We start from the raw sequence: 62,338 nt of genomic DNA, 5'->3' as shown, positions 1-62,338 counted from the left end.
AAACTCCCACAGAGATATTCTAATTGAACACCAGGACCACGCCAAAGTTGAAGGGTGTGTTTAGTTTCTGCACGCACTGTTCTTATCACCAGTTACAACCCTACTAACCACACCTACCAAGAAAGATATGTTTCTCTCTCTCTCTCTCTCTCTCTCTCTCTCTCTCTCTCTCACACACACACACACTTTCAAGAAGGAGCATGAAATCTCAGCTCAGCTTAGGCATTTAAATAATCAAGCTCGTCTAGGAAACACACTGATCATCTGATCCACACACTCCCATTCGACACACACCACTAAACCAGCAGCACCACACACTCCCATACAACACACACAACTAAACCACCAGCACCACACAGTCCCATACAACACACACAACTAAACCAGCAGCACCACACTTCAAAACAACACACACACTCCAATGAGAAACTCCTCAGAGTGTGCAGCCGGCCTTCCTCAGATATTTACAAGCCGTAGGAGAGGAGAGGGGAGCAAAGTACAAACGTCTGTGCAACACCACACCAATACCAACACCGCAAACACAAACACTCAACAACACGTGATAGCTGAGACAAACACAAACAAAACACAAACACTAATCTTCTCTACCTGTCAAGGATCCCAGATGCTCAGGCTTGTCCTTGTAGCCAAAACGAAAGGCTCAAATGAAAGGCTCAGATGAGAGGCTCAAACGAGCTCCTTCTCTCTGCTCCACCTTGCTCTCTCACTTTGGAACAGGTGTTTCGTAACAAGCCGCACCCACTTTCTGTGGACACTTCCTCCACTTCCTCACTGCACTTTAAACCATAACAAACATGATACAACCGGCTTAGCACCTCACTTTACAGCACTTTACAGCACTTTAAACCATAACAAACATGACACAACCGGCTTAGCACCTCACTTTACAGTACTTTACAGCACTTTAAACCATAACAAACATGACACAACCGGCTTAGCACCTCACTTTACAGTACTTTACAGCACTTTAAACCATAACAAACATGACACAACCGGCTTAGCACCTCACTTTACAGTACTTTAAACCATAACAAACATGACACAACCGGCTTAGCACCTCACTTTACAGCACTTTAAACCATAACAAACATGACACAACCGGCTTAGCACCTCACTTTACAGCACTTTACAGCACTTTAAACCATAACAAACATGACACAACCGGCTTAGCACCTCACTTTACAGCACTTTAAACCATAACAAACATGACACAACCGGCATAGCACCTCACTTTACAGCACTTTACAGCACTTTACAGTACTTTACAACACTTTAAACCATACAAACATGACACAACCGGCATTGCACTTCACTTTACAGTACTTAGTTTAAACCATAACAAACATGACACAACCGGCATTGCACCTCACTTTACAGCACTTTACACTACTTTACAACACTTTAAACCATAACAAACATGACACAACCGGCATCGCACCTCACTTTACAGCACTTTAAACCATAACAAACATGACCCTACCACCACAACACTTCACTTTGTAGCATGTTAAAACCTAACCCGACAATACCTTCTACAATAAGCAGAATGATCAGTAATCACCACAATACATGGTATAGTTAGCAGCAACCCACAGTTAACAATAACTAGCATGATGGGTTGAACAATAATCAGCATAGCACTAAAGGTAACCGTCATGAGACTATAAAAAAAACCAATGAGGAATCAGCTAATAGTTCCCTTGAAACAGGAACCAATAGAACACCCCAGTGGATGGGGTTCAAATAATTTGGTCAAACTGTAAAAGAGCAGTAACCCACACAGATTCCTGCTCTTTATTTTTGAAGCAAATATCCTCTAGTCTCTGAATGCCAACCACCATACGCCTACCTGCTGTGTGTGTGTGTGTGTGTGTGTGTGTGTGTGTGTGTGTGTGTGTGACTGGGTGACTGATAAGAGAACACATTTCACTGCAGGACTGGAGGTCTGTATGTGTTTCACTGCAGTGTGTGTGTGTGTGTGTGTGAGTGAGTGTGAGTGTGCAGGGTGCATTTTGCACCATCTTATTGTTCTCTACCTTAGAGCAGAGTTGTCATGACGAGGTCTCCTTGACAGCATGAGTTGTTACTCAGTGGAAGGTTAGAACAGAAGAAGGAGGAAGGCTGAATCGCTAAGGAGGAGGATGAGGAGGAGGAGGAGGAAGGGTGGGGTGACAGCTGAAGCGCTAAGGAGGAAGAGGAAGGGCGGGGTGATGGCTGAATCACCGAGAGCGAGAACAGGAAGGACGGGGGGGTGAAGGACATGTCACTAGACTGGGCTAGAACTCACCCGACCAGTTGAGCCAGTCAGGTAGGAAGATGCACAGGAGCTCCAAACAACCCACACATCTGTCTAGTGCTACTGTTATCAGCAGGTGGAACTGTGTGCTAATATTAACACTGTCAATAATGAAGAGTACTGATTGTGAGTTTTAAAATGAGGGCATAGGTAAATGGCAGCTCTATGAAGGTTAAAGTGATGGCATGCTCAATCAGAACCTCAGCCCAGCTCCCTTTTGCTCCGGCCCACGCTTCTCGCTTGTGTGTGTGTGTGTGTGTGTGTGTGTGTGTGTGTGTGTGTGTTTGTTTTCCTTCGCCCTTGTGAGACTCGACCTTCTTTGTTTGCCAGAGCGAATGTGTGTGTGGAAGCAGTGTGTGTGTGTGTGTGTGGACGGGCTGTGGGATTTGCTGGCTTCCCAGAGACTCTGTGTGTGTGTGTGTGTGTGTGTGTGTGTGTATGTGTGTGTGTGAGAAGGGGCCGTGTGTGTGTGTGTGTGTGTGTGTGTGTGTGTGTGTGTGAGAAGGGGCCGTGTGTGTGTGTGTGTGTGTGTGTGTGTGTGTGTGTGTGTGTGTGTGTGTGTGTGTGTGTGGCTGATCACAGATCAGTGTGCAGCATAATGGGAAGAGGAGCAGAGCATTGAAACAGGAGATTGGAAAATGAGGGGGAATAATAGTTCAGGAGATGATCGGTCATCTGCAAAGACCTGAAGTTCTTACTGTTTGATTATTGTAGTGTGCAAACATGCACACACACACACACACACGCACGCACACACACACACACACACAAACACACCAACACCGACACGCACACACAAACACCAACACACACACACACACACACACACACACACACACACAAACATGATGCAAAGGTGCACACAGCATGAAAGCAATTCCATTGTCAAGGCGTAATGCTTATGCTAGCCATATTTGAGCATGCACATGAGTTTGTGCGTGTGTGTCAGTGTGTGTGTGTGTGTGTGTGTGTTTGTGTGTCAGAGAGAGTGAGTGGGTGCATATGCGAGTGAGTGAGTGAGTGTGTAAATGCCTTTTCTTCAGGTAGAGGGACTGATTTGTCTTTGTCTGCTGTGAGCATAAGCAATGACAGTTTTGAGTAATATCCACGCGTGCTGTTTGCACCACCCTGCACCTCCGTCACGTGCCTGGGTGGAGGGGCCTGTTGGATTTGTGTTGGAGGGCAGAGGAGGCTAGCACGAGAGAAGAGGAGGAGAAGGAGGAGGAGGAGGAGGAAGAGGAAGAGAATGCATGGAGCTCAGCCAGCCGAATGATTTCAGCATGAGATGAGACTGAGGCCTCATTACGACTCATAGATCAGCGGAGGACATGCTTGATGACGGAAGTCCACTGCAACAATCTAATATTAGAACAATCCAAAGTTCTAATTCTAATTCTAACATTCTGATATTCTAACATTCTGACATTCTAGAATTTAAATTATAAAGACACAATCCCATTCTAACATTCTCACATCGCCTTGTCGTCTTCATTGCTGTGAGGGCCTGAGGCTGTCGAGGCACAGCAAGCTTTACTGTTACAGGGGTCAGGGTTATGGCAGGGATCATGGATGACAATCTAAAGAACACGTCACAGGTCAACCAAACAAAGTCAATAAGTGGTATACGTGGTTGTTAATGTGGGTCTGGCGGTGGACAGCTGCAGAGTGAGGGAAACGCTCCAGGGTTGCTGGGCACCAGTTCCTTCAGGTTGCCCGGGGGTCTGGGATGGGAATGCTGTGCTACTGAGGGCAGTGTGGTTGGGTTTCTGTGTTGCTTCCTCAGAGTTCACGTCAGCAAGGTGTTAAGCTGGTCCCCCTATCTCAGGTGGGATCACAGCATAGTCACAGACTTAGAGAGCTTACATCTCAATTCACACACACATATACACACAGTTCAAACACCCCCTCCGCACACACACACACACACACACACACACACACACATACGCATATACACACACAAACAGACACTGTACAAACACACATACATACACATATCACACACACTGTATAACCCCCCCCACACACACACACACACTCACAAAAACACACCCGTACAGTGACATGCTGTGATTTAATGAGACAATGTGATAAGAGAGCAGGTGTAGAGCAGCATGGTGCGTGTCTGTGACCGTGTGTGTGACCGTGTGTGTGTGTGTATGAAGGCATTCACAGATGGCCTGTTGGAGGGTTGGGTGGAGACCAGAGGAGGCGGTCCTCAGCATTATGCCTCTCTGCTGATATACATGTGTCTAGAATGCTGAATGCAGCGTGTCAAAATGATAATGGGTGTTAAATGTGTGGGTGAGATCGAATGAGCTCAGCCCGGGGTAGATAAGGAAGAAGCCTTATATGTTCACTGGTGCACCCCAATTAGTGATCATTTAGCTCCTCTTCTAATTAGGTTACCAGGGCTAACCCTGCCCTGCAAGACAACAGAAGGAGAACATACCAAAGGCCTCAGAAAGGGCTGTCACACTGGAGTTATCAGTGGATTTTCAGGAAAGTGTGTGTGTGTGTGTGTGTGTGTGTGTGTGTGTGTGTGTGTGTGTGTGTGTGTGTGTGTGTGTGTGTGTGTGTGTGAGAGAGAGAGAGACCCATGGGCCGTGTACATGTATGTTTAGAGGCAGGAGAGAGTGTGTGTGTGAGAGTGAAGGAGAGAGAGTGAGGATTTGTTTGTGTGTGTTTGTGCGTGTGTATGTGACCCTAAGCTAACCCCATCGGCTGATGTAGCAGGAAAGCAAATGGTTGTGAATGCGGGGTAGATTCACCACCTTGATAGACGTGTGTGTGTGTGTTTGTGTGCGTGTGTGCGTGTGTGCGTGTGTGTGTGTGTGTGTGTGTGATTGATAAACGGCCAAAACGACAAACAACAGAAAGGCAGAAAACCAAACAAATAGCCCTACACAGTGCGTGTGTGTGTGTTTATGTGCCTATGTGTATGCACACATGTGTGTGTGTGTGTGTGATTATTGTTCCATTTGTGTTGGACTGTGGACTGATGAGTCTTCAGCATGGGATGATGTTACCTTTGTGTTCTTAACAGAAGAGAGAGACATCACTTACCCTTTGAAGCAGGGCATCACATCACAGAGCTGTGTATTCTGCACGCTCTTGAAGCAGGGCATCACATCACAGAGCTGTTTATTCTGCACGCTCTTGAAGCAGGGGATCACAGAGCTGTGTATTCTGCACACTCTTGAAGCGCTCTTGAAGCAGGGCATCACATCACAGAGCTGTGTATTCTGCACACTCTTGAAGCAGGGGATCACATCACAGAGCTGTGTATTCTGCACACTCTTGAAGCAGGGGATTACATCACAGAGCTGTGTATTCTGCACACTCTTGAAGCAGGGGATTACATCACAGAGCTGTGTATTCTGCACGCTCTTGAAGCAGGGCATCACATCACAGAGCTGTGTATTCTGCACACTCTTGAAGCAGGGGATCACAGAGCTGTGTATTCTGCACACTCTTGAAGCAGGGGATCACATCACAGAGCTGTGTATTCTGCACACTCTTGAAGCAGGGGATCACAGAGCTGTGTATTCTGCACACTCTTGAAGCGCTCTTGAAGCAGGGGATCACATCACAGAGCTGTGTATTCTGCACGCTCTTGAAGCAGGGGATCACAGAGCTGTGTATTCTGCACACTCTTGAAGCGCTCTTGAAGCAGGGGATCACATCACAGAGCTGTGTATTCTGCACACTCTTGAAGCAGGGGATCACATCTTGAAGCGCTCTTGAAGCAGGGGATCACATCACAGAGTTGTGTATTCTGCACACTCTTGAAGCAGGGGATCACATCACAGAGCTGTGTATTCTGCACACTCTTGAAGCAGGGGATCACATCAGAGAGCTGTGTATTCTGCACACTCTTCACGCAGGGCATCACATTACAGAGCTGTGTATTCTGCATGTGTCTGTGTCAGTGACCGTAGGGATTGAGAGATCCTGTTGTTGCCCTCCAGCCGACTGCAGTAAAAGCCTCCTTTCCCATCCCTGCAAGTTCGCCCGGACAAAGAGGCCAGACGGGCAGACTGTCATCAGCTCAGCAAAAACTTCAGCCGCAGCAGAGTGTCTCACGAGCTTCTCACATAATCTCACCGGCGGCTCACCAGCAGCTCACCAGCATCTCACCAATTTGTTTTGTTTGGACTGTTTAATTGTATTTTATTTGATAATTAATTTGTTTAATTGTATTTTATTTGATAATTAATAGAGCTCTCTTTTCTTTTGTATTATTGTCTTATTGTTATTATCATTATTGTTATTATTATATCATTATATTTATTAAAACTATTGTATTTACCATAAATTGTATATGCTTTTATTATTGTCAGTTTTCTCCCCCCTCCAATGCCGAGCCTAGAACTAGCCTAACCACACTAATAACTACGAGAACCCGAAGCACCTCTATCCTAGCGATAGAGGTCATAGGCAAAGATTGTTCCGCTCCCAGTTGAGTACAGGGGCGCTACATAAACTTGGCTGTACCGTCTCAGCCATTTATCTCACCAGCCAGTGTCTCACCAGAGTCTCACCAGACTCTCACCAGAGTCTCACCACCAGCATCTCACGAGCGCCATAAAGGATGTGGACCACATGAGAGATCCATACTCTAGCCTCACCCTGATGGACTCCAGTCTTCTGATCCTTTATCAGTACCACTTTGCAGCCTTAAAATGCCATTCAGGCTTATAGGACTGTGTCTCAACCTTTCACTTGGTCTGCACAAGATAAACAGAGAGGACCACTCCTCATCCAGACACACACACACACACACACACACACACACACACACACACACACACACACACACACACACACACACACACACACACACACACACACACACACACACACACACAGGTGTTGGTCTGCACATGATGAACAGAGTGGTCCACTCCTCATCCAGACACACACACACACACACACACACACACACACACGTGTAGGTGTTGGTCTGCACATGATGAACAGAGAGGTCCACTCCTCACCCAGACACACACACACACACACACACACACACACACACACACACACGTAGGTGTTGGTCTGCACATGATGAACACAGAGGTCCACTCCTCATCCAGGCACATGATGAACACACACACACACACACACACACACACACACACACACACACACACATGTAGGTGTTGGTCTGCACATGATGAACAGAGAGGTCCACTCCTCATCCAGACACACACACACACACACACACACACACACACACACACACACACATGTAGGTGTTGGTCTGCACATGATGAACATAGAGGTCCACTCCTCATCCAGACACACAGAGAGGTCCACTCCTCATCCAGGCACACACACACACACACACACACACACACACACGTAGGTGTTGGTCTGCACATGATGAACACAGTGGTCCACTCCTCATCCAGACACACACACACACACACACACACACGTAGGTGTTGGTCTGCACATGATGAACACAGTGGTCCACTCCTCATCCAGGCACACACGTGTAGGTGGACGAGAAAAACATCATCTGTGTCCATTTGCTTTGTTGCCACTCAAGTGGATAATTGCACCCTCACAAAATGGCAGCTCCTTCTATCCCAGAGGCCTGGCTGCATATGAGAATGCAGCGTTTGAGAATATTGCAGAGGCCAAGTGTGAAGGAACAGGCGAAAAAAAACTGGGGCGCTTGGGAAACAGCAGCATCAGATGAAAAGGCCTGATGTTTGGAGGCCATTAAAATTCATGAGAGTGTGTTTGTCATTCTTTCTCTGTGTGTAAACACTTTGGGGCTGCACAGCCCCTTCACACACACACATACGCGCGCGCACGCGCCAGACACACACACACACACACACACACAAACCTCATTCATCTCAGCCAGGCAGGGTGACGGTGTGCAGGAGTTTTTTTTTAGAGATATTATATTTTATTTTATTTTATTCAATTTTTCGTCATTCTCGTCTACACACACACACATATACTCATACGCACACACACTCACACTCACACACACCATTGGTCAAACACTGCCATGACACTTTAACAGTGAAAAAACAAACGGTGCTCACTCTGTAGAAGGAAGTGTTCTCTCTCACAGTCACACACAGACTCGCAAGCACGCACGCACACACACACACACACACACACACACACACACACACGTCCTGCATGAGGGAGCCTCTAATGTTTTGTCTCTGTTTCTCTTGTAGACAGACCCTACAGGCCGTGTTAATATCTCAGACACACCTGCAGCTTTCTGCTTTGCCTGCGAACAATGAGAAGAGGACAGGACAGACTTTATGCTGCAGGTCTTCTTCATGCTCATACGAGGCCTCGTGGCCTAGGGTCGGAAGACAAATATCGATTAGGTGCTGAATGCACACACACACACACACCTGCCCACACACACACACACACACGCACACACAAACAGACACACGCACACACACACACAGACACACACACACACACTAGGATGGGAAGCCAAATATGGATTAGGTGCTGAATGCTGGAGAAGGGGTTGAGCATCTGAAGTGGATACTCCTCACGAGCTCTGAGATCCACACACACACACACACTCCTCACAAGCTCTGAGATCGACACAGAATTAAGTCCACTGAATGTGGAAATGCGGTTGCATATTGCATATTCCCCCCAAGGCTCCACAAATCATTTGTCAGTTGCTTATTAACCTGAAGACTTGGTGTCTAAAACCTGCATACACGAGCTGCCCTGTGTGAGTTTCACTGAGGGATAGGCTGAGTTGCTCTGCTCTAGGGGGGATTTTGAGGCAGTAATTTCAGCTCTAAAGACTTGGGCCGTGTGATGATCTGTACGCCACAACCACCGATGTCATAGCCTTGACTACTGCAACGCCCTCCTAACGGGCCTGCCGGCTTGCGTGGTGAAACCACTACAGATGATCCAGAACGCGGCGGCGCGTCTGGTGTTCAACCAACCGAAAAGGGCACACGTCACCCCGCTACTCATTGAGCTCCACTGGCTGCCGGTAGCTGCTCGCATTAAGTTCAAGTCACTTATGCTTGCCTACAGAGTGCTTGCTGGTTCTGCTCCCACCTTCTATCCCTAATGTTGGTGGTTATTTACATTTACATTTAGTCATTTAGCAGACGCTTTTGTCCAAAGCGACGTACAAGGGAGAGAACAGTCAAGCTAAGAGCAAAAAAAACATGGTGTAACAATAAATACTACTTTACATAAGAATTTGAAAAACGACCTAGAAAGGAAAAAGAAGTGCAGAAATGTAACTGCTGAAGTGCAAGTTAAGCGCTAGTCAAGGTGCCAGTTAGGAAGGGAGGTGCTCTCTGAAGAGTTGGGTCTTCAGAAGCTTCTTGAAGGTAGAGAGGGACGCCCCTGCTCTGGCAGTACTAGGCAGTTTGTTCCACCAACGTGGAACTACAAATGAGAATAGTCTGGATTGCCGTGCTTGCACAGACGGCAGTGCCAAACGACGCTCACTAGACGAGCGCAGCGTCCTGGGTGTAACATTTGCCCCTTACAAGCAGGGCTGTAGTGGAGGGTACGCGCACGTAAACGCCGTTTACGCACCTCTGGAATTTTGGAAATAGCGTTTACGCACCTCTAAATATCGTTTACGCACCTCAAAGTTTCCTGGGCCTTGTATTCTGCCGTTGGAATAATCAGAAATAATTTTGGTGTCATTTTAAAACACCTATATTTCAAATTGTTGAACATATAAACGCTGTAGTCTGAATAATTTTCATCTGCGCTGTATTATGGTCTGTGACCCTCCAATCGGTGTCTTGGCTACGGCGGCGACACCAATCAGGATCCAGGAAGTATGTAAACACATACACGTTGTGGATTAGCCTGCCTGTCTCTGTTCGGAATGGATTAATTAGCCATGGATATCAGGCGATTTTTGAAGAGACCATCAGTGCTCCCACTCCCACAGATGCCCGCAAAATGCCTCAAGTACAAAGTAAGACTGAAGAAGATCAATTCACGTTTTTAAACGTTGTTTTGGTTCGGACAACATCGCATTAAGACAGGGACACACTCTATTAATAACGTGCTTGCAAATACGATGATGCAGGTTACAAGCCAGCCTTCCCGGTGCCATCTAAATATGCCTAGTAAAACGTCAATTATTTTAGCAATTGAAGATGCATGAGTAATTATCATCACGCGTATCGCTGTAGATTAGGCTAATTCATTGAAAATTGTAGATAGATTCTTTGCAAACCAGTTAGACATAGCTAAGTGAATTGCTAAATGAAATGTTTTAGATTAGCTATAGAATCTTCCATTTTCGCGGTCAAGGTGAAATATAAGTGTAGCAGAAAAGAAACAGCAGAACAAACATAAACCCGACCGGTGAGGCAGAGGTACTGTTTGCCTCCCCTCCGTGATTTTTTTTTTTATGTCAGATCAGCAATACTAAGAAGGTTCTACGCATGCGCTCAACCCAGTTTGTGAGGGATTGCGCAATCTGAGATGAGGCACAGCCTCCCCTGCGTCTTAATATAGCAATTGTGTTATTGTGTTGAGTTGACATTGGAGGTTTCTCCAATGGTTAAAGAACAGGGAAAGTGTTTAATTGCAGCATGGTTTCTTTTTATATTATACTTTTCAGCTGTAACACTCAGGGCCTGTTTCCAGAGGCCTTACATTTTTTTGTAGGTCCTATAGAGGTCCTTTCTTTTGTCTCCCCCTCCACCCCCTTCATTGTTGTGAGGCCTACACATACTTTTCTTTACTGTTTTCTTGAAATTGAATAAACTACAAACACATGTATTCACTGTCATTGATTTAATATGACTTTAACTGATAACATAATGGAATATAGCCAGGACAGCCTTACAGAGTCGCGACGCTTTATGTTGCGTTGCTTCGCGTCGAGGTCTGTCTGATCACAAAATTCATAGTTTACCCACCTCTAATTTTATCACTACAGCCCTGCTTACAAGAGCATTTAGGTACCAAGCTGTGGAGGATAGACTTCTTGAAAAGTCAAGATGGAGACAATGAAGAGGAGGACAAGGAGTCATTCCCTACCAGGAGTCTTTCTCTCCAGGCTTGTGAGAGAGAGTGAAAGAGAGAGAGAGAGAGAGAGAGAGAGAGAGAGGCGTCCCTATCACATCTGTGAGGGTTAAGCTTGTGAGAGAGAGAGAGAGAGAGAGCGAGAGAGAGGAGTCCCTAACACAGCTGTCAGGGTTAGGGTTGTGAGAGAGAGAGAAAGAGAGAGAGAGAGAGAGAGGCGTCCCTAACACAGCTGTCAGATTTAGGCTTGCCCATGTTCATTTGTACCCAGATAGTTGGTTGATGCTCTGAATAACATGTTAGCAAAGGAACCTGCTAGAACCTCCACACCAATTTCCCTCAGTCCAGCTAATGGGACCAGAACATCCACACCAATCCTCCTCAGTCCAGCTAATGGAACCAGAACATCCACACCAATCCTCCTCAGTCCAGCTAATGGAACCAGAACATCCACACCAATCCTCCTCAGTCCAGCTAATGGAGGATGCAGCTCCTCAGTCCAGCTAATGGAGGATGCAGCTCCTCAGTCCAGCTAATGGAGAATGCAGCTCCTCAGTCCAGCTAATGGAGAATGCAGCTCCTCTCTGTTTGCTGTGGGAGCACATGAGTTCACTCTGCCTATCATTAAAGTTGGGCCGTCTGCTGTCAATTAGTGAATTATGAGTGTAGAGGAGGAGGTTTTACTCACAGACTCATAAAACACATCCATGTTGTTTATTCTCCTTTTTAGACATGAATGCTTGAAGGAGGGGGAGGGTTGCTACATAAATCTTGAAGTACACGGTGGAAAACACATAAATAAAACAAAATAATTTATTTGGTCACGGAGGATCACTGAGATTGGATGGCATTCTGTTGATTTGGCTTTAAAAGAAACGTTAGTCTCAAAAGGCCTGCCACAAATGCAATCTCTCCAAATGGATTGCCTTTTCACTCGACTGGCCTGGTTTCGTTTCTGGCCAAAAGCAGGCAGTGTTAAATGTAATTGAGTCTCTACTCCATCTTGCAGATTTTCTGTGATTATGTCTGGAGAGTGGCGTCGTGGGACTGGCCCCCTTAAGCTTGGTTGGGCCTGGGTGGGGCCTCCTGGGTAATCACCCCTGGCAAAGACAACACAGTTAAAAGGTTCAGATACAGCTTCAGGGAACACGTCAACTAGTCCATCATAAGTTGGTTCTCAATCACGTTCTCTGGTAGGACATAAAATATTTTTACATCCGAAAAGATTGCCTCGCAGTAGTGAACCGTGTCCCCACCATAACCTACACCACTCAACAGAGACGCGACGGAGTTGAAATCACATAAATGATCAGTAGATGAGGCAGGCGGCAGATATCTGCCGCGAGGAACGAACAGTGTTAGCAGTTTGCGGTTACATTTGAAACTGCCGGAATTCAGTCAGTCTGACACCAGCGCTGAACACAAATTACGCTCGCACCCACAAATGAGATTCCTCTTAGTGGATTTGTGAATCGCATTGAATAAGCCAAAAGACCCATTCAAGCAATTTAATTAAAACCCTTATCATCATATTTGCAAACTACTTTAGTACAATGACTGATAGTTTTGTCTTGAAGCAAACAGTGCGGTGAAGCACAGTGCGCTCGGTGTAAAACGAATGAATTATTCTTCATGCTCTCCCCAGGCCTCTCTCCATCTCTCTCTCTCTCCTTCTCTTTATGCTCTCTCTCTCTCTCCTTCTCTTTATGCTCTCTCTCTCTCTCCTTCTCTTTATGCTCTCTCTCTCTCTCTCCTTGTCTTTATGCTCTCTCCATCTCTCTCCTTCTCTTTATGCTCTCTCCATCTCTATCTCTCTCTCCTTCTCTTTATGCTCTCTCCATCTCTCTCCCTCTCCTCAGGCCTCCAGCCTCCTCGTGAACGCGTCTTATCATAGAGGAGCCCAGACGACATCTCTGTCACTCTTTCACACTCTTCTCATGCCTCTCTCCTTCTCTCATTCTCCATCTCTCTCTCCTCTTTATGCTCTCTCCATCTCTCTCTCTCTCCTCTCTCCTTATGCTCTCTCCTTCTCTCTCTCTCCTCTCCCCCTCTCTTTATGCTCTCTCCATCTATCTCTCCTTCTCTTCTTCTCTTTATGCTCTCTCTCTCTCTCCTTCTCTTTATGCTTTCTCCATCTCTCTCTCCTTCTCTTTATGCTCTCTCCATCTCTCTCTTCTCTCCCCTTCTCTTTATGCTCTCTCCATCTCTCTCTCTCTCCTTCTCTTTATGCTCTCTCTCTCTCTCCTTCTCTTTATGCTCTCTCTCTCTCTCCTTCTCTTTATGCTCTCTCCATCTCTCTCCTTCTCTTTATGCTCTCTCCATCTCTCTCTCTCTCTCCTTCTCTTTATGCTCTCTCCATCTCTCTCCCTCTCCTCAGGCCTCCAGCCTCCTCGTGAACGCGTCTTATCATAGAGGAGCCCAGACTACATCTCTGTCACTCTTTCACACTCTTCTCATGCCTCTCTCCTTCTCTCATTCTCCATCTCTCTCTCCTCTTTATGCTCTCTCCATCTCTCTCTCTCTCCTCTCTCCTTATGCTCTCTCCTTCTCTCATTCTCCATCTCTCTCTCCTCTTTATGCTCTCTCCATCTCTCTCTCTCCTCTCTCCTTATGCTCTCTCCTTCTCTCATTCTCCATCTCTCCCCCTCTCTTTATGCTCTCTCCATCTCTCTCTCCTTCTCTTTATGCTCTCTCCATCTCTCTCTTCTCTCCCCTTCTCTTTATGCTCTCTCCATCTATCTCTCCCTCCTCTTTATGCTTTCTCCATCTCTCTCTCCTTCTCTTTATGCTCTCTCCATCTCTCTCTTCTCTCCCCTTCTCTTTATGCTCTCTCCATCTCTCTCTCCTTCTCTTTAGCCCCTCTCCATCTCTCTCTCCCTCTTCTCTTCTTCTCTTTATGCTCTCTCCATCTCTCTCTCCTGCTCACAGCTGATAGAGCAGGAGAGCTGCTCCTGACGGAACAGGAGTCGTTATGTTTATGATAGGAGTCGTTATGTTCAGAGCAGAAGTCGTTATGTTCATAACAGGAGTCGTTATGCTCCTGTAATGGCTCCTATCCCTCAGCCGGAGAAGCAGCCATTTAAGAACATTAGGGTCATTGATCTAACTCCCAGGGAGCAGATATCCTGATTGTCCACCCTCTACTGTATGTCGCCCTGCTGTTGTCCTGCTGTCTCCCTGCTTTGGTCTTGCTGTCTCCCTGCTGTGGCCCTGTCGCCCTGCCGTGGCCCTGTCGCCCTGCCGTGGCCCTGTCTCCCTGCTGTCTCCCTGTTGTCGTCCTGCTGTGGCCCTGCTGTTTCCCTGCTGTTGTCCTGCTGTCTCCCTGCTTTGGTCTTGCTGTCTCCCTGCTGTGAACCTGTCATCCTGCCGTGGTCCTGTCTCCCTGCTGTCTCCCTGCTGTGGCCCTGTTTGGCTAGGGTCATAATATTCAGCACTCAGGGAGAAGCTGAGACATGGGAAACACATGTGGAATGGTGAGACATGTGGAATGGTGAGACATGAGGAATGGTGATATATTTCGAAATGGTGAGACATGTGGAATGTTGAGATATGTGGAATGGTGATATATGTGGAATGGTGAGACATGTGGAATGGTGAGACATGTGGAATGAGAGATATGAGAGTGAGGTGAGTGAGATGAATACATGAATGTTTTGCTTCTGCTAAATATATAAACGTGCTGAATCAAGGACCTTCCCTGTTTCTGTGAGTGCGGCGCTGCCTCAGAGATGGGAAATGCCGGGGGAGGCGTTTGAGCATCTAATGAGAGCTGAAGGAGAGGTGCATCGACAGCACAGGCACAGCCTCTGCTGCTTCTTTATTCAGGGTGACATACTTCATATGCCACCGTTTCCACAAAAACACTTACACCCCCAGTCTTTACCCTGAATAATGCAATGTTTTGTACATCTTTAGTGCAGTCTTTCATTCTAATACAGACTAATACATCATGTGACATAAACATGGCTTCTTTTGAGGAGTGGAATGTGTGTGTGTGAGTCTGTGTGAGTTTGAGTGTGTGTGTGTGTGTGTGTGTGTGTGTGTGTGTGTGTGTGTGTGTGTGTGTGTGTGTGTGTGTGTGTGTGGCTCATCCTGCTGTTGTCACTGCATGTGATTTTCCCCTTGGATATGCTTGACACAGAAACACGTCCCCCATTTCAGAGTGAGTCACACACACACACACACACACACACACACACACACACACACAATGGTGTGTTTGTCAGCGTCTAATCTCTTATGAAAAGCTAATATTTGAATGGTGAAATGTGAAGCGTGTGCAGATGAGGTAGCATCCATGCCAGGCCGTGCAGCAGGCCTATCTCAGCAGACACGAAGCCATCCTGAAAAGGAAAAGAAAAGCATGTGTTTCTGGCTGGGTTAACTGCATTCATCCCCGAGGAACAGGGAAATGTGTGCTGAAGAGATACACTCCTCTTATTTTGTAAGATCTGCAGAGATGGACTGCTCTTATTTAGTGACTAGAGTAGAAATGGCTGTTCTTATTAAGTGACTGAAGTAGAAATGCACTGTTCTTATTTAGTAACTAAAATAGAAATGCACTGTTCTTATTTAGTGACTAAAGTAGAAATGGACATTGACTGTTCTTATTTAGTGACTAACGCAGAGATGCACTGTTGTTATTTAGTGACTAGAGTAGAAATGGCTGTTCTTATTAAGTGACTAACACAGAGATGGCTGCTCTTATTTAGTGACTAGAGTAGAAATGGCTGCTCTTATTTAGTGACTAACGCAGAGATGCACTGTTGTTATTTAGTGACTAACTCAGAGATGCACTGTTGTTATTTAGTGACTAACGCAGAGATGCACTGTTGTTATTTAGTGACTAACGCAGAGATGCACTGTTCTTATTTAGTGACTAACGCAGAGATGCACTGTTGTTATTTAGTGACTAACGCAGAGATGCACTGTTGTTATTTAGTGAGGTCATGCAGAGACACAATGTCCTTCTGTAGTTGTTAGCTTCTTCAGAATACTACCATGACACATCATCTCCATTTGCAAAGGTAGATGGTCCTTACACATAAAACAGCCATACTTGATGAGTGATAATACCAGTATGTAGATCTGAACCTATTGTGGTGTCGTGTAGAGGGGGAATAAGAGAGAGTCATTCACAGTCAATGTTTCTGAATAATTGCCCTTAATAGCATTCGATTGTGTCACGTCTTTCAAACCTAGCCCTTCTGTTCTTCTGAAAATGTAGCGACAATGAGCACCGTGTCAGGGCTGAGCGCTGGGGCACTGCTGGGGGCGTGTCAATCTCCCCTTCAGCACGGCTCCCTCGCAGCGAGGCTGCTCCAGTCTGAGATCACATTAAGCAGGTTCAAAGAGTTTAAAGAGCGCCAGGAGGCTGTCGTCAGCTCAGTCACACATCTGGAGCCGCCATGACTCATTCGGTTATCAGTGAACCGCAGTCTTATGTGAAATCATTTTATTTAAAGGGTGACGGGATGATAAGCCATGTAGAAATATAATTTTTTCTCAGATAGAATAAAACAACCAGACGGCAGATATATATAAAAAAAACAGGAGTCTGAATGAACAGCTGTGTCTGGTGTAGATATATAAAGAGCAGGCAGGTGTCTGTGTGAACAGCTGTTTCTGGTGGGGTGTATATGGCATCAAATCAGCTGTGTTTGCCCAGCAGTTTGCCCAGCCCGTCCTCTCTGGGCCACAGCCAGAGGTTAAGAGCACGTTCATCAGGGCATCTACATCTAACCCTAACCCTAGAGCACGTTCATCAGGGCATCAACACCCTATCCCTAGAGCACGTTCATCAGTGCAGCAGTGCCAGTGAGCGCTGTCCCACTGTCCGTGGAGGGCTCAGAAGGGCCTGCAGTTGAGACGGTGAGAGTCTGTGCTAATTGGAAGATGACACTGTTAGCCACGCTCTTCCCATGCAGAGGCCCCAGGTGCCGCTTGATGAAGAGGAACAAATAGTCTCCATTAGCGAGGATGTGGAACGCAGCCCAAGTGCAGAGAAACCACCAAAGCACAACCTTCTCTGTGTCACTGTGTGTGTGTGTGTGTGTGTGTGTGTGTGGGTGTGTGTGTGTGTGTGAGTGTGTGTGTGTGTATCAGTATCAGTACATAGCTACCTTGTGTAGCCAACCAGATGATACCATCACAGATAGTAACGGAATTCCACTGAATGATGCAACCGGTCCAATTAGAGCTACACGGGTGTATGTGTGTGTGTGTGTGTCAGTGTGAGTGTGTGTGTGTGTGTGTGTGTGTGTGTGTGTGTCAGTGTGAGTGTGTGTGTATCAACCTGTCCAAGTAGAGCTACACGGATTTGTGTGTGTGTGTTTGTCAGTGTGAGTGTGTGTGTATCAACCTGTCCCAGTAGAGATACACGGCCAGAAGCTCTGAGCAGTTCTGTGGCTGCTATACGCAATCCTGACCAAAATACTCAGTAATAATAATAACAATACATCTGTTTGTGTTCATCATCATTCTTTGAAAAGGGTGGAATGATCATCTTTGTTTTGCACAATTAACCAGAAGAATTACCCATTTTACATTGAAGTGTATTTTTACAGATTGTTTTGTACATAGAGCAGTTCTAGGCAGTTGAGGCAGTCCTCTGTGAAACTCAGACATGTTCGCTATCCTGCTGGGGGAGTAGAGGAGAGGGAGCGCAGCGCAACCCCATCAGTCCTGGAGCGCCACGCTGCGAGGAAAACCAGATCCAATCAATTCCTGACCTTGAGGAGCAACTGGCCTACAGATGAAAAGCTGTGATTCAGGAGTTTCTTCGTCAGAGACAGATAGGTGCACAGGACAAGCCAAATGCCAGGAAGAAACAAAGCTGACAGCTCATATGAAAGACAGATGCTGCACACAGTCTCACACACAGAGACAGGACTGGCTAACAGCTAACCCTTAGCCTGACTGCCTAACTCAGAGCAGCTAACAGCTAACAGCTAACCCTTAGCCTGACGGCCTAACTTAGATCAGCTAACAGCTAACCCTTAGCCTAACTGCCAAACTCAGAGCTGCTAACAACTATTTCTTCTCCTTTGTGAACAGAACTTGTATACCTAACCCAGAGTGAACATGTACACCTAACCCTCATCCTCAATGGCTAACACGTAGGCCTAACCCTGAACAGCTAACCCTCATCTTCAATAGCTAACATGTAGGCCTAACCAGAACATCTAACCCTCATCCCCAGAAGCTAATGCATTAAACTAACCCAGAACAGCTAACCCTAAGACATCACCTAAACCAGGACAGACATATCTGTATACTGTATATCCAGACACAGATGGGTCTTTGCTTAACCTGGGTAACAGGACTGTGTGTAACCCTGGGTGACGTATCTGTGTGTAACCCTGGGTGACGTGTCTGTGTGTAACCCTGGGTGACGTGTCTGTGTGTAACCTTGGGTGCAGGGACGTGCACAGGAATTTTGAAAGGCAGTTGCTCTGCCCTGGAAAAAAGGGGCAACCGCCGCTGCCACGCCCCCGTCCCCTGGACGCATATTTTGCCTATATCCTTTTAAACTCTCACTAACCGCCGCTGCCACGCCCCCGTCCCCTGGACGCTTATTCCGCGATTATTTTATCTAGGCACACATGAAGTTCTGCAGCCGTAATACTATTTAAAAATATATATATATTTCCTTCGGAGGGGCAACTTCAGTCGAGGAGGGCAAACGGGCAGTTGCCCGAGCAACCTTAGCCCCCTTCTGTGCACGTCCCTGCTTGGGTGACCGGTCTGTGTGTAAACCATTTGAAAGGATCAGGGAAAAACTTCACGTCTGCATTAATAGGAGCTTCAAAACACAAAATGTCTGTCTCAGAATATGGCAATTCAATCTCCGAGCCTCTGGTGTATGAGTGTGTTTGTGTGAGTGCATGTGTATTTGTATAAGTGTGTGTATGGAAATTACTGTGATAAGCAACAGCACATTAGTCAGATTATCTGAAGCTGATGGCAGCTGATTGGGGTCAGGCGAGGTGTGGCGCACACACACACACACACACACACACACACACACACACACACATAGGCGAGTGTGGCAGCTGATTGTGTGAAAGTCAATCAGACTTACGCTTCTTATTGTAGCAGTGAGGTTCACGCTCCTGGTCCCTCACTCAGAACTCACTCATTTCTCTGTAGATGGTGCTGTGACACACACACACACACACACACACACACACACACGCACACACACACACAGAGAGAGAGAGAGAGATACACACACACTCTGCATCTAATCCAGCCTCTCATTCAGCTGAAGAAGAAGCGAAAGCAAGCCACTGGTGCTCAACATCATGAAAGAAACATCTGCTGTGATTAACAGTCTGCACTGAATCCATCAAATGCAGACACACACACACACACACACACACACACACACACAAACACACACACACGCTGGAGGCCAGAACACAGCGCTGAGCCACAGAAGAATGGAGCCATGTGAATGTACAGTATGCTAATATGGCTGTGTTCTATTTTTAAAGCTAATCTCCCTTTTGTGATGCTTCCATGTACTGTATACTGCGTTCAGGCACACAGTATGTCAGTATAGTGTTCTTCATTACCTACATTCGACATTTAGTATGCCAGAGTAGTGTACAGTATGCAGTGAACTACTCAGCCGTATTACCTGTCATCATCCATTTAGTATGCCAGTGAAGTGTACTCGGTTATCTTTGTTAACAGTGTGGTTTGACAAGAGGCTTCATGTAATTCACACAAAAACTACAACAACATGATTTCTTCATACTGTTGTGTTTCGGATCCTTTTTAATTCCATGTGTCTTACCGATGTATCCAGGCAAAATCATTTATACAATATGTGTATTTAAAAATGCAAAGCCGTCAAGCCAATCTATTATCTTAATTAATTAATACATAATTTATGTTATTTCGGGGAAATACAATATAGTAAAACTGTACAACAAAGACCACAAGACCCAGAAACTGGAGTACAATAATGAGCGTAAACCGCTGCAATTCAAAGAAACTCATCGTTGGCGGGCCTCTCTACCCACCAGGGCTTTTCGATGGAGAGGCTGTCACTGCAGGGGCCACAGAGGGGGCCCTGCCACAGCGCTTCCGGAACAATCCATCCAATCCTTTTAAAATGAGAGTGGCCTTTCTGAAGAGTGCTTTTCAGAACCGTCCCCTGTTTTGTACTCTTTCAGTCCAATCCTGTGCCAGTGTCTCGGAGTGCTCTGACGAGCTCCGTCTGAGTGTGAACCAGTCGCAGCAGCATCAGCGCAGAGACACGCTGGCAGACACAAATGGCTCTGCCAACGGCCAGGGGAGATTCCACCCACTGCCCCGCGTGGTGTGCCAGAGAGGCTCAGCATCAGGCCACTCCTGTGGATTGGAGATGAGAGTGGGAGACGCAGAGAGGCTCAGCATCAGGCCACTCCTGTGGATTGGAGATGAGAGTGGGAGACGCAGAGAGGCTCAGCATCAGGCCACTCCTGTGGATTGGAGATGAGTGTGAGAGACGCAGCGACTTCCCCGTGCAGAGCAGCTGGTCAGCTTCTGTAATTAAACCGATGGAGAGCTTCTGCAGTCTTATCCAGCAAAGCTCCGGGGTTCGGACATCCGTGTGTCCAGGGCGATAGTGCATCCCAACGTCTCATATCTCTGTGACTCGTCTCGTCTCGTCTCTCAGTTCCTCGTCTCCCCACTTTGGCACTCAAGAGCTGAGCTGAGCCTAAGCCCCACATTTGCTCCAGTGGGTGGAGGGGGGGGGGGGGTTCACATGTGCTCCAGTGGGTGGGTGGGGGGGGGGGGGGGTCACATGTGCTCCAGTGGGTGGAGGGTGCTAAGCTGCAGCCTGCGATTGAGCTGAAGTCCAGGTTCTCAGTTGTTGCGTTGATTGTTGAGGTCCATCTGCTGAGGTGCAGGTCTGTATCCCAAGTGGGTGGTTGGGTCACTGGGTGGTTGGGTCAGTGGGTGGTTGGGTCAGGGTGAGGGTCAGGGTGAGGGTCAGTGGGTGGTTGGGTCAGTGGGTGGTTGGGTCAGTGGATGGTGGGTGGGTGGTTGGGTCAGTGGGTGGTTGGGTCAGTAGGTGGTTGGGTCAGTGGGTGGTTGAGTCAGTGGGTGGTTGAGTCAGTGGGTGGTTGGGTCAGTGGGTGGTTGGGTCAGTGGGTGGTTGGGTCAGTGGGTGGTTGGGTCAGTGGGTGGTTGAGTCAGTGGGTGGTTGAGTCAGTGGGTGGTTGGGTCAGGGTGAGGGTCAGTGGGTGGTTGGGTCAGGGTGAGGGTCAGTGGGTGGTTGGGTCAGTGGGTGGTTGGGTCAGTGGGTGGTTGGGTCAGGGGGTGGTTGGGTCACTGGGTGGTTGGGTCAGTGGGTGGTTGAGTCAGTGGGTGGTTGAGTCAGTGGGTGGTTGGGTCAGTGGGTGAGGGTCAGTGGGTGGTTGGGTCAGGGTGAGGGTCAGTGGGTGGTTGGGTCAGTGGGTGGTTGGGTCAGGGTGAGGGGCAGGGGGTGGTTGGGTCAGGGTGAGGGTCAGGGGGTGGTTGGGTCACTTGGTGGTTGGGTCAGTGGATGGTGGGGATGTCTCCAACCCAGGCACCTGGTAAGGGTCTGCTGCTCGGGTACTCAGCCTGAAGCAAAGAAAACAAATTAGATCAAGCAGTGCCGTGTGCATAATTCATCACCAGTGCCGTGTGCATAATTCATCACCAGTAGCAGATACTGAACACCAGACCCCATAGTGGCTGCATTCATCATCAATAATTTAAACACAACTGCTGTACAATTTGTGTACAGCTGTGATATATAAAGCAATTCTGTTTCCGCAGTCATATATCTGTGTCACTGTTAATGGCCTGACTTTGTCATCCTCTCAGTCGGACTAAGAATAACTGTTCTTAAAGTTGATATTTGTCTTTAGCATGAGCTAGCCATCACCACAGACAGGAGTTCTGCTGGTTTTCTGCATACTCAGCACTAAAGAGTTACATGCTACGGCATTAGATAGCAACAATGATAAACTTTAAATAAGAAACCCTGTATCAAAAAGATTGAAATTATATTTTTGATTATACTATATTATGAGCCTAAGGTATGGTTATCTTACACTGTGTGAACAGTTCTACTCCGTGTTAAATCCAGCTGTCTCAACACTGAAAGTAAATCCAGACTTTCAGACTTTCATTGTACAATTTAATTTGTAGTCATGGGATTTATGTGTTTACAAAGAGTTTTATAGAGTAATTACTTATTTTGGCTGCATTACATAATGTTCCTAAATTGCAAAATAACAGTTGTGTTTTTGTTTAGCTGCATTATTTTGTTCTGTTCAAAGTGCATTTGGAGGTGAGATGAGGATGAAACTCCTTTATGAAGTATGAACACGTAAGGTCTGTGAGAAAGGAGGATAGAGATACACACACTTGTCCTTTATGAAGTATGAACATGTAAGGTCTGTGAGAAAGGAGGATAGAGATACACACACTTGTCCTTTATGAAGTATGAACATGTAAGATCTGTGAGAAAGGATGATCGAGATACACACACTAGTCCTTTATGAAGTATGAACACGTAAGGTCTGTGAGAAAGGTGGATAGAGATACACACACTTGTCCTTTATGAAGTATGAACACGTAAGGTCTGTGAGAAAGGAGGATCGAGATACACACACTTGTCCTTTATGAAGTATGAACACATAAGGTCTGTGAGAAAGGAGGATCGAGATACACACACTTGTCCTTTATGAAGTATGAACACATAAGGTCTGTGAGAAAGGTGGATAGAGATACACACACTTGTCCTTTATGAAGTATGAACACGTAAGGTCTGTGAGAAAGGTGGATAGAGATACACACACTTGATGCCAGCTCATCAACTTTACATTTCAGTGTGGCTCATTCTAGCTGGAAAGGTCATGCAAAGGTCATGGAGAGGTCATGCAGAGGTCATGCGTACACAATCCCGTTAGCCAGACATTAAATTAATTGCAACAATGTCCTGCATACTAATGAGGGCTATCTGCAGTGGCCCAAACTGGACGTCCTCTCTGTGAGCTGAACCGTATGGGTCTGGATGGAGATCCTTCAGCTGATTAAAGACTGGGACACCCCTCTCACGCTACAGCCTCGCTCTACCACTAGACTCTCTACTAGTTCCCCTCTCACGCAACAGCCTCGCTCTGCTACTAGACTACTAGACTCTTTACTACTCTACTCTACTACTCCTGTCTCTCTGCTAGTTTCCCTTTCCTGTCTCTCTGCTAGTTTCCCTTTCCTGTCTCTCTGCTAGTTTGCCTTTCCTGTCTCTCTGCTAGTTTCCCTTTCCTGTCTCTCTGCTAGTTTCCCTTTCCTGTCTCTCTTCTAGTTCCCCTTTCCTGTCTCTCTGCTAGTTCCCCTTTGCTGTCTCTCTGCTAGTTTGCCTTTCCTGTCTCTCTGCTAGTTTGCCTTTCCTGTCTCTCTGCTAGTTCCCCTTTCCTGTCTCTCTGCTAGTTCCCCTTTCCTGTCTCTCTGCTAGTTTCCCTTTCCTGTCTCTCTGCTAGTTTGCCTTTCCTGTCTCTCTGCTTCCTGTACAGGGTCTCTATATGGGAGTTTGAGTCTCTTCTACAATCTCTCGCTGCTCTGTAAGTAACTCATTTATTCGTGAAGTGAAAAAAAAACGAGTTTAATCTCCATCCATCCGTATTCTGAAGAGGCATAAGTAATTACTCATTAATACATAAATCAGCAGGCTTGTGTATTTTGTGCAATGCTCTAACTGGGATTAAATGGTCTTATTTGGCCTAAATGCAGATTAAAGGCTGAACTGCTGCCCTTAATTATTCTCCCCCATGAGGGCCTCTGGGGGGTCACCGCACTGCTCTACACACAAACACACACACACACACATACACAACACACACACACACACACACACACATACACAACACACACACACACACACACACACACACACACATACACAACACACACACACACACACACATACTCAACACACACACACACACACACACACACACACACACACACACACATACACAACACACACACACACACACACATACACAACACACACACTCTCTGGTCTCTGGAGAGCCACTTCTCTACATCAGCTGAGGATACCTCAGATAAGGCTGGCCAGTGTTAGCCATACCCTCCATACACACACACACACTTGTACACACACACAATCTTACACACACACTCACACACACACACACACACACACACACACACACACACACACACACACACACACACACACACACACACACACACACACACACATTTAGCAGACACTTTTGTCCAAAGCGACGTACAAGGGAGAGAATAGTCAAGCTAAGAGCAATAGAACCTGGTGTAACAATAAATACTACTTTACATAAGAAATATAAGTCGAAGTGCCAGTTAGGACGGGAAGTGCTCTCTGAAGAGTTAGGTCTTCAAAAGCTTCTTAAAGGTAGAGAGGGACGCCCCTGCTCTGGTAGTGCTAGGTAGTTCATTCCACCAACGTGGAACTACAAATGAGAATAGTGTGGACTGCCGTACTTGCACAGACGGCAGTGCCAAACGACGCTCACTAGAAGAGTGCAGTATCCTGGGTGTAACATTTGCCCTTACAAGAGCATTTAGGTAGGTGGGAGCAGAACCATCAAGCACTCTGTAGGCAAGCATAAGTGACTTGAACTTAATGCGAGCAGCTACAGGCAGCCACACACACACACACACACACTTTTACACACAAACACTTTTAAACACACACACACAACACGTATGCATACGCACACGCACACGTACACAATATACATACATACATACACACACACACTCTTACACGTACACAACACACATACATACATGTGTGTTTGCATGTGTTTGCACGACTAGAGCTCTGTTTGCACGACTAGCTGAAATATAAAATATGGAACCTTGTGCAGCCTTGCAGCTTCAAGCAGATCCTGACAAATAGCAAATTTTATATGAGAGATTTAAGTGGGCCAAAGCTGTTTCAGTACATTAAGATGGGAATGCTTTCTCTTAACATAGATCATAAGAACGGATCCCTGTTGCTATGACAGATCCCTGTTGCTATGGCAGATCCCTGTTAAACCTGTGAGGTCCTCCATCTGCAGGCCTGTCTCAGTGTAGAGAGTGGGGACGTGTGCAGCAGTGGGGACGTGTGCAGCAGTGGGGACATTGTAGCTGTAGAGAGAGGTGTGTTTGCCTGTCTAATGGACTGGACTTGTGGCTGTAGAGGGGTGTGTGTTTGTGGCTGTGTAGAGAAGGGTGTGTGTTTGTGGCTGTAGAGAGAAGTGTGTTTGTGGCTGTAGAGAGGGGTGTGTTTGTGGCTGTAGAGGGGTGTGTGTTTGTGGCTCTAGAGAGAAGTGTGTTTGTGGCTGTAGAGGGGTGTGTGTTTGCGGCTGTAGAGAGGGGTGTGTGTTTGTGGCTGTAGATGGGTGTGTGTTTGTGGCTGTGTAAAGAGGGGTGTGTGTTTGTGGCTGTAGAGAGAAGTGTGTTTGCGGCTGTAGAGGGGTGTGTGTGTTTGCGGCTGTAGAGGGGTGTGTGTGTTTGTGGCTGTAGAGAGAGGGGTGTGTGTTTGTGCCTGTGTAGAGAGGGGTGTGTGTTTGTGGCTGTAGAGGGGTGTGTGTTTGTGGCTGTAGAGGGGTGTGTGTGTTTGTGGCTGTAGAGGGGTGTGTGTGTTTGTGGCTGTAGAGGGGTGTGTGTTTGTGGCTGTAGAGGGGTGTGTGTGTTTGTGGCTGTAGAGGGGTGTGTGTGTTTGTGGCTGTAGAGGGGTGTGTGTGTTTGTGGCTGTGTAAAGAGGGGTGTGTTTGCGTCTGAGAGAGGGATGTGTTTACGGTTACACGGTCCCATCAGGACGTGTGTGTGAGAAAAGTCTGTGCCTGCCACTGTCTGTGATGTCTGCCAGTGTGTGTCACACATAATTCTAATGGACTGAGGGAGCACCTCAATTCTGCTGAAAGCAAAATAAACATGTCAACATGTCCAAACGGCATGTCACTCAGACTGACAAGAGATGCAGTGGGCTGGGCACATGCTGACAGACACAACCGCAAACAACATCCTGGCATGGTTATACACACACACACAAACGCATCCCGGCATGGTTATACACACACACAAACAACATCCTGGCATGGTTATACACACACACAAGCGCATCCTGGCATGGTTTTACACACACACACACACAAATGCATCCTGGCATGGTTTTACACACACTTAAAATGACAAGTAACTGTGCTCATCCAAAACACACACGCTTACATACGCACACCCTTACACACACATTCACACACATGCTTGCATAAACACTCACACACACACATGCACACACAGACTAATGGAGAAAAAGAAAAACAGCCATGATGAAAGAAGCATGTGGGTCAAACCAGTGTTTTCGCTGCAGTGCTGAGTGTCAGCGCGGACCGTGGGGACATGACCAGCATGGGTCTTCAGAACCGTCTCCGTTGCCAGGGGAACCCAGGCTGTAATGATCAGACTGTCTGTGTCAGGATGGCTTGGATCTCTCAGGACAGCGTGCAGTAGCAGTTATAATTGTGCTTTTCACAAGGTCATGTACCTCTCCCACAGCCATGGCGTCTAATTTGAGGGCTATACTGCAGTCACTCTCCCATGCAGAGCACATGGCTAGAGATCAGGCCAGGGAGAGACCAGGCCACTGGAGCTGGCGAGGCTGACATGGGGTGTTGGCTAGAAGACACACCAGTCATGTTGTACAATAGGAATGGATAATATCAGAGGATGTTCACTGTGTGGTCACATTCACATCACAACCTCAGGACATCAAATAATCTCTCGCAAAAACGTGACACCAGTGAGGAAGTGCCCATGATAGTTATTGGTCAGACCCTGTGCTGATGATAGTGATTGGTCAGACCCTGTGCTGATGATAGTGATTGGTCAGACCCTGAGTATTGGGGCAGTGCCCATGGTAGTGATTGGTCAGACCCTGTGCTGATGATAGTGATTGGTCAGACCCTGTGCTGATGATAGTGATTGGTCAGACCCTGAGTATTGGGGCAGTGCCCATGGTAGTGATTGGTCAGACCCTGTGCTGATGATAGTGATTGGTCAGACCCTGTGCTGATGATAGTGATTGGTCAGACCCTGAGTATTGGGGCAGTGCCCATGGTAGTGATTGGTCAGACCCTGTGCTGATGATAGTGATTGGTCAGACCCTGAGTATTGGGGCAGTGCCCATGATAGTGATTGGTCAGACCCTGAGTATTGGGGTGATCCTGTCCACTTGCTCTCTAGACTAGTAAAAGACCTTATAGGTGTAACACAATCTTAAAAATAAATATAACAGACAAAGACATTCAGGACAGGGTCTGTGCTCTCTAGGCTATCTGATCTTGCTGTCTCATCCTGTGATCCCATGGCCCACTGCAAACCAGCCCTGATCTGTGAGACGCTTTCTTAAGGTGAGTAGTGATGATGTCATCGTGTCAGGGCAAGGTAACGTCAGGAGCGGTGAAAGTGTGTCTCTTTCTGAGGCACAGACATCAGCTACATGGACAGGGATCAGCTAAAGACACAGAGATACAGTCAAAGCCAGAGCCTGCTAGCTGTCCTGATTTGATGTTGTCGGGGAGAAGAGTGCTGGCATGCGGGGCGGGAGGGGGGGGGGGGGGGCATTGCTTTATGGATCGGCGCTCTGGAGCGGGCCGCCAGAACTGAGAGGGCTGGGATGAGTAGCCTGCTGGCGGGCGCGGAGGACGGAGATTAACTCTGTGTTTAATTACTGGATGGGTCACGAGCTCGACCCATCCACCCTTTTTCTGATTAAGTCTGATACCTCCCCGATATATAAATAGCCTTAACGCATTGGCAAGGAGTTTGTTTTTAATCTGCACTCCTAATCCTGGATGGATTCAGACACGCTTCTATGCCCACTTTAATTTCCTTCTCTCCCTGCTGCTTTCTGGTTGGGGGAGCAGGCGTGGGAGCAGTGCAGGGAGAGAGAGACAGAGGGAAAGAGAGGGAGAGAGAGGGATAGGCAGAGAGAGGGAGAGGCAGATGGAGAGAAAATGAGAGAGGGAGAAAGACAGGCAGAGGAAAAGAGAGGGAGAGGCAGATGGAGAGAGTGTAAATCAGAGAGGTAGAGTGAAATAAAGAGAGAAAACCAGAGAAAAGGACATTTAGAGGATCTATTTTGACCAGAGAGGATCTATTAGGGCCAGAGAGGATCTATCAGAACCAAAGAGGATCAGAGACGAAGCCAAGAAAAAGGAGGTGTGGCAGATAGGCAGTTACACGCACATATACAGACTGATGATGGAGGGAGTAACAGAGAGAATAAGAGAGAGACAGAGAGAGACAGAGACACAGAGAGGGAGACAAGGAGAAAGGAGGAGAGAAACATTGAGAAGGAGGGAGAGAGGGGGAGAGAGAGAGAGACACAGAGAGGGAGAGAGAGAGACACAGAGGGGGAGAGAGACACGGAGAGGGAGAGAGGGTTTATGCCAGTGTTCTAGAGCACTGCAGGACTTTGGGTGGTGTATTTTCTCATGAGGGCTTTGGGTGGTGTATTTTCTCATGAGGGCTTTGGGTGGTGTATTCTCTCACAATGTGACATGAGGAATTTGGGTGGTGTGTCCTCTCACAATGTGACATGAGCTGCTCTGTCTTGCCTGCGTCTGAAAACCTGCATCAGTGGTGGTGTGTACTACTGCAGGCAGACACCTCCTTCAGTGGGCTGGTCTAAGGTTGGTAATAAACCTCTTCACACACCTTCACACACCTCCTTCAGTGTGCTGGTCTTCACAGAGTGCCCCCTGACACCCGAGGTGAGAGGAGTTAGTTACTATGAGATTTTTTGGGAAGCTCAAACACAGTCCATGCCTTTGCTGTCTGTGCCAAGCATTAACAGCATCAATCTGCTGGTGTGTTAATTGTGAAAATGAATAGCATCTGTGCATGAATGGAGGCTGCGAGCAGTATACCCCTGAGCTTTTGGAAATCTCTAACAAGTTTCCTGGCAATTGGAGCCGCCGCTCATTATCAACAGGCATGCCTCCAATCTGATAAAATGACTATGGAATTACTGTTATGCGTCAAATCCAGATGATTGCTTGGAGCCCATGCCATCTGAGCCTCCAGGCTGACAATGAGCAATTATGAACACGGTTACCGGAGACTGGGGCCTTTTTTTCTCTTTTAAAAAAAGATTGTATGAACATTTAACATAAGTGTGTGTGTGTGTGTGTGTGTGTGTCTCTGTGTGTGTGTGTGTGTGTGTGTGTGTGTGTGTGTGTGTGTGTGTGTGTGTGTGTGTGTGTGTGTGTGTGTGTGTGTGTGTTGGGGGGCTTCTCCCAGAAGGGTTTTTATAACACTTGCATGAGCACAATGGAGGCAGCTAATGCTCTTCAGCTCTGTCTCCTAAAAGGTTTTTCATAAGCCTTACTACTATTTATAAAACATGGCTCATTAGCCATAATACTATTTATAAAACATGGCTGTGGTCTTCATAAGCCTTAATACTATTGATAAAACATGGCTGCGCCTGCTCATAAGCCTTAATACTATTTATAAAACAGGGCTGTGCATGTTCATAAGACTTACTACTGTTCATAAAACATGGCTGTGCGTGTTCATAAGCCTTAATCTCTCTGTCATTTCAACTTGACTGACAGGGAACAAGACTCTGTATGGCTCGTCCAGACTGTATTTTTCAGAAAGGACAGAGTAGAGATGAAGGCAATCAGCCACTCAGAAGTCTCAGTCCTCATCCAGGATAAACAGTCCGTCTGGAAAGACGCCATTACATCTTTAAAAACATGTATAATGTAACAAACTCTTTTACCCTTTTCAAACTATATTTACTTTCATCCACTTGCACCATATTACACTCTGGCCGATGAACATCACTCCCTCTCCAGAGAACACTAGACACATTACTCCACCAAGTCACTGCAGCAGAAAGACTCTCTCTGCTCAGCCACACACACACACACACACACACACACACACACAGACACACACACACTCACACACACACACACACACACACACACACACACACACACACACACGTACACACACACAGATACACACACACACACATACACACACACACATACATACACACACACGTACACACACACACACACACCCACGTTCACACACACACACACACACACACACTCACACTCACACACACCAGTACACACACACACACACACTCACACACTCACACACACATACAAACACACACACACACAAACGCGCGTTCACACACACACACACACACACACACACACACAGACACACACACACACACACACACACACACACACAGACACACACTCATACATACACACTCACACACACACACACACACTCTCATACATACACACTCACACACATACACACACGTCCCAGATATACATCACCATATAGGTCATGCCTATACATTATGCCAGGCATATTATGGACTTGGAACAGAGCCCTCTGGAATCTTTCGTTTGCTTCAGAAAGAAGCACAAGGCACCCTGCCAGTGTGCTGTATTGTGCAGGGTCATGCCCACGGCGGTACTGGCCCGTGTGTGCGCCGGTACTGGCCCGTGGTCGCACCGGTACTGGGTCGGGTTATGTAAACACAGCAGGGGGTTGAGTGATGAAGAACTTTCAAAAGTTCTCCAAAGAGGGAGAGAAACCAGTGGGCACACACACGCACACGCACGCACACGCACACGCATGCACACGCATGCACACGCACGCACGCACACACACACGCACGCACACACACACGTGTACACAGAGACAGAGACGGGACACTGCACCCTGCCCACTAAATAATTTACCACCCAAACTAGGGAGAAGTGCCGTGGTGGCACGCACACACACGCACACACACACACACACAAACTCTGACCAGCCTTCACGCACACACACACACACACACACTCTGACTCGCATTCACACACAGTCTCCCCACAGACCCATTCTGCTCTGCTCAGGCAGATCTAACCCTAACCCTCATTAAACTCCACACCCTAACCCCCATTACACTCCACACCCTAACCCTCATTAAACTCCACACCCTAACCCTCATTAAACTCCACACCCTAACCCTCATTAAACTCCACACTCTAACCCTCATTAAACTCCACACCCTAACCCTCATTAAACTCCACACCCTAACCTTAACTCTCACCCTAACCTTAGCTCTCACCCTAACTCCCTCTCTAACCCTTACCCTCACCTCAATAAACAGCACTGGCCCCGATAAACTACCCCCACCCATTAACATTAACACCCCTGGCCCTGATAAACTACCCCCACCCATTAACATTAACACCCCTGGCCCTGATAAACTACCCCCACCCATTAACATTAACACCCCTGGCCCTGATAAACTACCCCCAACCCCTACCCCCACTCTGCATCTAAATTCAGCCGGTTCAGTTTTGTACGGAGTAGAGTCTCTCAGGGCTTTAGAGTGGAAGGGTTGGCTGGTGTAGGGTGTGTTAGGGTTATTCTCAAAGAGATGTGTGTGTGTGTGTGTGTGTGTGTGTGTGTGTGTGTGTGTGTGTGTGTGTGTGTGTCTGTGTGTGTGTGTGTGTGTGTACTGTATGCATGTTTGTACATTTCTGTGGGTATGGTATGATTATATATATTGTATATAAATTTCACATTTAATGTTTGTGTTTTGGGATGTGGGTATTTCATAATGGCTAATAATGACATCGGATCTAACATGCACTTCAACTGTAGATGTACAAGTGTTATTTTATTAACTTATGCAACTATATACATTATTTCACAAAACAACAGCATAACTGTAAACAAAGACATGATTCCATACAGAAATCCATCCATACACATGGTTTTATGAATGGAAAACAAAAACATTTCAAGAGTCAAGCGTTTTGCCACGACCGCCATACATCCCTGTGAAATGAGTTGATCATGTGACCGAAGCAAACGGTAAACAAAACAGAGACCACAGCCTCCAGAGATGAGGGTGGAGAAGACTCATCTACACACAGCATCTCAACACCCATGCAAGGAAAACACAAACACCTGACATGACATGAGAGCCAAGTTGAACATTGCAATGAAAAAAAATATTAATTTCATTAGGTTCTCACAACATTTAACAACATACATGTTTCTACCACATTCATTTATGGATGGAATTAAAATACGGATGTCACATTTGAATAACTGTGTTTTACCTCAAATCCTCATTTAAAAAAATAAAATAAATATCTGTAGTATGTACAGGTCTGCGTCTGTTGTGAACATTCATTATGGATTGGACAGCCAATTTGCTCTTGTGTGTGTCTAGCCTGTACATGTTTGGAGTGCATGTGTGTAAACTAGCCTGTACATGTGTGTAAACTAGCCTGTGCATGTGTGTGAACTAGCCTGTGCATGTGTGTGAACTAGCCTGTGCATGTTTGGAGTTTATGTGTGTGGATATAGCCTCTGAGCTGATCCAGTTGTATCAAATCACAGTATGTAAACTTCAGTTGGTGATCTGGAGTGGCCGGGTGGCCAGGGGTTGTATGGGGGGGGGGGGGGGGGGCAGCAACGCTTCCACTGCCCCAGAGCGGTTGGGTTTGGGCGGGTCATACCTCACACTCGCGGGAGCCGGAGAGGGAGCAGGTGCAGGCCCCGTTCACCAGCGAGTCCAGCGTCTCTGCGTTGGCCTGGTTGTAGCTCAGGTAGTACTCCTGCAGCTGCGAGTTGATGCTGTGCTCGGGCGGATCGCTGGCCTTTTTCCGCCGCTTGTGCCGGATAGAGTGCTGCTGCAGCTGCCGCATGCCTGCCGGGGTACCGGCGCCACGACACGTAGATCACCAGCAGGATGAGCGCCAGCGACAGGAAGAGCGCCACCCCGCCCGCCACCACCTTGTGGAAGGTCATGTGCTCAAAGTCGGGCTCGGGCGTGAAGGAGGGGCCGCTCGGGGGAGGGGAGGGGGGCGGCGCAGGCTCCTGATTGCTCCAGACCGGGACCACCGCTGGGGGGACACGCCGCTGGATGGGGGGTGCAGCGGGTGGCTTTGTGGGGGTTCTCAGGGTGGCGGTGACAGGGGCGGGGCCGGGTGGTTAGCACTAGGGGGGGGCGGGTGGTAAGCACTGGGGGGGGGAGGTAGGAGGCAGAGGAGGAGAGGTTGGCATCTCTGTCACGATCTCCTCACAGATCGTGTTGTTCCTCACAGCATCCATCACTCTCTCGCTCTGGAGAGCCTTTGGACTGCTGCATATGATGGTGGCGTCTTTGGTGCCCCGGAAGTTCCTCATCCAGGCCACCAGGGGGCAGATGCTGGCACTGCAGTCCCAGACGTTGCCCGCTAAATTAATGATGGTGACGGAGATCCAGGCTGAAGTCACTTCTTGGGACACGTTGCTCAGCTTGTTGGACTCCAGGTTCAGGACCTCCAGGTTAGGAAGGCAGCGGAACACGTCCGGATCTAAGGTTTGGATCTCGTTCCCGGACAGGTCCAGCTTCTGCAGGGTGTACCAGGTCCAGGGGGAACCCTGTGTGACGGAGCGGATGCGGTTCCACTGCAGGTAGAGGGCCTGCAGGTTGAGCAGCCGCGGGAAGAGGAAGAAGTTGACCTTGGAGAACTGGTTGTGCTCCAGGTGCAGCTCCGTGAGCTTCAGCAGGCCGATGAACGTGGTGCGGGAGAGAGTCCGCAAGCGGTTGTACCCCAGGTCCAAGAACTCCAGACTCCGGCACTCCAGGAACGTCCGCAGGGTGATTGTCGTCAGGCTGTTGGAGCGCAGGTGTAACGTCTGGAGCTTCCGCAGCCCTTGGAAGTACCCCGGCAGGAGAGTCTGCAGCTTGTTGTAGGAGAGGTCCAGGTTGCGCAGGTTCGGCACGCTGTAGAAGGTGCCGTTCTGCACGTGGGCGATGCCGTTGGAGCTGAGGATGAGCTCCTTGAGCCGCCGTAGGCCCTGGAAGGCCTGGTTGTCCACGGCGCTGATGGAGTTGTGGTCCAGGTAGAGCCACACCAGCTGGTTGAGGTGTCCGAACTGGTGGGGCAGCAGGCTGAGGAAGCTGTTGTAGCGCAGAGACAGGCCCTGGCAGCCCGACGAGATGTTCTCGGGGGTCCCTTGGAAAGCGCCCGACTCGCAGTAGACGATCTTGCCCTCGCAGCGGCAGGTGCTGGGGCAGGTTCTCTCCGCCGCCGCGCCGAGCAGGGGGAGGAGGGAGGCGTGGAGGAGCAGACATGACAGCCAGCCGTCCCACACCCGGAGCCCTGCAGAGCCACAAGGAGAGAACCGTGAGAGGGTGCTCAGTCTGGGGGATACAGCACCCACACACACACTCACTCACACTGGGGAATACAGGGCACACACACACTCACTCACACTGGGGAATACAGGGCACACACACACACACTGGGGAATACAGCACACACACACACACACACACACACACACACACACACACACACACACACTGGGGAATACAGCACACACATACACACACACACACACACTCACACACACTGGGGAAGACAGCACACACACACACACACACTCACACACACTGGGGAATACAGCACACACATACACACAGACACATACACACTTGGGAATACAGCACACACACTCACTGGAGAATACAGCACAAACACACACACACACACACAAACACACACACACACACACACACACTCACACTCGCACACACTGGGGAATACAGCACACACATACACACACACACACACACACTTGGGAATACAGCACACACACCACTGGAGAATACAGCACAAACACACACATTCACACACACACACACACACACACACACACACACACACACACACACACACACACACACACACACACACACACACACACACACACACACACACACACACACACACACACACACACACACATACACATTCACCCTCATGTCCCTCTGCATCATGTAATTTCTGTCCGGTGATTGTGGCTCAGGAACACGGCAGCACACACATACACACACACACACACACACACACACACACACACATTCACCCTCATGTCCCTCTGCATCATGTAATTTCTGTCCTGTGATTGCGTCTTAAAAACACGGCAGCACACAGGGGAGGCCCTCACACACACACACACACACACACACACACACACACACACACACACACACACACACGGCAGCACACAGGGGAGGCCCTCACTGAGCACTCGCGCTTGGAATGAACCGCATCTCATCAGACATGTAGGCCGACATGTTTACATTATGCAGCAAGGGTGTTAGAAAGCTGCACACACACACGTAGTGGAGGTAGAGACATGTTTACATTATGCAGCAAAGGTGTTAGAAAGCTGCACACACACACGTAGTGGAGGTAGAGACATGTTTACACTCTGTAGCAAGGGTGTTAGAAAGCTGCACACACATACGTAGTGGAGGTAGAGACATGTTTACATTATGCAGCAAAGGTGTTAGAAAGCTGTACACACACATACGTAGTGGAGGTAGAGACTGCTAAAGCCTTGGAGATTCCGCTCCCATTAATACTGAAGGTTGACATGTACTTAAAGAAAACCAGGAGGGAAAACGCTGTTTCATTTCTGCTCATTTATTTGAACCGAACATTACAACAAGAGCAGTAACAACATGAATCATCCATAAGATAGCCTGCGCTAAGCTCAAGTCTAGGTGCAGTTTGATGTCCCTGAAAATAAATCAAAAGTTTTCTTTTGTCTATGGTGATGACAGGCAACAAACTCTGAGTCATTGCGCTTTTACTGCAAGCAAACAAACTTGTCAATAAAAGACTTTGTCACATTTATATTTTTACAGGGAGCTTCCTCAACATGAATGATGAGCGAAGGCACTTAATATGACAGCCGTCCTCGCTCACGCTCACGATCACGCTCGCGCTCACGTCCGCTGTCAGCTCAGAACAAAATGCCATTCAGAGGCAGCAGGCATCTCCCAGCATGCATCAGCCAGGCGTCTCCCAGCATGCATCAGCCGCTCTTTCACACCCGGGGGAAAATGAAGTATATGTTAATGTACTAAAATTGTTCTTGAATATTAGCAAGTACATTTATAGCACATTATTGTTTTGAGAAAAAAAATATTACAAATGTACTAATTACAGGTACATTTCTACCTCAGTAGTACTCTAAATGTACTTAAGAACACTAATTAGCACTATACTTAAATTGATATTTAATGCACTTATTAAATTATAATACCAGGAAAAATAGAAGTGTTATAATAATGCATTACTTAATAGTGTGCTTTGGATAAAGTTCAATTTTAGTGGACTTTCATAAACAGCAGAGCACTCTGCTGCACTTGTCAATGAGCTCCACTGTAATCTAGTGTCTAAAAGAATTGTGGTCATTATGAAAATGCAGAAAGTATCCTTGGTATCTAATAAAATCACATTTGCAAGCACGTATGGAAATGTTTTGAAGTATGTTAAAAAAAGGTCTCTCTAAATGTCACTTAAATTAATTATACTTCACTGTACTCTTTGCTGCTGGCTGCAACACCAGCCACACACACACGCATAAAAATAAACGCACCAGCCACACACACGTGAGAAAAATACGCACCAGCCACACACACGTGAGAAATAAACTCACCAGCCACACACACACATAAAAATAAACGCACCAGCCACACACACACATACAAATAAACACACCAGCCACACACACATGAGAAATAAACACACCAGCCACACACACTCACACATGAGAAATGAGTGCCTGCGCTCTGTGCTTCTGCCTACCAAGTAGGGATGTGTGGTAACATTCAGCCACAGACCAATGAGGCGTGTGGTAACATCCAGCCACAGACCATTGAGGAGTGTGGTGCTGTTTACACATACATCAATCCTGTCCGTACAGTAGCTCGGCGCAGCTAAAGGCCATCCTCCAGCTGACTCCCTCTACCTACACACACGCACACACACACACACAGACACACTCACCCACTGAGGAATACAGCACACACACGCACACACACACACACACACACACACTCTCTCACACACACACACAGACACAGACGCAGGCATAGACAGCACAGTGCGTGGCTTCCCTGGGGCCGGATCATTAGTGGAAGGCTTAATGGATAAGAGACCATCAGTATGAGCTAATGCCTTCTGTGAAGGAGCGCGGAGACTGGCTGGATAAGGGACCATCAGTATGAGCTAATGCCCTCTGTGAAGGAGCGCGGAGGCTGGCTGCTATCCTCACATGACTCCGCTCAGGCCCCTTGGCCTCTCTGCTGCTGCCAGGGGAGCGTCCGGGCCACTACAGGAGCTCAGTGAATTACTCCAGTGGGACTTAAAGAGGAAGAGTCTGGGCCACTACACGAGCTCAGTGAATTACTCCAGTGGGACTTAAAGAGGAAGAGTCTGGGCCACTACACGAGCTCAGTGAATTACTCCAGTGGGACTTAAAGAGGAAGAGTCTGGGCCACTACACGAGCTCAGTGAATTACTCTAGTGGGGCTTAAAGAGGAAGAGTCTAGGCCACTACACAAGCTCAGTGAATTACTCCAGTGGGGCTTAAAGAGGAAGAGTCTGGGCCACTACACGAGCTCAGTGAATTACTCCAGTGGGACTTAAAGAGGAAGAGTCTGGGCCACTACACGAGCTCAGTGAATTACTCCAGTGGGGCTTAAAGAGGAAGAGTCTGGGCCACTACACGAGCTCAGTGAATTACTCCAGTGGGACTTAAAGAGGAAGAGTCTAGGCCACTTCAGGAGCTCAGTGAATTACTCCAGTGGGACTTAAAGAGGAAGAGTCTGGGCCACTACACAAGCTCAGTGAATTACTCCAGTGGGGCTTAAAGAGGAAGAGTCTAGGCCACTTCAGGAGCTCAGTGAATTACTCCAGTGGGACTTAAAGAGGAAGAGTCTGGGCCACTACACGAGCTCAGTGAATTACTCCAGTGGGGCTTAAAGAGGAAGAGTCTGGGCCACTACACGAGCTCAGTGAATTACTCCAGTGGGACTTAAAGAGGAAGAGTCTGGGCCACTACACGAGCTCAGTGAATTACTCCAGTGGGACTTAAAGAGGAAGAGTCTGGGCCACTACACGAGCTCAGTGAATTACTCCAGTGGGACTTAAAGAGGAAGAGTCTGGGCCACTACACGAGCTCAGTGAATTACTCCAGTGGGACTTAAAGAGGAAGAGTCTGGGCCACTACACGAGCTCAGTGAATTACTCCAGTGGGGCTTAAAGAGGAAGAGTCTGGGCCACTACACGAGCTCAGTGAATTACTCTAGTGGGACTTAAAGAGGAAGAGTCTAGGCCACTTCAGGAGCTCAGTGAATTACTTCAGTGGGACTTAAAGAGGAAGAGTCTGGGCCACTACACGAGCTCAGTGAATTAATCCAGTGGGGCTTAAAGAGGAAGAGTCTAGGCCACTTCAGGAGCTCAGTGAATTACTCCAGTGGGACTTAAAGCGGAAGAGTCTGGGCCACTACACGAGCTCAGTGAATTACTCCAGTGGGGCTTAAAGAGGAAGAGTCTGGGCCACTACACGAGCTCAGTGAATTACTCTAGTGGGACTTAAAGAGGAAGAGTCTGGGCCACTACAGGAGCTCAATTAATTACTCCAGTGGGACTTAAAGAGGAAGAGTCTGGGCCACTACACTAGCTTGGTGAGTTACTCTAGTGGGGCTTAAAGAGGAAGAGTCTGGGCCACTACACGAGCTCTGTGAATTACTCTAGTGGGACTTAAAGAGGAAGAGTCTGGGCCACTACAGGAGCTCAGTGAATTACTCCAGTGGGACTTAAAGAGGAAGAGTCTGGGCCACTACACAAGCTCAGTGAATTACTCCAGTGGGACTTACTGTAAAGAGGAAGAGTGTGGAGAGAGGTAGCGTATGCTGAAGACCTGGTTTACAGTGTGACTCACGCACAGCAGACGCTCCTCAGAGGACCCGGCTGATCGGGTGGGCATGGCTCATCAGGGAATGACGCATCCGCTGGGTAACAACCAGTGAGTGTGTGTGTGTGTGTGTGCGTGTGTGTGTGTGTGTGGTTCACCAGGGAATGACGCCTTTGCTGGGTAACAACCAGTGAGTAAAAACCCGACCCTCACACAGCTGCCAAGGCTGCATGCATCCTAATGAATAAATCATCTGAATAAACGAGAGATCAATTAAGGAACGAAGCCCCCGGCAACCATGCCTTTACATTGGGAGGAGAAATGGACCCTTTGCATCAACAAAGATTGAGGGGGGAAAAGAAAATGAATGCTGTGTGTGTGTGTGTGTGTGTGTGTTCAACAGCCCTCATAGCGGCCCAGAGACATGGAAGTGCTGCTGTAGCTCTAGTCAGCCACGGGTGGAACAGATGATTAGAGTGACAACCTCTGAAGCGATGGAGGGGGGGGGGGGGGGGGGGGGGGGCGTGTTCAGGAGGAGAGATGAATTATGAGATGATGTTCTGTCAGCTCGTCACCCCCAGGGCGCAATCACTTCTCTGCATTTCTCCTCACAAAGATGAGTTGATGTGCAGGGCGGCTGCTAATTGAGCTTAACTCTCGTCTGAGGCTAATGCATGTCTGTTTCTGTAGCCCAGCGATGCTGAGGTCGCGGTCTGAGGTGGGGGCACACACACACACACACACACACACACACACACCGGCACAGCCTGCCAGGAGCACCAGCGCTGCTGAGGCCGCGGTCTGAGGTGGAGGCACACACACACACACACACACACACACACACACACACACACACACGCACACAGCCTGCCAGGAGCACCAGCGGATATTTCGCCCCTGGCGGCAGCCTGCCTTGCCTCACGATCCTGTCGCTGTGTTAGCCAAAGGAAACACAGTGACCCTAACACTCATTAAAAGACCCTGGACAATCAGCGCTCACACACCAGCAGCTCTATAACCCCCACCCCCCGTTTTCAGGGCAAACCTTGTCTTCTGTTACAGCAATCTTCCAAACATACCAAAATGTGTGTTTGGCTTTGAGGGTAGGAGCGCAGTCAGATTTGACGTAGAGATTTTTCTCTTTGTTTCGTGTTTGACTGCGGCTGCTGCCCTTTCGAAGCTGACAGTATGGTGTGCACCGCAGGAGCATAACCAAAGACCATCCACACATGATATGAAGTTAAATTACCCTCGTTAGTCTGACTCATGTTACAGAAATAAAGAAGGATAATTAGCCCTCCGGTCTCTAGTTTGATGAGAACATGCCTCTGTATGCATTGTGAATGAGAGCCATTTACTCCTGTACCGGCAGTAACAGCAGCATGAGAGGGACTATAGAGTAACATCAGCATTAGAGGGACTATAGTAACAGCAGCATGAGAGGGACTATAGAGTAACAGCAGCATGAGAGGGACTATAGTAACAGCAGCATGAGAGGGACTATAGTAACAGCAGCATGAGAGGGACTATAGTAACAGCAGCATGAGAGGGACTATAGAGTAACAGCAGCATGAGAGGGACAATAGTAACAGCAGCATGAGAGGGACTGAAGAGTAACAGCAGCATGAGAGGGACTATAGAGTAACAGCAGCATGAGAGGGACTGAAGAGTAACAGCAGCATGAGAGGGACTATAGAGTAACAGCAGCATGAGAGGGACTGAATAGTAACAGCAGCATGAGAGGGACTGAAGAGGAACAGCAGCATGAGAGGGACTATAGTAACAGCAGCATGAGAGGGACTATAGTAACAGCAGCATGAGAGGGACTGAAGAGTAACAGCAGCATGAGAGGGACTATAGTAACAGCAGCATGAGAGGGACTGAAGAGTAACAGCAGCATGAGAGGGACTATAGTAACAGCAGCATGAGAGGGACTGAAGAGTAACAGCAGCATGAGAGGGACTATAGAGTAACATCAGCATGAGAGGGACTATAGTAACAGCAGCATGAGAGGGACTGAAGAGTAACAGCAGCATGAGAGGGACTATAGGAACAGCAGCATGAGAGGGACTATAGTAACAGCAGCATGAGAGGGACTATAGTAACAGCAGCATGAGAGGGACTATAGTAACAGCAGCATGAGAGGGACTATAGAGGAACAGCAGCATGAGAGGGACTGAAGAGTAACAGCAGCATGAGAGGGACTGAAGAGGAACAGCAGCATGAGAGGGACTGAAGAGGAACAGCAGCATGAGAGGGACTGAAGAGTAACAGCAGCATGAGCCGCTGGGAATCCAGGACAACCTACAGGATTATAAAAGCATTTCTGAACGGTTGATGCGCTCAGATCAAAAGACTGCAGTTTTCAAATAAATGAGCACAAATGAGAAAAAGAAAGAAAGATGTCAGTTTGTATTTAAATGGAATGTGCAGAACTAAGCCGCGTGTTTGCGTCATCGCCCTTAAGACCAAAAGACTATCTCGACTTTTAACAAGTGTTGTTGAAGACTCTGTGGTAGCACTTTGGGATTCTTTGTATTGTTGTTGGTCTTTTCTGATCCGTATTTCTGCATTATTCTACTGCATTTTTCTACATGAACATTTCTACACGTATCTCACGAACCCCACCACTGTTTGTCCAGATAATCTCAACCATTTACCGATTTGATTTTGAGAGTATTAGCATCTGGTCACACGCCATCTGCCAAACCCCACATTTAATCAAATTTGATCACTGGACTACAGCGATTGGTGAATGAGATTTATGGCTCACGTCACTCTAATAATTGGCTCTGGCACTGTGTGGTTGGGGACTATTGTAGCCCCGAGCCACGAGTCCTGTGGCCTCATAATGTCCCGTTACCACGGTATTCTCATGCAGGGTACTCTAATAATACTCTTGTAATACTCTTGAACCCTAGTCTTTCCTGATTCCCTGTTGTTTCCGTTCTCTTCCGATTGATCAGCGCAGTTGAACCAGGACGAGGCAGAGACGAGCTTCATGAGCATGTCAATTAATCACAGTAAATTACACACTATTTCACAGTAGGCAGCCCGGATCATTGCAGGCACATCGCTTTAGCCAGCATGCTGTCAAAAGAATTCTGCTGCAAAGATGAAATGAGTTTATTCACTCCACAGATAACCAGTCTGGTTTTAAAGCTAAACATAGCACTGACTTGTGTATGTTTGCCTTAAAGGAAATGGTAAACAAATATAGCGGTAAAACCTAATCGGTTCTCAAGGGTTTTATTGATGCTTCCAAAGTCTTTGATCGTGTTAATCATAGAAAGATGTTTTTTAAATTGAGTCAAACAGGGGTGACCGGACACATTCTGAGAATGCTGTCTGAGTGGTATGTAGGGCTGAACGATTTGGGAAAATAATCTAATTGCGATTTTTTCTCCAAATATTGCGATTGCGATTTAATATGCGATTTAAAAAAAAAAATCCCAACAAATCGTAATGTATGATTTAAATATGACCAACACAATATTAGATACATTTACTGTAAAATATTATTTCCCACATTTTACATTTTTATTTAACTGCTCATTACAGAATCAAGAACAACAAATCGGTGGCTTTGCTACTGTGCATTTAAGTAATTTAAACAAAGTCATTGTAAGAATAAACACAAGGCATGCACTTTTTAAACACTGTGTGCAAAATGTACCATCTTAAAAAATAAAAAATAAAAAATAATTATTATTTATTTTTTTTAGACCACGTTTTTAATCGCGAACGTTGCGGTTAGAAAATCGCGTTCTATCATATCGCGATTAAATCGCAAATGCAATTAATCGTTCAGCCCTATAGGTATGTCCACCAGACTATGCAAGCAGAATGGGACAACAGGGTCTCTGCCCCAGTACGGGTTAGCAATGGGTCAGACAAGGAGGAAGTTTGTCCCCATGTTCTTTTTAATCTTTATATTGATGATCTGTCCAAGCCCAGTGAAAGTGAAAGCCTCTAATAGTGGGTGCATGATTGATAATGCTCTAGTGAACCATCTTATGTATGCAGATGACTCTGGTCTTTAGCGCGGGTCTCCAGCAGGTCAAATATCTTATTACAGATGAAATGATGAAGATATTTATCGGCAATGCCGCGTGATGTGTGTGTGTGCAGTATAGTGTGTGTGTGTGTGTGTGTGTGTGTGTCTGTACGGATGTCTCTGTTCACAGCATATTACACACCACTGTACTTCAAGATACGAGACTTCAAGTAGCTTATAGTGATGCCATGAAATATTCAATATTACTTAGAGACCTAGATGGCAAAGCACAAGTGGGATGTTTTTGGCTGCAGGAGTCAATGCGCCACACACTGTTCAAAGAAATCTCATGTATACTTTTATTTGCCGGCTTAATGAATGTGAAAATGAAATCATCTTGGGCTTATCCAACAGAAGGTGCAGTACTACACGCTGCTAATCCCAGACACTCATTTGTATTTTTCTTAAACCGTGATTTCTTATTGTGCTTTTGTGGGCAATCTGTATGATGCTGCATTTGTGTGAATGTAAGGGGTTCAGGGTCTTTACATTTGTGTGAATGTAAGGGGTTTCGGTCACAGCAGGAAAAGCTTCTGGATCCCTGTAGTATTTGTTCCAACTCCCCCCCCCCCCCCCCCCAGCGAAACACGACTGGCAGCAAAAAACGTGAGTCACACACACACACACCAAATTTTGACCATAGAGTCCAAATTGGTCAAATGACTCACGTAAGTGATATCACCCTTATGTTTTAGCTTTAACTTGGTAACTGTATGTGTTCAATTTAAAAAAACAAAAACTTTTCTTTCCTCTGATTCCTTGAAAACTCCCATATCTAAAGAACTCAATCCTGCCCATTTCCACCTTGGAACATTTTCAAAAACACGAAAGTGATTGTAAAACCAGAAATATTTGTTGTGTAATATCATCCATAGGGGTCGCTACAACTGGCACATGTCAATATTTCAAGAAACACTTAGCAATTTTAGTTGGCCTCAATTGACCACATTTCACATGCTTGGACCCCGAGGATCGCCACTTGCAGCTATATTTTTGTATGTAATCTGTTCTATCTGATGTCTGTCTTTTATCTGTACCCTTGGTCTGTAACACAGGTTTTGATTTAACCATAACTTGACAGCCACCTGTGATCCTGCAGGAATCCACCTTGAAATTTCAGATGTGACACTAACAAAACTAACTTGCTTTGTAAGGACAGTACATTCTGTGAAACAATCACAGCACCTTTAAAACAGCAAGAGAGGCATTAGCTGATGTAGTTTTAACATTAACACGTTAGCATTAACACACATCACACAAGTTCTGTGATATAAAATGAAATAAAACGAACCCTTGATAAAAGCTGGCATTTATACCGGCCCTCAGTGACGATACATTTCCCATCCAAGCTCTGCTTCAGTGGATTGTCATTCTGTGATCATGCAGTAAGGAGGGCGGTACAGGATCAGTGTTTTTGTATTAATGTAGGAGTTAAAGATCAGTGTAATTGTATAAGTGTAGGGGGTACAGATCAGTGTAATTGTGTTAGTGTAGGGGTTAAAGATAAGTGTTATTGTGTTAGTGTAGGGGTTAAAGATAAGTGTTATTGTGTTAGTCTAGGGGTTAAAGATAAGTGTTATTGTGTTAGAGTATGAGTGCAGACCTGCTGAAGGGAAGAGACTGGGTTGCCAAATCAGGGCCACATCTGTGTCTGACCATCTCCTGAGTCAGCTCGTTTGTGGTTAAGATCTGTAAGCACCCCGGGCATTTCTCTGGGCAGGCACTGAATATGATATACCATATGCTAATAAATAACTCCATTACAGCAAATCAAACGGGTGGTGGCAGGCGCCTGGCCAACTGTTTAATAGTGTAATTGATTAAGATTTCTCAGCCAAGGCTTAAAAAACGCATATGCAGACAAGTGAACGATCATGGAGAAAGATGTAGTGACACCGTGTAAACCTGCACAAATCCCTCGCCTTTGAACGCCGAGCGCAGAAAAACACTTGGAACATGGATGCCAACTTCTGATTCCTATACCGCCTACTCGGTGTGAAATATAACACAATTCATTACATAACGGTGAGTGGTTTGAATACCCTATCCTGCTTACACTACACCCTACGAACACATTATTTCAACTCACCAGAGGAATATGCACGCAATTTTCATATGTTTAAATATGTTTATGATAAAGCCGAGCAGCATTCACCGACGCCGTTATTTCAATTGCAGACGTCGCTTGTGAGTGTATTGGACCAACAGGTGCAGCCACTGTAAGGTATACTCGCAAGCTATAACCTCAACGCGTCTAATATCACTCCTATAATGCTCTTTGCTGGTCGGAGATCAGCTTATCTTGCCCATATTAACACAACGGTCACAAACGACACAGAGGAATTTAACACAAGACACGTTTCGAAACGGTGCAAAGGCACAAACGCAAAACTTAATTCCTCTGCTGTGTAAACGAACGAAGTCGCACGAACCACTGAAATTAACAACAGAGTTAAACAATGATTCCGAATATGCATGCTTCTTCCCTTGTTATACACTGCCGGGGAAATTCGAGTTGTGCAAATGTATTATAGGCTACGTTTTAGTTACCTTTAAAATCACAGTTCATGTATTCATGTCACTCACCCATGGCTCCACGTCTTTCCCAGGAGTCAGAAAATATTTGCTCTCCCCAATCTCTCGTCGGGTAAGAAGTGAAACTTAAACCCAGAATGACCAAGGTTCACATATGACCGCGTACAGGACACCGTGAGATTTTGCCCCCAGTTGTCAAGTCAGCCAGGGCTTCACGAGATGTGTATGTTTCCTCGAAATCCGTTGAAACCATATATTTCAATACAAAACGTATAAAAATTGTACGAGGTGACCCGTTTTGCCATTACTGTGAAATAAATGGTGAGAATAGCAGCAGCGGCGCGGAGAAATCTTAGAGAAGAAGCACCAGCAGCGCGCGCTCGCTCGCTCGCAGCGGGAGCAGAGAGAAGCATCCGTCTGTAATTCCGAAGGTTGGCAGCAGTAGCGGATGAAGTAGGTTGGACAAAGTGCCTGTGATGTTATTTGCGGTTTGGATGGGCACCGCCAACAAAGAAATGTACACCTCCCTCCCTCCCTCTTTCGCTCTTACCTACACTCTCCCTCCCACTACACAACCAAGCATATCCCCCAAAGGTTTAACTTGAAATGCACTTTATCTTTTAGGTGAAAATAAGGTGTCATTCTTCGTGAATCTCACTGATCCCTAATGTAAAAAAAAAACACTCGAATCAAACCATTAAATGTATACAGAGGTCTCTGAACACTAACTAACCATGGTGAAACGTGCCTGCACAAGTAGTGTTATGCTTTCAACACAGATGTTAAAAAAAACATATGTCCTCTAAAATGCAGTTATATTCTACTGTTTTATAGATTACTAAGGTTCAGAGACTGTTGTCATTGTACTGGTGCCAGTACGGTCCAGATGGTATGTGCTTCTCATGTTAAATCTGGATTCCAAATCTAGCAGCTTCGGTACACAGAACAAACTGGTTCAGTACATTTTGTTTCCAGTTACTACACCCATCCTTCAAGCGCCTGCATAAGGCTGCCTTGCCAAACGCCGATCCACAGTTTCCTCTCTTTCTTGCTCCCTCCTAGATTATGTGCAGATCTCAGATTATCACGCTGCTGCTCACAACAGAGGCACAAGATCCCCCAAACATGGGGTTGTGAAGCAAGTGAAATTCAACAGTTTTCAACAACTACCAAGCATAGGACTGATCCTTCCACCTCAAACAAGGTCGTTTTAGTTGCCACTGTCACAGTCTGTGTTGACAGTGGGTTGTCAGCTGTCTGAAAGCACACAGCATGCTGTTCCCTCAGGAATGCTTTTTCTAACCGTGCTTTGGCCTTGCCCGTGCAAATTTTCACATTACGGTAAAGATGGCCTGTGTCTGCAAATGCAAAATGGCATTTAAGGTATAAATGAAGTGTGTTGGCAGACACTAGAAATGCTCCTGTGATCTTTAATGAATGTCAGATGTAATTATGTTGTTACACTCTCTCATCAGCCAAACACAGCATCTGTTTGGGCTCTTCAGTAAGACACGGATAAGCAGAGTGGTTGGCATGGAGACATGTTGAGGAGAGCAGGTCAGGCTGAACCGATTATTACTGCCGCCTCAGACGTCTTCCTTTCACGTCTGCTTATTGATGAATGGTCTGCAAATGCAGCGGTTTTGATTACTATCTGTGACGCATCAAGTGGGCTTGATCATGACCAATCTGTGTGTTTGTGTGTTTTCAGACACTCTCAGGAGAAATGTCTTATTGAAGTGGATGTCAGGTAGTGAGAACATTGTGTATACCTTACTTCTGTTAACTATCAGTAAATCACATCTTCAAAAGCTGCCACTAAAACCTATTATCGAGGACAGTACTAATGTCTGGCACAGCGCCAAGGCAACAATGAAGCCTGCTCATGGCCACTTCACTAAGTTTATTGAAAACCCCTACATGCGGAAAACCGATCCAAGAGCCTATGATGCAGTCGTATTGGCTCTGCTGTCCCTAACCGGTGGAACAGGCAGAATCCTATGCAGTCGTCACGGCAATAGACCCTCGTTAAGCAAGTAGTTTGCTGCAAGAGCTGAAAAGAAACTTTTGAACAAAAGTTGACCAATCTCTCCCCTCTCTCTCTCTGTGTGTGTGTGTGTGTGTGTATGTATGTGTATCCTGCGTTGCATGGACAAGCACAGTCCTGCACCGGACTTGAACTCACAACCTCAGGCATGGGAGATGGGTGTGCTAGCAAGGAGGTTAAAACCCATGAGTGTAGCATCTTCTCTTCAGATGTCGCGGAGTGGGGTTTACTTACTGCACAGCACTTTACCCACTGACTAACTGACTAACACCACACACGTCTCTTAAGGGGGTTACTCACTGCACAGCTCTATACTCAGTGGTTAACGCTACACCTGTTTCTTACTCACTGCACAGCTCTATACTTGCTGGTTAACGCTACACCTGTTTCTTATTCACTGCACAGCTCTATACTTGCTGGTTAACGCTACACCTGTTTCTTATTCACTGCACAGCTCTATACTCGCTGGTTAACGCTACACCTGTTTCTTATTCACTGCACAGCTCTATACTCAGTGGTTAACGCTCACCTGTTTCTTACTCACTGCACAGCTCTATACTCAGTGGTCAACGCTACATGTACTTGCGCATGCAAGGGCTCTACTCTGATGACACTTCCTTCGGTGAGACCTGCACAATCATAAGTGTGTATTTGTACATGCTATGCCCAAAATGAAACTAGGTCATCTCAGCACATGTAAAGCTGAACTGAACCAAATCAGAAAAAGTGTGCCAAACTACTATTTAACTGTATCCATTTTAGAATGCATCACAGATCATTATTACAATGTGTCTGGATGCACATTCCATTGTCCGAGAGGTAGACACCCATACCCACACCCACACCAAAGACTATAATACATCTATGGGATACATGTTTACTGCTCTGTATGAATATTAACTGCATGCTTCTCAACATCGTTTCCAAACATCATCATAGATCTGCATTTGGCCCAAGGCCTCGTGACGTGACAGGGCCTCATAACGTGACACAGGACGGGCCCCGTGACGTGACACAGGACGGGCCCTGTGACGTGACACAGGACGGGCCCCATGACGTGACACAGGACGGGCCTCGTGACGTGACACAGGATGGTCCTTGTGACGTGACACAGGACGGGTCTCGTGACGTGACACAGGACGGGCCTCGTGACGTGACACAGGATGGGTCGATTCAGCCATAGTTCCAGTTTCTGCGCTAAGAATACGAAAATCATTAATTAATCAGGCTTCCTTGTTGGAGCATCACAAATCGGTACACTAACCTCTGCCTCTGCCTCCAGCTTACTTTCCAAGGGGCTTCAGCATCAGTGTGAGCAGGAGGCCAACACCCCTCTTCCAGCCGCTAATCCAAGCCCAGGTCTGTTTAACCCTAACCCTAACCCAGAAACAGGTCTAACCCTAACCCTAACCCTAACCGGGAGATCAGAGACTAGGGCCGGACCTGCTGTGGATCCCACCTCCTGCTTGACAAACACTCAGTTATTTTAGTATTTCAATACTTTTCAACCTATGCACCAACAACTCTAGCAAAGCCCATCTCAGTGTCACTGTTTTTAGTCTGAGTGTTCACTTAGGGCTCCAGCTGGGACTAGGCACGGACTGGTTTCCACCGACATTTACACCACAAGCTGCCATGACTGACCCCACACACATTCTTTACAATACATGTATGCTTCATAGACCTCTAGAGAGACAATACATGTATGCTTCATAGACCTCTACAAAGAAAATATGTATGCTTCATAGACTACTACAGAGACAATACAACAAACATCTCTGGTGCTTATGTCTTTAAAGCTAAATAGAGTTTTATTTCCTGACATCTCTGGTGCGTATGTCTTTAAAGCTAAATAGAGTTTTATTTCCTGAAATCTCTCTCCGGCACAGTGTTGTTAAGATGGTGAACTCCATGCTGATGTCTTCATTCATTACAGAACGTTCTCATCTTCAATGACTTTATGATGGCCGTGCACGACAGGCAAGGACTGTCTGAAAGTAGCAGCAAGTTTATTTAGAGAGGTAAAGAGCCCCTGTGACGGGCTGGGAATGAGGACATTACAGAGCTGAAGCACCAGTGGGGTTCTGAGAAAGAGAGACGTTTTCTCCTTCCTCTGTCAAACTGAGCGCAGTGGGTACTTAGTGTCTAGACACGACATGTCCAACACAGCAGATCCCAGGACAAACACTGGCAGCAGGAGTGACAAGAGATGGAAAAGAGTTTTAAATGTAGCCGTTAACTCTGTACTTCATGAGGGAAACTACGTCAGTCACCACTAATATTATTTCAATACTAATTAACATTTGCTGGTTCTGAGTGAACTGTGAAAAAGACTGGCTAACCTCGCTCATTCTTTTGGTTACATGAACGTACTGAACTGCCTCAGTGCACTAATCTACACAGGCTGTTACCTGGTTTTATGGCACCATACTAACACTCACGAGTGTAACAAACAGAACTTGCATACTATTTCATGTGCAAAATGTGCAATGACAGCTGGATAAAGTAAGGGAGACTGAACAACCAACACGATTGTTATACTTTTGATAGGTGTCCGTTCTGACTCGGTTTCGAGTTGCACAACTACAAGGGTACGTATCAATTACAACCCAAGTCTGTTACAACTTGAAAAAAAATTTTTTAATACTTAACTGTAATACAGGGATGGCATTACTTAGTGTATTAGACCATGACTGCACCGCACTTCTGGACGTCTGATAATAAGAGCTCCTGATGCTGGTAATAGGTACAGTACAAGACTCCATGGACTGAATGCATTTGTGATTTAGCGTGTGAATCAACCACAGAAGTCATATCACTGCACATTAATCGGATTTACACAGCATATGTGCAGACTGTAAAAATGATGTTTGCTCCTTATGTTCCCTGAACCTTCCAAGACAAACACGCCGTCGCCGTTGCCGTTGCCGCGGCCCTCCCGGCACCCTCGGCCCCCCCGGCTGAGTTATTGGCATTCCTGGAGCCCATTCTACTGCTTTATGAATTCTGTCCCTGGGATGTGCAGCGCGCGGGCCCGGCCTAGTTAATCACCTGGAGCTGCTTCTGACAGGCCTCATGGGAAAGTAATTAGGAGATGCTTCAGGAGTCTGCCTGGGCAGTCGAGGGGAGAGGAGAGGAGAGGGCCGGCAGCGAGATGAGAAAGCTTTTAGTCCCTGGCAGGAGGGCGGATGCTCACCCAGGAGCAGCCGGCACAAGAGAAAGAAAAACAACAACAAAAGCACAACACCCTCGCCCCCCTAAACATCCCCCATCCCCCCCCCCCCCCCCTCCATCTTGTCTCCATCAGGGACCAATGCCAAGGTCACAGCCCTATGGACATTACAGAACACTTCCTGGAGCAGCGGACACGTCTGCATGAACAATCGGTAATCAAGAACTACCATCTCAGTGATTTCTAATTAATCATACCCATAATAATTGCCCAATAATGACTCATTGTGTACACTACACAGCTAAACAGCGCCTAATGAATCCACATCAATGACTAGCTGATAATCACTCAGGAGCTCATAGTTTTAGTCACATTCAGGAGATAGTGATTTGTCACACTGCCTCTATTTTGGAAAGGTCTATAAAGTAATTTGCGACCTATGAGTTCTAATGGCAGTGCTTATATCTGTATATCAGTGAGTAAGGCAGCCTTAAGGGGATGGAGTGGTGTGTGTTGGGCTACTTAAAGTGGATGGACTGGTGTGTGTTGGGCTACTTAAAGTGGATGGAGTGGTGTGTGTTGGCAGCCTTAAGTGGATGGAGTGGTGTGTGTTCGGCTACTGAAAGTGGATGGACTGGTGTGTGTTGGGCTACTTAAAGTGGATGGACTGGTGTGTGTTGGGCTACTATAAGTGGATGGACTGGTGTGTGTTGGGCTACTTAAAGTGGATGTGGGTGGTTCGGCTACTAAGTGGATGGACTGGTGTGTGTTGGGCTACTTAAAGTGGATGGACTGGTGTGTGTTCGGCTACTATAAGTGGATGGACTGGTGTGTGTTGGGCTACTTAAAGTGGATGGACTGGTGTGTGTTGGGCTACTTAAAGTGGATGGAGTGGTGTGTGTTGGCTACTATAAGTGGATGATGGTGTGGTTCACTTAAGTGGATGGACTGGTGTGTGTTGGGCTACTATAAGTGGATGACTGGTGTGTGTTGGGCTACTTAAAGTGGATGGACTGGTGTGTGTTGGGCTATTTAAAGTGGATGGTGTGATATAAGTTAGTATATGTTGGGCTACTTTAAGTGGATGGGGTTGTATAAGCTAGTAAAGGCCATTTGAAGGATTGCATGGTTTACGTATAGTATAAGTAGGTCTGCGTATCCATATAGTAGTATACTGTATCAGTAATAGTATAAGTAGGCCTGCATTTGCACGCCTGTGTTCTGTGCCGCTGCTCGGCTGGAGTCCTCTCTCTTCATGGGTGCGCTCCAGTTCTGGAGGGCTGCATGTTTTAATGAATAGCACCATTTGTTTTCCAGAGTGAACAAGTCCACTGTGTGTGTGTATCTCCGGGAGAGGAAGTGTGCCGATGTTTCGCTGTTTAAATTCCGCTTCTTGGAGTCGGCCTGAAATTAGGCTGCTGCTGATGGATTAGTTCCCCACAGCAGCCAATTTTAAAAAGCATAGTTCTCCTTTTTCTCCCCTCCCCAACTCTATTAAGCTCATACCTCTCCCCTCTCCTCATTTGTGAGAGGCTAATGGGATTGTTGGAGTCTGAAGAGACAGTTGTGGAGAGTGACTGGGGACACGGGAGAGCGACTGCATAATTCTCTTCACACAGTCCCTGCTTTTTTTTATATGAACTAAAGGCAGTTAAGGCAGACAGACAGGGACTCAACAGGCAGACAGACAGGGACTCAGCAGACAGACACGGACTCAGCAGACAGGGACTCAGCAGACAGACAGACAGCAGACAGACAGGGACTCAACAGACAGACAGACAGACAGACAGACAGCAGACAGACAGGGACTCATCAGACAGACAGACAGCGCTCAGCAGACAGACAGGGACTCAACAGACAGACAGACAGACAGGGACTCAGCAGACAGACAGGGACTCAGTAGACAGACAGACAGGGACTCAGCAGACAGACAGACAGGGACTCAGCAGACAGACAGACAGACAGGCAGACAAGACAGACAGACAGACAGACAGACAGACAGACACAGACTCAACAGACAGACAGCAGACAGACAGGACAGACAGACAGTGACTCAGCAGACAGACAGACAGACAGGGACTCAGCAGACAGACAGGGACTCAGCAGACAGACAGACAGGGACTCAGCAGACAGACAGACAGACAAGGACTCAGCAGACAGACAGACAGGGACTCAGCAGACAGACAGACAGGGACTCAGCAGAGAGACAGACAGCAGACAGACAGACAGGGACTCAGCAGGCAGACAGACAGGGACTCAGCAGACAGACAGGGACTCAGCAGACAGACAGACTCAGCAGACAGACAGGGACTCAGCAGACAGACAGACAGGGACTCAGCAGACAGACAGGGACTCAACAGAGAGACAGACACGGACTCAGCAGACAGACAGGGACTCAACAGAGAGACAGACACGGACTCAGCAGACAGACAGACAGACAGGGACTCAGCAGACAGACAGACAGGGACTCAGCAGACAGACAGACAGCAGACAGACAGACAGCAGACAGACAGAGACTGAGCAGACAGACAGACAGGGACTCAGCAGACAGACAGACAGCAGACAGACAGACAGCAGACAGACAGAGACTGAGCAGACAGACAGGGACTCAGCAGAACAGACAGACAGGGACTCAGCAGACAGACAGTGACTCAGCAGACAGACAGACAGATAGTGACTCAGCAGACAGACAGAGCCTCAGCAGGCAGACACGGACTCAGCAGCCTGCCTCAACATGGCAAACACGCCGAGATTTTCAATCTGATGGGGTTCCAAATGCCAGGCAGGGTTGACTGCTAATCCGTAGTGTTAATATTTGAATTTCGCTATTGAGGGGATACGGCTGTTGTTTGATTTACCAGCTTTCTAAGAAAGGTCATCGAGTTCAGATCAAACTCAAGGTGGTAAGATGAAGAATAAGTTTACCGTGCAGGTTTATTAAAGGCAATTAAAGATGTTTTATCATGACTCAGGGCACGAGGAGGATCAGTTGTGAAAGATGAAAATGGAGATGTTAATGCAACAGAATGGGGAGATATTTTACAGCTGTTCAGATCCTCGTGCCTGTGGCCTCACCAGAGACGTCTAATTTAAGCATTTAAGCATCTCTCTCTCGTATCTCTCTCACTCCATCCCTTTCTGTCAGGTCGGGATATAAATCTTTTGGCACCATGCTGTACGAATCTGATTTTTTATTACTTTTTAACTTGGTCAGTTTTGTGGGGATATGAAGGCATTTCCTAAGGGCAGATCCATGCTTCGTCTGATCACTCTCTTTCCCTCCAGCAGCTTCCTAGAACCACAGTAATACATCTCACAGTCAAACCACAGTAATATCTCTCACAGTCAAACCACAGTAATATCTCTGACAGTCAAACCACCATAATATCTCTCACAGTTTAACCACAGCAGTATCTCTCAGTCACACTACACATCTCTTCCCGTATTTCCTCATGGTTGCAAGATTATGGTATGGTATGGTATGGGACTGTTTATCCTCTGACTCGCACAAGTCCTTTTCTCTTTGCTTTCTGTGAGATGGAAATGAGTTATATGTCATGCTGCAAATGCATATTACCCCATTGAGTCACTGCACTGCACATACCTTATCGCCCCACTGAGTCAGTGAACATACCTTATTGCCCCACTGAGCAATCTTTGTCTGCTGTAACAACGAGTAGCCTCTGACAGTAGATTCCCTTTGTGAGGGTTCGTTAAGATCACTTAAGGCCTGGCGTCGGTGTAAATTGGTTTACGGTTTATACTTACTGCAGATTACCATGCTTAGAAAAGGGAATGACAGTATGACAGTAGGGATAGTGGGCCTAGGGACAGTATGACAGTATGACAGTAGGGATAGTGGGCCTAGGGACAGTATGACAGTATGACAGTAGGGATAGTGGGCCTAGAGACAGTATGACAGTAGGGATAGTGGGCCTAGGGACAGTATGGCAGTATGACAGTAGGGATAGTGGGCCTAGAGATAGTATGGCAGTATGACAGTAGGGATAGTGGGCCTAGAGACAGTATGACAGTAGGGATAGTGGGCCTAGGGACAGTATGGCAGTATGACAGTAGGGATAGTGGGCCTAGAGATAGTATGGCAGTATGACAGTATGACAGTGTGCCTAGGGACAGTATGACAGTAGGGACAGTGGGCTGGGTGGATGAGTGAATCTGAGTCTGATGTAATGTTGCGCTGTGTACTATGGTATGGTGTGTATTATGGTATGGTGTGTAATATGGTATGGTGTGTATTATGGTATGGTGTGTACTGTGGTATGGTGTGTATTATGGTATGGTGTGTACTGTGGTACGGTGTGTAATATGGTATTGTGTGTAATATGGTATGGTGTGTACTATGGTATGGTGTGTAATATGGTATGGTGTGTATTATGGTATGGTGTGTACTATGGTATGGTGTGTAATATGGTATTGTGTGTATTATGGTATTGTGTGTACTATGGTATGGTGTGTACTGTGGTATGGTGTGTAATATGGTATGGTGTGTATTATGGTATGGTGTGTACTATGGTATGGTGTGTATTATGGTATGGTGTGTACTGTGGTATGGTGTGTACTATGGTATGGTGTGTATTATGGTATGGTGTGTACTGTGGTACGGTGTGCAATATGGTATGGTGTGTATTATGGTATGGTGTGTACTGTGGTATGGTGTGTAATATGGTATGGTGTGTATTATGGTATGGTGTGTACTATGGTATGGTGTGTAATATGGTATTGTGTGTATTATGGTATGGTGTCGTACTGTGGTATGGTGTGTAATATGGTATGGTGTGTATTATGGTATGGTGTGTACTGTGGTACGGTGTGTAATATGGTATGGTGTGTATTATGGTATGGTGTGTACTGTGGTACAGTGTGTAATATGGTATGGTGTGTATTATGGTATGGTGTGTACTGTGGTACGGTGTGTAATATGGTATGGTGTGTATTATGGTATGGTGTGTACTGTGGTACGGTGTGTAATATGGTATGGTGTGTATTATGGTATGGTGTGTACTGTGGTACGGTGTGTAATATGGTATGGTGTGTATTATGGTATGGTGTGTACTGTGGTACGGTGTGTAATATGGTATGATGTGTAATATGGTATGGTGTGTACTATGGTATGGTGTGTACTGTGGTACGGTGTGTAATATGGTATGATGACGCTTTAGCCCTCATCTTTTTGAGAGGAAGAACACCCGTGGCTTTAACTGACTGTTGCCCTTGGTGATGTGCTTGTGTCACACTGTGGGTTGATGTGTGTGAATATTAATTATTCTCATCGATTCAATTCATTTGGGTGTATTTCCATAACACCATTCACACACATTGTCTCAAACACTTCACAGAGCCTTGCACATGAACATAAACAAAATTATGAAAGTTGGAAATCCATTTTTATCAAGAATAAATGTATGGATGATCGAGAATACCTGCCTGTATGAAAGATCATTTATAATTACATTACAGTGAAAACCACAGTAGACACATATTTCCTGGGGCTTTTGGCCATTTTAGAATACAATCATAACGTCAGTGTTGCTTCTGCCTGCTCATGCGGTGTCACTACAGGCAGTGGATAAAAACCTGGCTTATGAGACGAGGGATCTCAGAGATAACGGTCGTGTGGTAGCTCAGTACAGGATTAAAATCATGGGGGGGCTGTGTGCTTTGTGCGACACCATTCTGCAGAGCTGCCACATCAGAGCTCATTGGACACTGTGTGTTTGGACTGGATCAGGCAGATATCGGAGAAGTTCCTGTTTTATACAAGATCAAATAGCGTGAAAACACCTAACCCATTATCCTCTCACTGCAAGAACTCTACGCAGACTGGTGTAGTTCATGAGGTTGTAGATAGTTCAGGCCTCAGGGCTGGTGTGGTTCATGAAGTTGTAGATAGTTCAGGCCTAAGTGCTGGTGTAGTGACTGAGGTTTTAGTTTATTTATCGTCTGCCCTCCATAATGTAACAGGAATCTGGACTGAATGGTCAAACAGACGAGACCGCAGATGTGCCTCAGACAGGAAGCCTCATTAAATCTCCATGGGCAACCTGCTCCAAGTAATGACAATTGTTCTTTGACATTAATAACACAGCTGTAAGCATCCTCATCATGACCAAACCAGACAGACATATTCGCCTGATTTGACTTTTACAAGTTCACACGGGCTACAATAGTTATATTGGTGGAGTTGTGAATCACATGTTCAAACTGGTAGTAATGCAATGCATTCCTAAAAGCTTGTGCAAGTTAGAAACACAAAGTGGAGGGAATTAATTAATAGCGCTGAGGGAACGTTTGGCCAGGCTGTGCGGAGATGCAGATGGCGGAGTCGTGTTGGGGGGAGAGAGATGGCAGAGATGTGTGGAGGAGGAAGCTTGATTCGGCAGTCACAGGAAGTTCTGGTGAACCCGACTCTTCACGGCTCAGCAGATGGCTGCCAACAGCCCAGGCAGAGAGGGGGAGGAGGCAGGAAGGGGAAGACATGACCTGGATACGATTCACCGCTGAAAATACCCCACGTCCACAGACTCCAGTGGGCCAATGAATGACCAGAGTTTGTGATACCAGAGAGACATCCTCATGTATATTGATTATGTATTGTATATATCCTCATGTATATTGAATATGTATTGTTTATTTATAGGTCCTCATGTATATTGATTATGTATTGTATATCCTCATGTTTATTGATTATGTATTGTATATGTATATATCCTCACGTATATTGATTATGTATTGTTTATGTATAGGTCCTCATATATATATTGATTATGTATTGTATATGTATATATCCTCCTGTTTATTGATTATGTATTGCATATGTATATATCCTCATATTGATTATGTATTGTATATATCCTCATGTTTATTGATTATGTGTTGTATATGTATATATCCTCATGTATATTGTGAGCAAATGCTCTATTTTAAAACAGTCTCAGACAGCACTCAGCTGCGGGGCAAGTCCTGCAGTGGAAACTATAATAAACCGCAACTTAAACGGGAGACATCGCGACACACTGAACTGGGACCAGTAAGAAATCCCTCTAATGACTCAGACAGTCCCTCTGTGTGATTCTGTGGGTGTGCTCTGGATGGTGTGTGCGATGATGGTGAGTGTGATGATGTCCATCAGCTGGACTTTGCCAAAGCCTCCTTTGCTGACGCCCCTGGCTGTCCCTCAGATGTGCTCGGCCAAACTGATTTGCCCTCCAGAGCCAGATCGTCTGTAACGGGGCCTGGGTCGTAAGCTTCCAATGCCTCCGGGTCAATGATCCTGGCCTTGCAATGCCTCAGTCAATGATCCTGGACTTCCTGGCATACAGTTTTGGGGTTTTTCCATTGGAACTTTGGCGGCGCCGCGAAGGGCTGTGCCGAGACTGGTGTCTTTTGGCAGTTTAGCTGGCAATGTCATGCATGTGAAAGTTTTTCTTGCAGGGTGTACCAGCCCGTTACACAGAACTACTTAGGGCATATCCTAGATGGCTAGTGGGGAAGACACAGGTGTTTATCTGTCCTTCACATGACCATATGCTATCAAAATGAATTTGAGGATGGTACCAAAACTAGTTGCCTATAAAACCATATCTCAAAAAGTGTCCAATTGTTGCATAGACTTACTTTATTGCTAATGTTACACATAGGCTACCTAAAAAACACATACATATATAATATAATATATATATAATAATTATATATATAATATAATATATATAATACATAATGCATATGGCAACTGGCATAACCAATAAACGGAGGAACATTATGCGGATGTTCTGTGGAGTTCTTTGCCTCCACTTTGTTGAATATTTATCCATCATGGAATCACTGACCAACAGAAAAAGTTTAGCAATCAGGGAAGATATATTTGCTAATGAACCGCCATTAAATATATATAAATCTCCCTCTCTCTCTCTCTCTCTCTTGGGGCAGATGTAGGCACATTGAAGAGTGCAGCATAAACTTGGCCAATTCGCAGTGTGCATGCCAAACCTGCGGCTGCTTGTGAAATCAAAGCATGTCAAATAAGTCACCGCTCGCTTACCGTACTTTGCAGTAGCTGGTAGAAGGGCACCTAGGGAAGTGAGTGAAGTGAAAAACAGAAGGCAGGTGACAGAAGTAGGAACAAAACAAAAGGTGACGTTCCCAACACCGCTGTCCACCCTCCTGCCGCCATTGTTTCTGGAAGTTTCCCCTGTGCATCAAATGCACATTAGCACATGCACAGGCAGTAGCACATGCACATGCATTAGCACATGCACATGCATTAGCACATGCACACGCATTATTTAATGAATGCACACGCACACTCATTAGCACATGAATGCACACGCATTAGAACATGAATGCACACGCATTAGAACATGCACATGCAGTAGCACATGCAGTAGCACATGCATTAGCACACGCATTAGCACACACATTGGCACATGCACACGCATTAGCACATGAATGCACACGCATTAGAACATGCACATGCAGTAACACATGCAGTAGCACACGCATTGGCACATGCACACACAGTAGGACAAGAATGCACACGCAGTAGCACATGCACATGCAGGAGCACATGCACACACATTAGCACATGAATGCACACGCAGTAGCAGGAAAAGACACTTCTGCAGCATGCGCAGTCAGGTGCGGTCGGTTTGTACATCTCTGTCTCACACACTCATCCACACAAGAACAAACGCCACCCCCCCCCCCCCCCAAAAAAAGCACCCCTCCACACACACACAGTTTGCAAGACCTGTTTTAAATTTCAGAGTCACATACGAGAATAATATACAATTTTAGCTATTTGAGTGTAAATGCATCCTCTTCTAGTAAAGTGTTTGCCGTAAAAACTGAAACAGGCATCAATATAGTGGCAGACCATGGAGTCAAGAGATGTTCATTTCAACAGCTTTCACAAGTACTACAGTAACTGCTGCACGGGTGGTACAAAAACACACTCTCACAGTCTGTGTATGACTGAGGCATTCTACTCTCAATTTGTAGGTATGTGCTGTAAGGTTACAGTTACATTCATGAATACTTTATTAAAATCTGCTGCTTACAGTAATACTTTGAAACAGACCAGGAAGTGTGTTTTAGGTTTAAATTGAGGTGTAACAACACAAATCTGTTCAATTTCTACCCTTTAAATAAGAAACTCTCTTTCCCTTTCATTGTCCAGTGCACTGACTGAGTCCTCGTGTATCTTGGCAACCAGGAGGACTACAGCTAACACGACTAAATAACAGATCCTCTTCAGCAACGGGGAAATATTTTATTTGTCTGCGTTGACACAGGGGAAAAAGACAGCTTCATACCCTGGATGTTTCAAACCCAGAGTTAACCCTGGGTTAGTATGAAGTATGCTTTTGAGCCTCAGATATCTCATTGAAGCTGAGCTATCTGATTGAAATATGACCCTGGTTAGTATGAAGTATGCTTTTGAGCCTCAGTTATCTGATCAAAGTATGCATGAGCCTGAGCTATCTGATTGAAATATGACCCTGGTTAGTATGAAGTATGCTTTTGAGCCTCAGATATCTGATCGAAGTATGAAGTATGTGGGGCGACAGTGGTACAGTGGTAGAGAAGTCGTTTAGTAATCAGAAGGTCGTAGTTCGATTCCCTGTCGAAGCGTCCTTGAGCAAGACACTGAACCCCTAATTGCTCCTGATGTGCAGTGTGCCATCAGTGTAAATGTAAAATGTGTATACATTGTAAGTCGCACATATGTAAGTCGCTTTGGATAAAAGCGTCTGCTAAATGACTAAATGTAAATGTAAAGTATGCTTCTGAGCCTCAGATATCTGATTGAAGTATGCTTTTGAGCCTCAGATATCTGATTGAAGTATGAAGTATGCTTTTGAGCCTCAGATATCTGATCGAAGTATGCATGAGCCTGAGCTATCAGATTGAAGCATGAAGTATGCTTGAGCCTGAACTATCTGATTGAAGTATGAAGTATACTTGAGCCTGAACTATCTGATTGAAGTATGAAGTATACTTGAGCTGTAGTGTGTATGTGACACGGTGGCTCAGGTGCTTGCACTGCCACCACCTAAAAAATGCATGTGTGTGTTGCTGTGTGTCGTTTCTGCCACAATAAATTGACTTTGACTTTGAAAGTGTACCACTGCCTGTGTGTGTGTATGTGTACCACTGCCTGTGTGTGTGTGTGTGTGTGTGTGTGTGTACCACTGCCTGTGCGTGTGTGTGTACCACTGCGTGTGTGTGTGTGTGTGTGTGTACCACTGCCTGTGCGTGTGTGTGTACCACTGCCTGTGTGTATGTGTGTGTACCACGACCTGTGTGTGTGTGTGTGTGTACCACTACCTGTGTGTATGTGTGTGTAGCATTACCTGTGTGTGTGTATGTGTGTGTACCACTACTTGTGTGTGTGTACCACTACCTGTGTGTGTGTGTAGCATTACCTGTGTGTGTGTGTGTGTGTACCACTGCCTGTGCGTGTGTGTGTACCACTGCCTGTGTGTGTGTGTGTGTGTGTGTGTGTGTGTGTGTGTACCACTGCCTGTGCGTGTGTGTGTACCACTGCGTGTGTGTGTGTGTGTGTGTGTACCACTGCCTGTGCGTGTGTGTGTACCACTGCCTGTGTGTATGTGTGTGTACCACGACCTGTGTGTGTGTGTGTACCACTACCTGTGTGTATGTGTGTGTAGCATTACCTGTGTGTGTGTATGTGTGTGTACCACTACTTGTGTGTGTGTACCACTACCTGTGTGTGTGTGTAGCATTACCTGTGTGTGTGTGTGTGTGTGTGTACCACTGCCTGTGCGTGTGTGTGTACCACTGCGTGTGTGCGTGTGTGTACCACTGCCTGTGCGTGTGTGTGTACCACTGCCTGTGTGTATGTGTGTGTACCACGACCTGTGTGTGTGTGTGTGTGTACCACTACCTGTGTGTATGTGTGTGTAGCATTACCTGTGTGTGTGTAGCACTACCTGTGTGTGTGTGTGTGTAGCATTACCTGTGTGTGTGTACCACTACCTGTGTGTGTGTAGCATTACCTGTGTGTGTGTGTAGCATTACCTGTGTGTGTGTATGTGTGTGTACCACTACCTGTGTGTGTGTATGTGTGTGTACCACTACTTGTGTGTGTGTACCACTACCTGTGTGTGTGTGTAGCATTACCTGTGTGTGTGTGTGTGTGTGTGTAGCATTACCCGTGTGTGTGTAGCATTACCTGTGTGTGTGTGTGTGTGTGTAGCATTACCTGTGTGTGTGTGTGTGTGTGTGTACCACTACCTGTGTGTGTGTGTAGCATTACCTGTGTGTGTGTGTGTGTATGTAGCATTACCTGTGTGTGTGTGTGTGTGT

General features: G+C 46.6%; 2 protein-coding genes across 2 annotated transcripts; both read right to left on the bottom strand.

The window, feature by feature from the left end:
* Window positions 1–5,379: 5,379 nt before the first annotated feature.
* LOC116220957 (keratin-associated protein 10-5-like) lies at window positions 5,380–6,209 on the bottom strand. The gene is made up of 2 exons (XM_031569877.1): window positions 6,028–6,209; window positions 5,380–5,782 (listed from the first exon to the last, which is right to left on the bottom strand). The coding sequence occupies exons 1-2, from the start codon at window positions 6,207–6,209 to the stop codon at window positions 5,380–5,382; spliced, it is 585 nt and encodes a 194-aa protein (XP_031425737.1).
* Window positions 6,210–21,874: 15,665 nt separating this feature from the next.
* Window positions 21,875–46,835, bottom strand: lrrtm4l2 (leucine rich repeat transmembrane neuronal 4 like 2). Its single transcript, XM_042708319.1, is given in 4 exon segments — window positions 21,875–21,940; window positions 32,932–33,123; window positions 33,125–34,563; window positions 45,822–46,835. Coding segments are annotated over 4 exon segments (1,701 nt in total). The 5' UTR covers window positions 45,826–46,835.
* Between the last annotated feature and the right edge of the window lie 15,503 nt (window positions 46,836–62,338).

The sequence above is a fragment of the Clupea harengus genome, chromosome 7 (genome assembly GCF_900700415.2).
Source record: "Clupea harengus chromosome 7, Ch_v2.0.2, whole genome shotgun sequence".
In the NCBI taxonomy this organism is placed as follows: domain Eukaryota; kingdom Metazoa; phylum Chordata; class Actinopteri; order Clupeiformes; family Clupeidae; genus Clupea; species Clupea harengus.
The sequence above is the reverse complement of the archived record's forward strand: the minus strand, read 5'-3'. Positions and strand labels throughout refer to the sequence as shown.

What these genes read in the sequence shown, in the direction of transcription:
- LOC116220957 (XM_031569877.1), bottom strand. Translation starts at nt 6,209, where the DNA reads ATGCCCTGCGTGAAGAGTGTGCAGAATACACAGCTCTCTGATGTGATC. An exon ending in TGTGATCCCCTGCTTCAAGA is followed by an intron (nt 5,783 to 6,027) that starts GTGTGCAGAATA and finishes AAGAGTGTGCAG; the next exon opens with AATACACAGCTCTGTGATCC.